General features: G+C 42.3%; 1 long non-coding RNA gene across 1 annotated transcript; it reads left to right on the top strand.

Moving 5' to 3' along the window:
- The first annotated feature begins 12,633 nt into the window (after positions 1 to 12,633).
- LOC310704484 lies at positions 12,634 to 61,905 on the top strand. Its single transcript, XR_014524811.1, has 3 exons — positions 12,634 to 12,898; positions 54,998 to 55,046; positions 60,958 to 61,905. It is a non-coding gene; the product is annotated as an uncharacterized lncRNA (long non-coding RNA).
- The last annotated feature ends 10,184 nt before the right edge of the window (positions 61,906 to 72,089 follow it).

Here is a 72,089-nt window from a genome sequence, read left to right as displayed (position 1 = left end):
TAGATTCCAAACATAAGAAACACACACACACACACACACACACACACACAATGTATACAACCAAACTGAACAATTTCCACATAAATAATGTGTTACTTTCTTGTATCATCATTTTCATATCAATAACAACAATATCCTAGCCCAGCTATACATATTTATCTATGTATGATCCCATTCAGAGGCTGGTATGAAGAAGTAATTGCCTGAATTTGTGAATAACAGTGTCAACACTGTCTGTTATTTAATTATATGATTGCTAAAATATTTTATTTTCTTAAAAAGAGGAATAACTCTTGCAAAATTTCAACACTGTATACTGTTAACGTCTACCTCAAGGTGGTGCCAGTGTCATTCCAATGTTAAAAAGTGGTGGTGAATGAAACATTTCTTGACCTTTTTTTTTTAAATACTTCTGGTAGTAAGCTTATTCAATAAGCGTAATGTTACTGGCTTACGTATAGAAAGAGCACTCCTACATAATTTCCACTGAACTTCGCACACCCAAACATATGTTCAGAAACATGTTGGGAAGCTAAACCGAAACACTTGTGCAGGATTTTTTTCCAGAGGGAACAGCTTTTGAGGTGTGGGTGGGCTCAGGGGAACACAGGAAGCTGCCTTATACAGTGGTACCTCGGGTCCGTTAACCTGAAACTGTTCTTAAACTGAGATACCACTTTAACTAATGGGGCCTCCCGTTGCTGCTGCGCGGCCGCTGTGTGATTTCTGTTCTCATCCTGAAGCAAAGTTCTTAACCCGAGGTACTATTTCTGGGTTAGCGGAGTCTGTAACCTGAAGTGTCTGTAACCTGAGGTACCACTGTAGTGAGCCAGACCATTGGTCCAGCTAGCTCAGGGTAATCCATACTGGCAGTGGCTTCCCAGGATTCCAACGAAGTTGTCTCCCAGCCCTACCTGGAAATGCTGGGGATTGAACCTGGGACGTTCTGCAAGCAGGCCAGGAAAATCACATTATGTGAGCAAAGTTCCACTTCCTCGGGATCTGACACGTTGGTATGATGGGAAACCTTGCAAGTTCCATCCTGTGAATATATCTGCTAGAGCACTGAATCTTAGGTCAACTATACATGTTGTTTCAAACCCCCCCACCCCACCCAAAACACACACACACACACACACACACACACACACACACACACAACAACAACAACACCACACGGGGATTACCATGTTTTTGGAAAAAGCGTTCAGACTGTAACTGGTGTTTGAATGGCTGCACGTTAAAAGACATTGCATAAGTTTCATTTAAGTCACAAAAAATGATTTCCTGAATTCAGTCTTTATGACCTTGTGACATAACAATGTAGGAACAGAGGTGGGAAGGGGTTGGAATTCACCCCCCCTCCCAGTTCCCTCCCCACTTGACCTTCACATTTATATATCCAGTTTGCTGTGCCCTTTCTGCTCACTGTGCCACAGAAACCACTGCTAGGTTTGCAAACAAGCTTGCCACACAGTGGCAGTGCAGCTCTACCTGAGGTAAGCGAAGTCAAAACTGAACTTCAATTAATGGTGAAATTGCAAACAGGAATGAAGCTTGTGTACACAGCTGATTAACTGAATACCCATAGTAATTCTTTCTGACGTTGTCCTCAAGCAATATAGATCAAACTGTGAAGTTCTTTGCGTTATATTTTTAACCATAGCTGACCAGGGCTACTGCTGCGGTAGATGTGGTTATTGCTGTTAGTAACAGGATATTTCAAACTGAAATTTGTCAGACTAGAATATTGTGCTGAACTTACAGGCAGCTTTACCAAAAACTACCTTTGATTCATGTCTATCCAGGATTTTTTCCCACCACCATTGCTGTAACAAAGTTACTCCTACAATATTTTAACTTTTGCACCAAAACTCCTGTAATTGTGCCCATTCCTTATCCAATACCTTTTCTCACTCTTTCGCATTGCATCATGGAAGTTGAAGCAGCATGAACACACCAGTGAAATAAATACCGTATTTTTCGCTCTATAACACGCACCCAACCATAACACGCACGTAGTTTTTAGAGGAGGAAAATCTGTAGGCATGCCACCCGTAGGCATTCCCTCCATAACACGCACAGACATTTCCCCTTACTTTCTAGGAGGAAAAAAGTGAGTGTTATGGTGCAAAAAATACGGTATTTACTTTTTATTTCACTGGTGCCTTCATGCTGCTTCAACTCCCATGATGCAGTGCGATTTTGAAAATGCACAAAAATGGTGTGTTCAGACAGTTTTACAGCTGCAAGTCTATTCACACCTGGGAGTAAATTTTGTTGAGATCAGCGGGATTTACTTCTGAGAAAACAGACTTGGAATGGTTCTGCAAGTATAGTAAATGTATGACATTTGCCTTTTATTTATTATTATTATGGTGCACTAGAGAGCACATAAAAGGGGAACCTTACAAATGTTTGAAACACAGAACACATTTTGCTTGAGGCACCATAGGATCCATGCCTAATGGAAATCTTATAAATTCTTGGAATGGAACAGTGTTGTTTGGGCAGTGACCTCACAGCTGTAGAACTCAGTTCTGAGACCAGGCAAGAACCCCAGCCTTCATTACTTTTAAAAGGCCTCAAATACCTGTGTTTTTTATCAAGGATGTTGGTGGCTAACCATACTTGGGCTATAGAAACAGTACTGTGTTCTGGGTCCACAATATAAATTGGTTGCTATTATTGTATTGTTTATGCTGGAGTTTAATAGTGTTTTTAAAGAAATGGATGTTTTAAATGAGTGCTTAAAAGGGTTTTTAATATGTATATGTTGATATATAGTTTGCAAACTGTTTTGGGAGGCATGCTGTTTACAGGCAAAAAATCTTTTAAGTCCATTAATTAGTGATCCAACTAATACAGAAAGCAGTAAAGAATAGAATCGCATAATGAACTGACCAAATTTTGATTCGGACAAAGGATTTTCCACAGAAATCTGTTGTTTGGTTCTGGAAAATGTGGAATTAGCACTGGAATTTCAGTGGCTTTCATACATTCCTGCCCCTGACTCCTTGCTGATTGCCAAGATAGATTTCCTGACCCCAGTTTACTTTTCATTTTATCTACCAATGGTTCTCATCCCACAAATATTCAGAATTGGCTCCATAATACAGAAACTACTTTAATTCATCTTCCTCCTCCCTGGGATTTTCTCTCTCCTTAAAACCAGAATATTTCTCGTTGGGTTTTATGTCTAGAAAATACCAAATTATTGCTGAGGGGAAGACTCAGGAGAATGTTTTCGTTGTGCTAACCAAGAGGTATGGTTCAGTTGCCGAACTTCTTTTTTTAAGCTGGCTGATTGTATCCAGTGAATCATATTCTGATGGTTGCTTCTCAGAAGTGCAGGAATTTATTAATTACATTTATATTCTACCTTCCATCCAAGAAGCTCAAGGTGGTGTACATGGTTCATGTCCCCCTTGTGTTATCCTCACAACAACCCTGTGACATAGGTTAGGCTGAGAGGCTCTTTTCCAGGTCCTAGTCCAGGGGTCAGCAAGGTTTACCCCGCCTGGGCCAGTTCACTCCAGTGGAGATCCCTCCGTGGGCCGGATCGCCCGCACCCGCGATTTCCGGCGCCTGCGCAGACGCGATTTCCAGCACCATGGAAGTGAGTCCCTGCGCCGTGCTGCGCCGGTTTAGTGCAGCGTGTGGGGACTTGCCGAGCAGGCGGCTTGGTTCGGGGGCAGCTCATGGGCTGGTTAAACGACCCCCATGGGCCGCTTGTGGCCCATGGGCCTTAGGTTGCTGACCCCTGTCCTAGTCCAACACACTAACACTACACCATGCTGGAATAGGAAACCTGTTGCCTGCCAGAATTCTGGAATCCAGCTGCTATCAGACCAAGCCAAAATAAAAGTTAAAAAGCTTGCCAACAGTAGAAATGTAAAACACACACACAGAGAGGTTTATTGTCAAAATCAGTCACTGCAGATATATATGTATATGTATATGTGTGTGTGTGTGTGTGTGTGTGTGTGTGTATATGTATGTATGTATATGTATATTCAGTATTAGTTTCCTGTCAATATTGACAGTGACACATAAGTAAACACTGTGTAATTGCTTTAAAAATTAGGATGGAAGGGAGGTAGATACAACCCTAGAAGTAAATTCCATTGACTTACAGCAGAATCCAAACCATGTCCACTCAAAAGTAAATCCTATTGAATGGAATCGGGTTTGCATCCAGGTAAACGGGATTAAGATTTTAGCCTTAGACCCAAGACATGATGCTGGGAAGGACCACATTCAAAACAGGCTATTATTAATTAGACAAATAAACTCTCTTGTTCAGCCCAGAAAGAATATTTTGTGACATAAACTCACTCAACTCATGCAATGTTCACACACCATTATCTGCAATGCCTGGGCAGCAGTGTGACAGAAGCAGGAAGAAAGGCAGCTCTGGCTGATGATGGTCAGAAGGTGCCTTGCCAGTCACAACTCTTGATTGCACTCACTGGCTAAAGCCCTGTAAGGTGAGGACCAGCATGTTACATTTTCTCCCCTGTGTGTTGTCTTCTTCCCTTGGAAGTCAGCCCGTAATTCACTTGTGCACAGACTCCTGCCTGGCTAGTGCTTTGAGATCCTTTGCCACCGAAGGCACCATATAAATCCGAAGTGCTCTTACAAAGGCTGGCTGTGATGAGGCGCTAAACAAAACCATTTCTGCATAAAAAGTTTTCAGTCGCATATTTTCCCCCATCAACATTTTTGGGTTAGATTTTATGAGTACAAAGCTAATTTTTGTGGTCAGCTGTATACTTTTATTCTAAGTCTAACTGGCTACGGAGTTATGAAACGGAACTACTGCTCCTTAATGGGTCCCAGACATTGGCAGCAGTAAGTTGATTGTTCACAATTTTTCATGAGGCCAAGAGAGAGAAAGGGGGAGGGACTCTAATGAAGTGAAAACAAATGCTGTACCCGCCTGGTTAATATGCTAAAGAGCCATTATTTCGTATTCAGAGTGCTTTGCAGAAAACTCTCACAAAGAATCTGTGCCCAGTTCATTTCACTTACTTGATTTATGTTATAGACAAGTGCAGCACCATTGGTTTTTTACTTTTATTTTTTAAAAAATGCTAAAAAGAAACAGTGAACTGTATAGTACTGTTCATTCTTTTCCATTATTAAAAACTCGAAGTGATATGCATCCTGGCATAATAGTCTCTGACTGACACCTCGGCTGGAAAAAATGTTGTAACATTAGCTGTGATCTGGAATTCTCTGTGGAAAAAAAACAGTTTACATGCTGTCTGTGGGACCATAAATCATTGTCTCTCCATTGTTATCGATTGAGTCCCACCTGCTTGTACTCAGCTAGATTGCAGCCATTGCACAGTTCTATGTCCTCTTGACTTTGGGACTTCAGGATCTGAGCTTTTAAACTTGCCTTGGATATTCTGAGCTCTGGGCCTTTCTCCACCAATGCATTTGGGAGAATCGTCTGAAAGGGATTTACATGCATGGTAGTTCTATATTAGGGTTGCATGTGTGAGGAACACCCACCTTACAGCAGATAACCGTCTGGAATGTAGAGATTCTGTAAGCAACAGTGCTCACATTCCCCACACCCCAGACATCCATGTTGTTGTATGACTTGTGGGAACACTTTCCTCACCTCAACACTCCCATTTTTCTAGCCCTAAATCTGCAATGGCACCATCTGAATTGTCCAGACAAAGCCGAGTGCAGCTGAAGCCTTGGTGAATTGGGAAATGCCTTGCGGGGAAGGTGTCTGTACTTACTGCAAATCCTAAGAAATCTCTGCATGCTTCATTCATAAGCAAAGAGCCTAAATATCCAGGGAAAAGTTCTTTTTGGATTGTCAGGTTAATCCTGGGCAGCTGCAAATTTAGGATTAGGTCTCCCATATATCATTAATAATACGGAGCTACTCTCTTTAGCCCAAACATAGCTGTTATTTAACTCCCTTGAAAGCAGTGAACTTTGATAAGAACTTAGCCAGCATCTGAATTACATTAAAAAAATTGGCTTTATTCCACTAATATTCCCACTACTGCTGTTATTAGTGTTGCTAATGTAGGCATGGATTTAGAGTCTGGTAATGCTTCTGTGGCAGGTTCTAATAAAGAACTTCCATGTGTTTCTGGTTAGTTGTTGCATGCATGTGTCTAATAGGCACTTTCAAGGTCAGAAAACCATGTTGGCTAAAGGCCTCATTGTAGAAACACTTGGATCCATATAGCCTGTCTCCAATTTCCATTTCAAGGGTTCTGTCTGGTTAGATGATATCAGCTCTGTTTTGGCTCTTGATAGTACTGTGTGATATGATACAGCTTGCATGCATGCTGGATAGAAGCTGTACCTGCAGGTTTAAAAGTTCACGCACACAATTGCTCTTTAGGAGTTCATCTGCGGCGTGCGATAATCCAGCATTTGGGGAGGGGTAATCCGGCTATTGCAAATGTGCCGTGACAGTTTTATGCCACCAGCACTTGCATCCTAAGATAGTATCAATTTGCTTGTAGGTATTGAAAATATTCATGAGTCATTCTGAATCATTTTATAGTCTTATGAGTCATTCCAGAGATACGGGGCCCATACATGTCCTTTTGCCAGGTGGGAGAGAGGGATCTCAAATTCCTCCTGCAAGCTCATTGCCGAGGGTATTATTTCCATTTTGTAGGTGAAGAGATGATGGAGCTGCAATAAAGGCTTTATTAAGCGATTTGCCCGTGGCTGGGCGGAAAATGCACGGCAGAATCTGCTATAATCGAATGCTTCTGGAGCCTTGTAAATGAAACGCATGGCATCTATAACCCCCAAGGTGGGGCTCAGAGAAATAAGTTTAATTTCACCCCTTTAAAACAAATGTTTCATGTTATATTTATTTCCAAAGCCCTGTGCTCTGGCATTTATTGAGGAATCTGTTAAAATGTAACATATTTATTTAAACAATCTGACATCTTTTGATCAATTCTATGATTCTTAGTAACTCCTCATAGAAGACTCATGTACAACTATGGTGGATCTCACACTGGATCTCAGCTGCCCTCCGTTTTCTTGGTTAAATGTCAGGTTGAATATCTGCTTCAATTCCCAAAACGATTCTAAGCTTTTGATGGCCTAGCTGATTCATTTTTAGAGCCCAACACTTCTAAACAAATCACGAAGAAAAGTTAAAAACATTATTTGCTTAATTATTTAAACAACAGTTCTGGGGGAAACCCCCCCCCCACCAAACCATACTTAAGGTAAGGGGACCCCTGACCATTAGGTCCAGTCGTGGCTGATTCTGGGGTTGCAGCACTCATCTCGCTTTATTGGCTGAGGGAGCCGGCGTACAGCTTCCGGGTCATGTGCCCAACATGACTAAGCCACTTCTGGCGAACCAGAGCAGTGCACGGAAACGCCGTTTACCTTCCCGCCGGAGCGGTACCTATTTATCTACTTGCACCTTGATGTGCTTTCAAACTGCTAGGTTGGCAGGAGCAGGGACTGAGCAACGGGAGCTCACTCCGTCGCGGGGATTTGAACCGCCGACCTTCTGATCGGCAAGTCCTAGGCTCTGTGGTTTAACCCACAGCGCCACCCGTGTCCCTTAACCATACTTACCTGCATATAAACCTTCTCTGCTGCTGGTGCCATCTAGCACACGGTGATAGGTTATGGTTCTCTTACATTTAGAATTTAAAGAACAAAAATCAAATCAAAAGTACAATATATCTTGTCCTATAAACTCAAGCATTGTGACCCTATACAATAACAAAGGTGACTGCCATAACTGTAACAACTACAGTGGAATCTCCCTACTGAGTACTGTGGTGGAAAAAGCCTTTGCTAGTGTACAGTAGTTCTCAGAAGTTTACAGTCACTTGCTGACAGGGTCTATCACAATGCGGCTTTAGAGCTCAGAAGTCGACAGTCAACATGGTTTTCTCACTGCACCAGCTGCAGGAGAAATGCCGAGAGCAAAGACACCCCTTCATAGAGCCACAGCCTTTCCCTGGACCTACTTCTGCATCAGTGATGTTGTGTCTCAGCAGTGGCTAGGAAAACTTTTATTCACTAGGCCTTGTTTGACTTAGGTCACCATATGCCTTGTTTCAATTTGAAGGGTTGTTTGGTCCAAGTCTGTTCAGGGTATAACTTATATACCTGACCTCCCTTCACCACCATTGCTGTGGTGTACTGGCACACCATTTCACATGTGGATGCATATGAGACAGCAAGGTGTGCATCTGTCCTTCTCCCATGGCCACCGTAGGCTCTGTTGGCGGGAGGGTGGCATTACAGTATAGCAGTGGTAACTCGAGGGATTCCTCCCTCTCCTGCTGCTAGTCTTCAAAGGAGCCAAAAGCTGACAAATCAAATGTTGTAGCCTTGGGTTCTTGGTGACCTGCAGTGGCAAGGGGTGTCAGAAAACCCAAATCTGGAGCTTCCTAATCTAGCTCAGTGGCTCCTCAAACTGGCCACAAACAAGCTGCCATGCTGAATCCCTTTATGCAGAAGGATATTTGATTTCAGAGCCAATAGGCAGGTGTCGCTGGATGCATGCCTATAGCCACTTCCCGCCCCCCTCCTGCTGCTGACTCAATTGGTTTGCTGAGCACATACAGGGCTAGAAGACATTATGAAAATAATTGGTATCAATTATTGCACAAAGACCAAGGAGGAAGTTTGGAGAACAAATGAACAGAATGTACTCTCTGGTGTTTTTACGTTTTCCCCTTAACGGGTCTCCTTATTTTCTACGCGTTGGCATAACAGAAAAGAAATTCATTGTGCAATAAGCGTGGCGATCTTTTCGCTTGTGGTGAAATGCCTTTTGCTGTGCAGAGTTTGGAATCCTGAGTGCAAGCATAAGCAATAAAACACAACAAAAATTTGTACAGAAAAGTTTGTTAATTAGAGACATTTGGCTTGAAAAGATTGATAAGAGGCAGAGATGGACCAATTAGTCAGTTCCCTTCCACATGTGTGCAGTTTGGGCGTCCAAGTCCCCGCTTTCCAGCATCGGCCCCTCTCATCCAGCTCTGACCCACAACAATGCACATGCTCAAGCACTTAAATGTGCTCAAAGGAGCTCTCAATTCAATTAGCGAAATAGCTATTGCAAATGGAGAATTAGTTGGCCTGAAAGATTATCTGAATTGCTGAATTCTTAGAATTAGATGAATGCGTTCAGTAAGTTTTAACATGGAAAACAACTATAGATTATAGATGAGGGGCAACAAGTGTCCTGAGGCTTTGTGCATGCAAAACACGTTCACTACCACTGACCTGTGGCCTAGCATTCCTCCGCCCTCACAGCCACACGTAATAGTTTACGGGTGCATTCAGTGTAACGCCAAGAAGATTGTTCCATCAGCGCAAGCATTTCTGCTTCTCTGATAAAACAGGTATCTCCTCTCCTCTCCTTGCATGCTGTTTTGCAGGTATTTGGGAGGTCCTCCTAACCCTCTGAAGCCGATTTGGGGAGGGCACTGTGGGGGAAGAGGGAAGCCCTGCTGCGCTAGTGGGAATCATTGTGATGGCTTCCGCTAGAGCAACATGCTCATTGAATATGGCCCATAACTTATAAAATGCATCTCTTTTTCTTCTGTAGATTCTAAAGCTTTCAAAAACCACTAAGGCATTAAAGTTGCAATCCTGTCTCCACTTGTCTCGGAGTAAGTGTCACTGAAAGTAGGACTTACTTCTGAGTAGACACATATAGAATTGTGCTGAAGCTTTCACATATTGACTTCCTAGGCAAGAAGGAATTCCCAAGGGCTGTACTTCTAAACACAACACAACAATAAATGATTAAAAGCTTGGTGTCACTTGGAAGGCTAAGAAATACTTTATGGCATAAGCCTTGGAGACCAGAGCCCATGTCATCAGACATGGAAAATACTTAAAACAGGTGTTGGCACATTCTGTTCTTTTTTATTTTTTTAAAAAAACTTTTTTTGGGGGTTGTGCCCATCTTGCCTCATCCTTGTACAGCAAGCAGATGGACTTGCTTCTGATTCCAATACTGACTTAATCTTCCGTTTCACCCTTGCTGTCTGCCAGTCAGAGCTAGCACAGTAAGCATCTAATGCAAACAGGCAGAACCATTTTCCTAAGTTTGCTCCTGGAGAGAAATATTGTACATCTGCCAAAAAATACTAGAACTGCAGTTCTACGGCTGGCATTTGGTATGCTTTTATTCTCCCCAAGTTTCTTGAAGTGAGTTGTTGATTTGCCAAATATACTAGTAGTGCACCTACCGCTAACTGAATATCTCTCTTCATACTTAACTGGAAAACCTATATTCCGAGGAGAAGAAAATAATCTGGGAGGAAAAAGGAATTCACAAAGGGAACTGTGGCCAGGTGCAGGCCAGATTACCAAGGCAAGGCGAGTGGAGCATGATCCCCACATTGGTTTATAGCGTTGATCCTGGAGTGTCCTCCTTGTGTCTCCAGCCCAATAGATATTGACTTTTCCCTTTATTTTTTTGTGGCGGAGCCAGAAGCGTAGACTTGTGTGTCACACTAATTTTTCCGCCTTTGCAGGCAGAAGGATCTGTGCTCTGTTGGTGGGAAGGGGTGTTGACAAGCATAAAAGCTGGCAACGCATGGAGAGAGCAGCGGTGAAGTAATCTCCTGTTAAGCCAAACATCTGCAACCAAAGCGCTGTGCTTTAAGGATCAGTTATGCGTTTGTACAGGGAAAAGCTCGAGCCTCGTGCGGCAATCACATGAAATTATTTTCCCATAGTCTTTCAGTATAGTTGAGCAAGTTTGGGCCTCTTCTGAGTTCATTAAAAACCTTTTGGCTGCTATAACAAACCAAGGACAATTATAGTTTGTTGGAATTGCAGGGAGATGAGCAAACTCTTGATTTGGCTCCAGGGTTTCAGTTCCAAATTAATTATCTTTCACACAGCTGGGTCTCCAGAGTTTGCTATTAGTTGACTTTGGGAGAAAATGTGATGGTAAGTTTAATGGCATTATGTAAAAGAGGCATGAAGAACCGATGGTCCTATAGATGTTGTCCCACAACATTGGAAGGGTCACAGTTTCCCCTGGTACAAGAGGGACAAAACTTTTGACAGGTCCTTATTTCCATACCACTGATGGAAAATGATACATTAATCTTCCAAATCCTTCAAAAATACAAGTATCTTAGGAATGTATATTTCTTTTAGACATTTCTAAAAGACATCTTAGGAATGTATATTTCTTTTAGACATTTCTATTCATAGGTATATGCTGAGTGCCATGCTCTGGGTCACACCTATAAAAATGAAGTTTATTGGGTGGTTTCTAAGCATAAAAATTACAACAGACATACACAACATAAAACAATAAGTGGAAAAGTGGTAATTACAAAGTGAATAAGTCTTTAAACGATGAAAAGGCGTCTTTCTGTGTAGGGGTCAAGACAGGTGTTCATTCTCTTTAAGAATTGATTTTACTGTCAGGTATCCAGGCTTAACAGATAATAACTTATTATTTATACCCTGCCCATCTGGCTGGGTTCCCCCAACCACTCTGGGCGGCTCCCAACAGAAGATTGAAAGCACAAGAAAACACCAAACATTAAAAACTTCCCTGAAGTTTCAGATGTCTTCTAAAAGTCGGATAGTTGTTTATTTCCTTGACATCTGCTGGGAGGGCGTTCCACAGGGTGGTCGCCACCACTGAGAAGGCCCTCTGCTTGGTTCCCTGTAATCTCACTTCTCACAGTGAGGGAACCGCCAGAAGGCCCTTGGCGCTGGATCTCCGTGTCCGGGCTGAACGATGGGGGTGGAGAAGCTCCTTCAGGTATACTGGACCAAGGCCACTTAGGGCTTTAAAGATCAGCACCAGCACTTTGAATTGTGCTCAGAAATGTACCGGGAGCCAGTGTAGCACTTTCAGGACTGGTGTTATATAGTCTTGGCAGCTACTCCCAGTCACCAGTCTAGGTACCGCATTATGGATTAGTTGTAGTTTCCAGGTCACCTTCAAAGGTAGCCCCACATAGAGGTATCTTGTAAAGATGCAAGCCAACCCCATGCCAGGTTATGGAGGGTTTGGATTGAGTGGATGCATCACTCTGCTCACTTCTGTTGGTTCGGTTGACCTGCTGCTGGTTGCTGAATGTGTGACTCTAAGGCTCACTGCTGGTATCCTAGCCAGTGGAACCTAGCGGAAAGCCCCTTCTGAGGATGAGGTGAGGGAGGTCCTGAGGTGGCCTGGAATCTGCTGGATTCTGAGCTGTTCTTACATCCAGCTGGGTAGCAATGGGGATCTGGTGCTGGTCCAATCATGTGTTAACCCAGAACTGTTCACAAAACCTGCAAAAATTACTCTTGTTTTTTAAAATTAATTGTTTTGTGGCTTGTTCCAGTTTGATTTCTCCCTCTACAGCAGTGGTGGCTAAACTCACCCCCCACAGCTGTTTTGGGACTACAACTCCCATCACCCCTAGCTAACAGGACCAGTGGTCAGGGATGATGGGAATTTTAGTCCCAAAACAGCTGGAGAGCCGAGTTTGGCCATCACTGCTCCACAGCTTTTTGAAGAATTATAATATGCAGTGAGCTAGGTTGGCCTGTAGGTGTCAGAAATCTTCCGCATTAAGGATGTGTGCTTTGAAATACTTTCAGATGAGTCTAGGCTGCCAGGCTGATCAGAAGCAAACCAGTGTGCAAGGTCTCTCCTTGTTTTTCCATAGCCTGAGTGTTCAGCTTGAAATCTGCTTCCACTACAAATCTGGGTCTGATGCTGCTAATCTTTGAATGCTGTAAACAATTTAACTTCTGAATTCTGTTCCAGCAAAGCAAAATATCCATCACTTCGTCATGTTGACTTCAGTGGCAGAAACATGTGGTTCTGTTGTCCCCGTTTTTGTACCACCTGTGCCTGTCCTTGGTGAATATCTATCCCTGTTTTACCCTGCAGGTATGTTGTTTGTGGGGAGGGGGCATGTTGCAAATGTTAGGTGCCTTTTTATCATTGATTGGTGGTGGTGGGACATGCCTGCACTATTTTTGTGGCCCTGTTTCATATCCGTGTGGCAGCCGTATTGTAATTGGCATCAACATCACTTCCTAAAACTTCCAAGTGTGCCTGCTGGCTCAAAAAGGTTGTCCACCCCTGGTTTCTTCAGACAGTAAACGTTCCATTTCACTCTGACCACGCTATTTACAAGCCCATCCCCAACCATGTGCATATGCACATCTGAAACTCATGACAACACTTCATGCATCAGATGAAGTGGGCTGTCCAGGAAAGCTTATGCCATAATAAATGGGTTTGCCTTGAAGATGCCACAAGCCTCTTTGTTGTTTTTGCTGCAGCAGATGAACTGGAATGTGGAATGTTTCTATTCTGTGATAAGTATAACCAGATTCACTGTGAGATTGCACATTCTGTTCAACTCTTCTATTTTTTAAAAAGGAAAAGGTCAGTTTACTACACACTTCAGAAGCCATCACAGAACTGTCTATTGCATTATGTATATAACATTGTATGTTGCAAATGGAAAAGAAATATCTGTTATGTTATCATGGGAGGTAACATGTTCAGATACACAACCTTAGTATGAGAATGCAATGTTATAAGATGGTGAGATACCTGAGGGTATGGATTAATTAAATGTATTTTATCCTTTTATCCAGGGAGCTACATCTGAGAGGACACACACTGTTTACTAGTGATGTGCTTGGAATCCTTCTTGAGAAATTCAGATAGTTTTCTTTTCATACATTGAACAATGGTGGCTTCTGTAAAAGATAAAAGGACTTGAAGAATATATTTGGTGGTGGAGGAGAAGGAATATGGAATTTAAAATGGCAAAATTTAATGCCCCAAACTGCAAGGCTTGTCTAGTTTTGTTGAAGGGAAGACATCCGTTTGAAGGCAAAGGGTGACAAGACTTGATAAAGTTTAGATTCCTGAGAGCATTCTTCTGGAAGATGTTTTGACTATAGGGATGCCAAAAACCATAGCTGGAACCCAGAGAGGCTGCAACCAGTATTGTGTTCATTGTTACGGGTGCAAAGATAAGCTCCATTGGCATTTCCTGTTCTATTTGCTGCCAAAGTGAATTGGAAGTGGACCTTCTAAATTGACAGGAGGTATCTTTGCCAGAGGAGGGGAATTATTTCCAAAGTTTTGATGCACTCCTTTCAGCTAAGGCAGCAGCTAGGATACAGTTTTGTAGCTAATGTCTGCTAGATCTATATTTTTGTCATAGGCAAAGGACTACTTTATCTGAAATGAACTTAGGCTGTGCACATATTATCAGCTTGAAACACAATGAGGTCTGCATTTCAAATTGAAATTTCTCGTTGTTGCACTCCTAAGTATGCTCTGATGTGTTTCCACATTGCCAATTGTCTGATCCAGTAGATGAAGAAGGGTTGGGGTTTTCCTCATCTGATGCACATGACACACTTTGATTCCCCTCTAATAATCGTCATATGGCTTTCATCCACAGCCATAATCCTGTACACCAGAGGTTCTTAACTTGCAGTCCATGAACACTTAAGGAGTTCGTGGATGGTCTTCAGGAAGTCCATGAACCAAGAGCAAAACGTTTTTTTCTTTGATTTCCTTCCTGTTAACTTTGAGAATGATCTTTGCTGGGGGGAGGGGGAATTCTTGGGAAAGGGTCCATAGCTTTCATCAGTTTTTCAGTGACCCCAAAAACATTAAGAACGACTTCTATACATCTTCCAGATACAATGGGATTTACTTTCTTGTCCCTAGTTGGAGACAGCAATGCTTCTGAATACCAGTTGCTGGAAACTGGCATTCATACTGGGGAGACATACTGGCATGCTAAGATGAGCTGTGCTGCCTCCTGCTGTAATTCAGTAGCAGAGTCCTTTACGACCTCACAGGTGGTCGATCGTAAGTCTTCTTCTCTAGTAATATCCTGCTCAAGAGTAGCTACCTTCTGCTTCAAAGCCTGCAATTCATCACCCTGTTTCTTCACGACAGTTGTAAACAGCCACCTGATGGCAGCTGTCTCCTCGTGTTTCCCCTGGGTTTCTGTTTCCAAACACAACCCTTTGAGGGCATTACCAAAGGCCATATATACCCTGCTGTCCGCCATATTTGTATGGGATTATGTGTGTTGCACAACTGACAGTAATTGGAAGAGGACACTTCCTATGAATAGTGAAGCTCATTTATTCTGACCTTCAAGAAAGGCTGTGAGTCTTGGCAAGTCCTCTGAACAATTGAAGAGAAGTGCACATAATTTCCCAGAAAAATAATATGAATCCCACAGAAAAGTATAGAACCGGCCAAACCAACATGCGCTACTAACAACTCATCTAAAGTGTTCAGAATCCATTTTGTTCCTTTGTGGGGGTTTTTTTTTAAAAAAAATTGGTGGCATTCAAGCTTTATTAAAAGAAATTACTGTTGTAGGAACACAGGGTCTTTGGCTTTCCTTCTTCCCCCTACCTGCAGGCTTTAATCTCTTTTGGGGATCCTGTCATTGTTGCTGTTAAAGGAGAAGTATGGCCTTCGTGTCGTAAGCCAAAGTGACTCCATAGGCAAAGTCTCTTACTGAAATGTTAGTACTCCTTGAAACAGCATGAATTTCCATGCAATGAAGACCAAAGGAGACCTATTAAGTGTGTATGGGCTGAACAATATTGTGTATTTTTCTTTACAAATACCTGGGATGACAGTCTGGGGCAAAGGGAATAATACTCCCCCTGACACTATGCTCCTGGTTAAAATTGGCACACATACAAATGCCGACCATAAAGCTGCCTTAGGAAGGAAGTGCCACTGGTGCCAGGATGATTTTGGGTTGATGTGCCCCAGTGGTTGTATTTAGTCTGGAATTCACGAATGAAAAGATTTATTGTGTACTGCCAAATAAATTATATCTCCTATCTGTTCTTCCAATTTAGCATGGAAGGATCTTACAGAACCTTCTGGAAATATTAAGCAGTTACCTCATATGCTGTCCTAGTGTTGCGTCGCAGTTGATTTACATGCAGTACATTGGTCATAGTACATGAAGCAGGCTCTGCAAGATTTCATCTCCACATGTAATTTGTTGCTCGTGATTGGGGAGATCAGTGGCTCTAATATTCTAACCATCTCATTATTGCCATTGTTGTCTAATAGCAACTGTCCAGGATTTCAGGGCTTACTAAGCCTGTAACATGGAGATGGCACCCAGTGAACATAGGATCTTAAATAAATCAATCTTAAGCATCCCTGCTGAGTTGCTGCCCAAGATCAAAGTTTCACCCCTGTGCACAGTAAACTGGAGAAAATCAACATGGCATAGGACAAGAGTGGCCAATGCTGTTGGACAAAAACTTCCATCAGCCCTAGCAAGCATGGCTAATGGCCAGGGATGATGGCAATTGTTTGGAGGACTTCAGGTTGGATAACCCAAACCTAGGACAGGTGTCCATATTAATAACACAAACCTGCCACAAAACCAGCCTCCCTTATGGCAAGCTACTCTTGTATTCAGATCCTTTGTGCTGCCAACGACAGTCATGAACAATGTTCATTTTTGGATCATCTTGACAAGATGGCAGTGATTTGCATGGTAAACAGTTACAGATGTTATGGCCAGGATTGGGATAATGGACTGTGGGAAACTTAATTCCAGAGAGGTAACCATGTTATTTAGCTGCAGCAATCCCCCACCAAGAGACTAATAGATTTATAGTGGAATATGCCTCCATGTTCATAACAGCTTATGCCGCAGTAAATCAGTCTTTAAGATGCCTCTGGGCCATTTGTTGTTTACAGGAAGCCTGTTTTTACCAGCACCTATGTGTTAAGTATGTACCAGTCCTGACTTTCAAGTAAACATGGCCAGGACTAGGCTATAAATAACGTTATTGTTGAAATGCTGTTTGTGATGTTCTTCTGAGTTTAAATTGATCAGGTTGAAGCATGAGTCCCTCAAGCGAGACCCATCTGGTCCAAGATTGCTGGTTTTATGAGTTCATACCATTTTACCTCTTCGCGCAGAATAAGTTGCACTTCATAAAAAAGTGACTCCAGCACAGACTGAATCCAGTACCTGTAATAAAATAAAAATCCTACCTATTTCCCTAATCAGCAACATGTTAACGTGAGTGTGTGTATGCTGTAAATACAGCATTTATAGTTTAAGACAGGGGTCGGCAAAGCTTGCCTTGCCTGGGCCTGTTCACTGCCACAGAGCCCCCTACGTGGGCCAGATTGTGGGCGTGCGTAAGCGTGTGCCCACGATTTCCGGTGCCTGCACAGATGCGATTTCCGGCACCGCGAAAGCGAGTCCCCACGCCACGCTGCGCCGGTTTAGTGCAGTACGTGGGGGCTTGCCGAGCAGGCAGCTTGGTTTGGTGGCAGCTTGTGGGCAGGTAAAATGACCCCCGTGGGCTGCTTGTGGCCCATGGGCCTTAAGTTGCTGACCCCTGGTGTAAGAGAAGAAATTATTTCATTATTGATGTATCTGTAAGCTGGAGATAAGTCAGTGTGGTCAGATACTGTTTGGGAAGGACAGTAGCTCAATGGAAAAGATAATGCGCTGTATGCAAAAGTTCTCAGGTTCATTCTCCAGCTGAGGCCAGAACAAACTCCTTGTCTGAAGCCCTCGTTAACCACTGAGCTCAATGAATGTGCCAATGGATTGACACAGTATAAGGCAGTTTTTAAAGCTTCAGATGGTATATCAAAGCACTTGGATTGACAAATTTGAAAAAAACAAAAAAATCACCAGTAATTTTAAAATGGTGTAATAATTAGCAGACAGTGCTGAGGCTTATAGGCTGGGAGATAGAAATAGCTAGGCTGATAAGATAAAAGATGAGAATGATATACCTTGAGAGAGGTGGGAAACAAGGATACTAAATAAGATACAGTGGTACCTCGGGTTACAGATGCTTCAAGTTATAGACTCCGCTAACCCAGAAATAGTACCTCAGGTTAAGAACTTTGCTTCAGGATGAGAACAGAAGTTGTGCTCTGGCGGAGTGGCGGCAGCAGGAGGCCCCAATAGCTAAAGTGGTACCTCAGGTTAAGAACAGTTTCAGGTTAAGAGCAGACCTCCAGAACAAATTAAGTTCTTAACCCAAGGTACCACTGTACAGGATGCTCTTATGCTTTGTACAGAAAATATATTTTCAGGGATCTGGAGATAGTATTGTTGAACTGTCATTGCCTGCTGTATTCACAACAGTTACGCCATTTCTTGTCATGTGCTTTGGTTGAATGACCTTTCCATATTTCTGTAGTTCTTACAGCACTGGCACAACATAAACCAAAAGTTCTGCAATAGATAGGTGTATGTTTGTGTGAAGCAGGCATCAATTGGATAGTTCTGCTGGTGGTGCTATAGCATTTTTGAACACCTCCCACACCCTCCTTACAACAAGCCTGCAAAGCAGGCCAGTGCTGTTATGCCCTCATTGTAGGTGGGGGAATTGGCCTGAGGCTTTTTTTTTTTTAAAGGCAAGCGAGTTAGGGGCAAAAGTCTCATTTGAACTGGAAACTCTGTGATGCATGACTCAGCCATTGCCATTTCACCCGCTTTTATGATGAACTCTCAGATCCTTGGGGGTGGGTTGCATCTCAGTGGCTGAACACTTGTTTTGACTGCTAAAAGTCTTGGGTAGAATATGGCAAGAAAGACCTCAATAAATTAATGGAAAGAACAAAGACAAATAAAAAATAGGACCAAAGAGAAATTAAAACTTCATGAATGTGAGCCGTAAGAGGAAAATAAATCACTATTAATGCAACAGGCCACACATTGTCAGGAGTGTCAACAATTAATCCAAATTCTGACAGTATGTCCTTTGACTTCATCATTTACTGAAGCATGACCACATGGCATGAATTTTAATAAAAAAGATTTCGACAACTCGGCTTGCTCTGTAGTGCGCAATGATGCATTGAGTAAAAATTATAATGCATGTTTAGCCATTTGTTTTGTTTGCCACTCTTGAAACATCCTATAGAGGAATATGTTGTATTCCCCTTTATTTTTTGATAGGCATTTTCCTTCCCTTTGCTTCCTGAACAGGGAGAAGTTCTGCCCTCAGTTTTTAAACCAATTTCCTGCTTTATTTTCCTCCTCTCTCGGTTTTAAAGCGAGTTGCAATTTTATATTGGCATTGTTTGATTATGAATTTGTTTGTTTCAGGTTTTGTAATTTATGCAGAGGCCTTAAGTTATAGGGTGACCTATGCATTATGTGCATTAAATGATTACATGTATTAATTATTTTTGCTATCCGGCGGGGACGCTTGTGAAATCACTATTTAGCCATTTTAACTTTTCTATTCCACCTCCCACATCCATCTCAAACTGGGGTACAGAAGATATTGAAAATGTAGCGTTGGCATCACAATAAAAAAAATAACCTAGGGCAGAATTAAAGCCAAAAGATAACTTAGGTTAGAATTAAAATCATAGCCATCTACTGGAATTTAAACACCAGCAAAGGTTCAGAGCTGAAATGTCACCAGTTGCATACACGCTAATCCATTTGCTGCACAAAAATGTCATTTTTCTCAATCAGAGATCATTCATGCTTCTGTTCAATATGTTTTCTACCTAGATTGCTTCTAGCCTTCCACAAGGGTGGTGGTGGTGGTTACTAGATATGTGTTGAAAACTCTCCCCTTGATTAGGTTATCTCTGCCTTTTGTCACTGCCCCCGCCCCCAGTGAATGAAGAAGGAAGTGGTGGCTGTGATCTTGGCAAGCACCGACCCACAACTTCATTGAGTAGGTATGGATATGCTCCTATTGCCAGGACCGCCTCCATCTGTTTTCAACTGTTTTCCAATGGACACACTGCGGGGCAATGCAGAATCAATTTGCAACAAGCATTTGTTTTTGGCAAGGAGCTAGTTTCTCAGGAAGTGCTTTTCAGGGACAACAAATGTGCAATCTAGATCTAGATTGTGTGTGGACTGTGGAGAAAAAACGAGTACTCAATCTCCATTGAGTCCAGAAAGCAATGTCATATGTATGGTGCCTACCTGTGTCCAGAGAGGAGGTCATTCCATAAGAAAAGCATCACTACAGACAAGGCAGATCTGTGCGAGGAACTGTGTGCTGTATTCAGCCTCAGCTTCAACCTTCTGAAAGCGCTGTTCTGGAAGATGGGAATTATTCGGAGAGAATAGAGTCCCCTTAGCATGTGCAAAGCAGACATAATTTCTGTGAAGCTGCCAGGAGCCAGGGAAAAGTTAAAGTGGTTTCTTTATTGGGCAGTGCTTAGGCCGAGGTACTTAACAGGAGTCAGGAGTCTAGGTGAAGGCTATTTGAAATGTCAAAAGTGTTCAGTTAAGCAAAACTTTAATAGCCCTTCTGTCCAAAATAATAAGCAGAATTCTGTGTCTGGCTCAATAAAATACACCCAGGGCATAAACTTTTATTGATCAACATAACAAATAAGTTGCTACCACCTAGGAAAGGCCTGCACAACTCTTAGGAACTCCCTGACATTTGTAGCTGGGCAGCAATTTGGGGTACATTTTTGTTTAGTGATGAATTGATCTAGGTTAGGCTACCCTGCCTTTCCAGGGGCAATCACTATACAGTACAAGCAAATTTATTGCTTTACTACTTCAGTGTTAAGGGCTATTGATAAAAAATAACACATTTGAGTCTATTGTTTACTGCATATTATCATGAAATTGCCATCATCAAACTTTTCTGAGGTACTTTCACAGTGAGTTTGGCAAGCGTGACCTGGTTGGTATTGTTAGTTGTACCCTATAGAATTGGCTAGAAATGAAATGAATGTGTGGGCAATAAAAGGTGTCAGAGACAGCTACAAGCAACATTCATGCAGATCCTAGCTAACCTTAAAACACAATTACCCGTATGACTGTAAATGAAATTTCTCATAATGGCAGTGCATGTTAAACATCTCTGTCCTTTGGGGAAATATTTAAGTAAATGTTCTTCTATAAAAGCTTTACCATATGCCTCTAAAATTTACTAAAATAGGGTACTTTAATAGGTCTTTTATGAGCTTATTTTTGTGACTGTGTACCAGCATTATAAATACAGACCACAATCCCATCATTATTAAGCAAATTTAGGCCCCTATAATTTCAGTGGGTGAATTGTGCATGCACATAGAGCTCTCCCATTGGAATCGATGTGACTTATTTGTCCCGAGCCTTTGACACTGGAAAGAATAACAAGTGAAATCACTAACCATGTTTAGATCTTTGAAACCTAAGTACTTGCTTTCATTTCAACCCTTATGGACCAGAATAGATCAACAACTTCCATGACCTTCAGGTACAGTGAGCCTTGCCCAGTGTAGGAACAGATCAGGTGCTGTTTGAAGCCTTTTGCCTCCACCCTAAAATTCCATTCATGTTGTGTAATATAACAATATAAATAAAGCTTTGGCTCTGCCCTTGACATTCCTTGAGCTAAGTACAGTTTGTCCTTCTCAAATGGCTTAATAGAAGTTGCACTCCCACCCAACCCAAAGTGTTTACAATAATGTTAACTTTTTAGTGTATTAGATTATTCTCAAACAAAGCTTTTGGCATGGGCAATTGAAGCCTGGAATGTTTCAGTGGCCATGGAAAATAAAATTCTATTCAGATTTATTATGGATGGTCCCACCACCACTTTTGCTCTAGTGATGGGGAACATCAACTCAGTGGCACTTACCTCTGAGTGGAGATGCATAGGTTTGGCCAGTCATTTAAGAACAGGAGTTCAGTAAGGGCTGTGCAATATTTTCCACTTTTTCTGCATAGACTAAATCATCTGTGTCATTGGCTGTTTGATCTGTGAACCCGCAGAGCCCACAGATCTCACATGATGAAGTTCACAGATGATGGCAACTGCCTACCCCACCACTATTTCACAAGTGAAAATAGGAACCTGTATATGTAACATTCCACATGTCAAGGTCAGGATTCCTGCTGAAAAATCACCAGCTTGATCAGCAGCCCGGACAAATGCATTTTGGTATCAGAGGCGAATCCCTAAATGGCACCCCCTGCCCAGTAGGGAAAATGGGTGAGGGAAGACATCAGGAGCAAAGTGGGGAGAAAGATTGACATTGGGATCTACTGCCCCTGGTGAATTCTGCTGCCAGAGGTGGTCACCTCACCTTACCTCATGGGTGGGCCAGCTTTGTTGGCCAGCTTCCATCTCCATATTGACTCCAGCTGCTACATTCTGACATTGATTTAGCCAATATATTCAGTATACACATTGCCTATTCACACCAGCAAACTTAGAGTTAAAGGTAAAGGGACCCCTGAACATTAGGTCCAGTCGCGGATGACTCTGGAGTTGCGGCGCTCATCTCGCTTTACTGGCCGATGTCCAGGTCATGTGGCCAGCATGACTAAGCCACTTCTGGAGAACCAGAGCAGCACACAGAAACACCGTTTACCTTCCTGCTGGAGCGGTACCTATTTATCTACTTGCACTTCATGCTTTCGAACTGCTAGGTTGGCAGGAGCAGGGACTGAACAATGGGAGCTCACCCCATCTCAGGGATTCGAACCACCAACCTTCTGATCGGCAAGCCCTAGGCTCAGTGGTTTAACCCACAGCACCACCCGTGTCCTAACTTAGAGTTAGGATCACCAAAAGTCAGAAATAGGAACAGAATACTGACAGTGATGTTGATGTTCATGGGGCAATGAAGTGGCTATTTATGGATTTTGTTCAGGGACTGTAATCCAGTGTTTCTGACTGATATGCCAGTAGTATGGATTGGGGAGAAATTCACACTTTCTGAAACAATATTAGAAAGAGGGAAATAACCAACTTCTGAAATTCACACTCACCTGAATTTTGCTATGCAGTTCTTCAACCAAATTATGTTTAGAAAAATGCATATATTTGGGGGGAATGTGTGCATAAATAATGAATATATTAGTGTAAACGACATAATAAAGCACACCATTAGGAGAAATTGTTCACAAAAATGTGTGTCTTGGTCAAGACTGCATACAAAAATGTGTTTGTAAGGAGAAATTTGCACTAAAATGCTGAAATATTTTTTATTCGAAATATTAAAAGATCACAAATTGCTGAGGAAATGTGGAGACCTGAGAGAACCAAAACTGACAGTCCTTCCATCCCTTTCTGACAAATATTTATATGAAAGCTGCTGTATTCCACTTTGCTTTTAGACATACTGAATAAGGTATCATGGCCACCACACAGGACCTACAGACAGGGCAGGGTTCCATAATTGAGACAGAACATTTTTATTGCTAAAAAGCACTGGGCTGGTTTGGACATAAAGTTGGGACTGCAGGCCGAGTTTGGGAATGGAAATCCTAGTTTGCTTAATTTGTTCACTTGATCTCGTTCTGGCTTCATACCCTGGTTAGTAAACCAACGTTAAACTAGACTTCCCTGTACAGACTTACCAAAGAATGCTTGTTTTAAACAAACCAGAATCTCTATGCTGAATCTGGAGAGGGAGGGTGTAGCACAATGCTCATTCCCGACTTCATAAAACAGGGCTTATGAAGCCACCTCATTTGAACTGGTCCTTTTTGTAACAACAATAATTGCAAGTATTCAGCGCTGCACATCTGCCTGACGTATGTGAACTTCAGAGTTTTTTATGATAAAATAATTGATCTTCCCAGCAAACAATCAAAACACCACAAAAACAAAATTTTCGCAAGGGCATAGCATGATGAATCATGCCCATAGCAAGTGGGGGGGGGGGAATGTCACTACTTGCCACTGCAGAGTACAACTGCCCCAAAAGTGAGCAATGTAGCTGTCTGAAATATATGAAATGTCTAGTCCTTTGTTTTAATGTCCATAGGGTGGCACATGATGGATGATATACTATTAAACTAGTGTGAAAAATAAATTGTGCAAACCGGTTCAAGTGATGTCTCATGTAAATGGGTGCTTTTGCAGAAAGATTGGCTGATTTATGTTGCTGAGTTGTAATTTGTCTTGAACTAATAGCACCTCTCTTTTTTTAAAAAATAAAAAAGTAACGTTTGGATGCAGATAGAAACACTGGCTCCCTTGTGTTGTCCGAAACAAACCAGCAAGGTTCCAGGACCATTATGAATTTGGCAAAGAGATGAAGCAGTGGGAAACAACAGTGGAAAAATAGTTAGCTGTAAGACAAACAAATTAAAAATACACACTAGAGAAAGTAATAATATAAAAATGAATTACAAATGTGTTCAGAGCATTCAAAAATTAAAGCTATGAAAGCATGATTTGTCTTGCTTTGATATTTAGAACATTTACAGCTGATTTCCATGGTTTGAATTAGTATTTTTTAAACATTCATTTCAGAATTACATGCTTAATATACTGGGGGTTCTTAAAAGAGAGGATACCACATGGATGTTCCATGCGGTCTATGTGTCGGAAATGAGAAAAGGGGGTAGTTTGGCAATTTGCTGAACAGTATTATCCTTGTCTTGCTCTTCAAATTGAGATCATCATAGCTCAGGGGTTGACAATGTGGTAGCCATGAGTGCAGATGCTTCCACAGAGACCTTTCTTGGTGCACACATGGTCCCCTTCCTCCACTGAAATTCAACTTGAAAGAAGGATTCAACTGTAGTCTGTAGCAGAGGTTGCAGCGTGTGCTAGATTTCTCCAGCTAGGAAATGGAAGAATGGGCCCCCAAAATTTGCTGTTCCTTGGCAGCTTTTAGTACTGTTACACATAAACAAGCCCTTGGAATTGGGGGCTACCAGGATAGTCCTAGCTATGTAGCTTTATAAAAACTCAAAGAAGGGAGCTTTGGTTAGCACTGGTGTGGCCTTCCATTAACACCTTCGGATAGGTATTGTTGGACTCCATGTCCATCAGTCACAGCCAGCATGACCAATGGAGGACCACAGGTTTTCCTAGACTGCCTTAGGAAGACTAAGTCTAAACTATGGGAGAGTGTATTGTGTTCATGTCCTGATTTTTGGGAGGGTGGGGGTGGGGAGCGTTCTCATGATTCTGTTTGGACTCTGTAGGAATAGAAAGCTGAACTGAATAGGCATTTGGTGTCATCAAAGCACGGCTATTAAAGTTTTGAAGCTTTTGTGGTTCTCTTGGGAAACTTGATTAAGGTTGCCTACAGTTCTCTCAGTGAGAGACTGAGGAATACAGCAAAAGAGTGCATGAACTCAAGAAGATGCCTCATAGTTCTGAGGACCATGCTTTCACTCAATATGTCCTGGATCCCACACAGGGCAGCATGAGAGACAAACTTGATACATTGGTGTGTATGTGTTGGGTGTTGATTAGGGACTGACCAATCGCTGTGAGAAGTTTGCTCAGTTACACAGACCTACAGCAAATTATTCAAATCAGTGTTTGTCAAATCAAAGTGTGTGGAATGCCTAAGGAGTGAGCGAGCCGTTTTGCATATGGCAGCCAGATGACACTGAAGGGCAGGGCTTCTGCATTTTTAATAGTTGTGTAGAAGAGGGAATGTCAGCATGACAAGCTACAACTGCTAAAATTCCCTCTTCCAAACAACAATTTGAAGCACTGAAGCAGGAGCACTATCCCCATTTTTGCCTGACCAACAAATTTTGTGTGTTTTATTGGTGTGAAGAATGCAGTGGATCATACATGGCATGGAGGGAAAGCGTATATGTAAAAGCCAATTGGGGAAAAGAGTAGAGTGGAGACAGTGGTGGACCTTGGGGTCTCAAATTTCTGTGGTTCCCTGTGCAATGCCAAAGTTTTGTGGCCCCACCTCTTGCCCTCCATTCTATATAATAGTTGCAGCACCCCCTGTAATGCCCCTGAGGCTCTGCACCCAGTGCAACCAAACTGGTTGTGCTCCCCTAAGAGAGGTTGCAGCTTTGGCACATTTCAGGGTCCCTATAGACTGATGGGGTTTTTTGCAAGTGTATTCTGGAAAATGCTTTCGACCCAATAATAATGCTTTCATTGTGAATTTATACTGGACCAGCCACACATCATTCTACTTGATTAGTTGTTCTGCAATGCTTCTAACACTCTTGCTCTAGAGTGCAGCAAAAGTGGGAGAAAAACATTCATGAAATAGGAAGTTACAGGATTTTAGCAGGTAGTTATGGGGCATGCACCGATTGGATTGGTCCTCAGATTGAAGAAGATTCTTTGCCCTTGTGATATAGGGACCAGTCAGGTTTACATGATGGGATTGAAAAGGGGTGGGAAGAGATCAAAGAAGTTTGGAAGAGGGTCGAGATTTCATAAAGTTTGAGACACACTGTCTTCAATAAAAATGTGTTTTATTACTATGCTCTAAAGAGGAACACAAAAGCCAAACAGTCATTCTCAATTAATGTGAAAAGAGTCGGGCACCACAAAGGATTTGATTTTCAGGCATCAAAGTGGTCTCAGCTGAACGGTGTTAATAAATAGTGATCTGGTTTCATTTACTATGTTGGAGCTGGCTTGTTTCTCCTCTGAGAGATAAAAAGCAGGAAAATGTGGGCTACCAATGTGAAGTGTTAGAAATCCTTTAAGGAAACTTTTCTATAATTGAAGGGCAGAGCTATAACCATGTAAAGAAAATAAAGGTGTAAGTGGATTTTTTTAAATAAAAGAACTCTCCAGCTGAAAAGTTTACAACAAAAGTCTCTTGTATTTTATGGTATGTAGAAACAATCTGAGTAGATTCATGATCTACATCTCTCTCATGAGAAGGGCAGGGGATCTGTGGCACTTCAGATGTTGCTGGACTAAGGTTGCACACATAATATTTTATTCTAGAATTAAAGGGGACTGCACACTTGTTACTTCTATGTAGTACATGCACAATCTAGATCTATCACATATTATTAGCACCTGAAAAACACTTCTTGAGAAACTGGTTTAATTGCAAAACAAAAAGCTTATTGCAGATTGATTCTGCATTATCTTGCAGTGTTTCCATTTGAAAAGAGATGCAGATAGTCTTAACAATGGTGGGAGGCCGTATCCACACTCCCCAATGACATCATGGGTGGGCTTATATCAAGATTCTGGTAAGCGCCATAACTCTTGTTTTCAAGTCCTCTTGGGTTCTCCTTGCCAAGAGAGATAATTAAGTGTTGGCTTAATGCTTGACGTTGATAGTCTTCTCCAAGTTGGAAGAGCATATCTTCTGCTCGCTCAAAGAGTTGTTTGACTTCACTAATAGTTCCTGAAGGTTTCAAAACCACCCAAGAAGTATTAGAATAAAATTAACTACATAAAAACTGATCTGGCTAATGAGTAGAGACTAAAAGCTAACTAAAAACAAAATGCAGACTGCAGAGCTCAAAGGAGATGCAACCTTCTCATCACCATCTTGCGTTCCACCGAGATTGCAAACACCACATCCTTCTTCAACAGGGACATGTGCAGGAAGGGGGGGGGGAAATGGATAACTTTAGTGGAAGTTTTTCAAATGTATACCAAGTAATCACACCCACCCTTGTGGATGGCAGGATTCAGAATCAGTGTAGATTGAAAACAGCATGTTGAGGACCAGCCTGAATGATTCCAGATTAAAGTGAATAAATGTAGTTTTTCTCAAATGGGTTAGTTCGAACACATCCCAAGGATACCTACAGACTGTCTGCATTTTGCAGGAGCGATTCAAGTGCAGAGGTTTGCATAATCGAAGGTTTGCAAGTGGATTGAAGTAGTCAGTTACCTTGCCACAACAAATCCATTTTCAACACTGTTCTAAACTGTGTGCCTGGAAATCAGTTGTCCTGGAATTATTCAGAAACCTAGTAATTATTTCAGTATTTTTGTGTGCAAGTCATTTACATATTTTACTGGCTTGTGTTTTATTTCTCCATGACAAACAGCTTTGTTACATGTCCAATGCCTTAATTTCTCTTAGTACATTATTAATGGAAAAAACTGTAGTCTTAGAGTTGTATCCAACACAGAGCAGGACTTCTGTTTCCTTTCCTCTTTCCTTGCCCTCACTCCCAAATCTGCTCCAGAGGTTTCCAGTCCTGGGTATTTCACATTAATTGAATATACTTCTTAATGTTTTTAAGGCTCATTTAAATTTCCATTTGTCCTGGGATTACATTGATTGTTCTTTATTCATGGTTTTAGCTAGGCTTGGTATGAAAGCTCAAATAGCTTACTGTTTAGGGATGGAGGAGAAATTTGATTTTCTTTGCATATCCACTGTGTAATTTGCACTTCTTGAACCAACACGTGAACTGAAAAACAGCTCTCCTTCAAAATTCATGTCTTTGAATTTTGTGATGCAGTTCTCCAACCAAATATGTACAAAATGCATACATTAGTGGAGGAATGAGGCTATATTAATGAAAACGAAAAGAATAATAGGGAGAATTTCTGCAAAAATATGTATATTAGTCAAAACTGTGTACAAAATTGCTGACAAAATTTATTATGAGAAATCGGCACAAAATTGCCGATAATTTTTAATGAGGGTTTTTTCCCCCAGACAAAACAAATCACTGTGGAAATGTGGAGGACTGTGTTTAAAATTGGGGGAAAAATGAGAGTTAGAGAACCAAAATTTACAGAGTCATCTGTCCCTAATTGTTTAAGAATATGAGTGCCTGTGCTGGAACATACCAAATTCATGTTCCTTCTGGCAGCAGCAAGTTTCTTATCAAATACAAAGCTTGCTTTGTGATTTATGTTGCTGACCATCTAAGATGAAATGCCTTAACCCTGAAGCATTCAGGAGATGAAGTACCCACGTCTGAACTATATGATATAGTGAATTATGAATAATTGAAAAGAAAAAGAGTGGGCTCCATTTTTAAAAGCAGAAAGCCACTTCAATTATTACATGGTTTGCTAACAGGAAAGAACGAGGGACTTATTAAGGCTAATTATGAAGCTGCAAACTGTTTGCTTGAATTTTCAGATATGTTCTTCTCCAGACATGTTTTATTATCTGCCAAATCATGTCAAATTTATATTGTGGTTTCCCTTGTGCATTGTTGCTTTTATATCTGATCCTGAATGCCTAACTGAACATTTGTATCGATAATTCACTTTGTCATGTACCAGCAAGGAATTTCTTTTGTGGTCAAATTAAGCAACAAAAAAGTATAAACAACATAGCCAAGGGTGCATGCCGAAATGTAAGGAATTCCCCCCTCCCCCAAAATGGGCACCATCTGATAGTTATTCGAACGAAATAGACCACCCAACATGATGGGAGAAGAAAACTCCTAGAATGTTTTGCAGAGTTTTGGCACGTTAAAATCTATAACAACAGGTAAAAAAGATTTCTGAGAAGTCAGATTAAATTGGCAGCTACTCTTTCTACAAGAAAGTGTCAATGTTCTAACCTTATTCATGATCAAACCAGAAAACACCAGGAGCTTTTAACCCCCTTTTGCCATCCATGTCTCCCATGGAAAATGTATAACAAGTATTTTAATCCCACACACAAATCCTACATGAATTTCCCATTTGTACAAAGACCCAGTTCAACAATGGGCAAAACCACAGTGTACACCATAGGATGGTCTCTGCTCTGTTTTGTACTGTTAACATGAGAGTGAACATGCCTAAATTTGGGTCAGGTTTTCTTTTTATTGGGAGGGGGAGGCAGCTATTACTTCCCAGATGCACCCCACCCCCAAATAGACTCCTGCATGAGTTTAGGCTTGTACAAGCCACTTAGCGGCCTCAATTAATGTAGTGTAATTATGGTTCACAGAGAGGGCTGAGAAGGGGAAGCTCAGGGCTTGATTAGAGGCTCAGCTGGCCACATCTGGCCTGTAGTTTGGTAGTTCACTGTGTCTGCTCTAATGTATAAGGATGAGTTTGGAAACAGACTTGCTGAGGAGCATCAGAAGTTGCCTTCTGTCAAATCAGATCATTGGTCTTTCTAGCTCAGAATTGTCTGTGCTGACTGGCAGTGACTCTCCAGGGTTTCAGAGAGGACGTTTTCCAGGGCTGCCTGGATGGGTTTGGATTCATTCTGAGACTTAATACATACAAGAATATGCTATTACTACAGCTTCACTATACATTGCATTGACCCAAATTTCCAGGTGTGTAAAGGGAGCATATAACCTTTGTTGGATACAGGTGCTCCTTGCATAGCCTTTAATGTTCACCTATGTTGGAATGAAGTCAATGTGAAGATGTGCTGGGAAAAGTAAAACCCTGGTGACCCTCCATTCACTTTCTTCCAAAGACAAAAATGATCTTTAGAACAGCAAATACGGGAGCTGGAAAGTCCATGGGGGGGGGGGGGGAGTAAAGAGAATGGGAATGTATAGACTACCCTTTTCAGGTATACTACCATTAGTGTTAGTTGTACAGTCATACCTCAGAAGTCGAACAGAATCTGTTCTGGAAGTCTGTTCGGCTTCCAAAATGGTCAACTTCCAAAGGGTGGCTTCTGCAGTCAATCAGAATCCTTGGGAGCCCCGTCAGACATTTGGCTTCCGAAAGAACATCCCCAAACCGGAACACTCACTTCCAGTTTTCCATCGCTCGGGAGCAGAAATGTTCAACTCCCAAGGCGTTCGGGAGCCGAGCTATGACTGTAGGTTTTTTGCTGACACAAGCCTTTTCTAAACATAAGGGGCTTGATGTGTACTTAGTTGGTTGAATTTGGGTCCCATGGAAACCAGCGAGACAAGTTAGCAATGACATTAACTAACTTCTTTGCTGGATCTGATCCATGGTAATGTGGTGTAGTGGGGAAACTGACTCACCGAATTTGCACTTGTGAGTTAAAAGTTACACTTGGATTGATTTAACTATCTCAGTTCCTCATCCCATGCTACATCTATAAATAGCTGAGGGAGGGATTCCCTTAATGAGGCACATCAGTGCTTTCCCTTGAGCAATGGGCATTCCCCCCCTCTCCTCCCATGGTGCCCCCCCAAAATTGGCTCAGGGAGGGGCATTTGGGCAGCCCACAGAACAGGGCTTTAGAGAGGAGGGAAACAGGGGTGGTGAAGTTGGGATTGGGCTACCTGACAAGCTGCAACACTTATGCTGATGGCGTGTTCATAATTGAATTCCACCCTTAAGCTCATTGAGTTTCAGTTGGCACTGCAACAGGCATATGCTCTCAGAAAGAAACTAGAAATCTTCTCCCAAACATTTGACTCTGTGACTATTCACTTTCAGAATCTTATTAGGAACTGCCATTTGTTTCCATTGTGGCAGCTGCTTCCTACTCCCTTGTTAGTCACATGCGTGTCCCTATCCAACTGGAGATCACACAGTAATTGGGATGATGTCACTTTGCTACATAGAACCAGGTTTAGCTATACTATGATCCCACTAAGGGCAACCGAGGGCAGTGTCAATGAATAAGCAAACATGTAAGCAAGGAATGCTGAAAAATTGCTCAGAAGGGAATACATTTCTCGGAATTGCTGAAAAAGCTTTTCTTTCTTTTTTAATTGTACTGTCTCTGCAACTCAGCTTTATTTTCCAGCTTAGAGGAATATTTTGTAAAGATATTTTGCAAGAGAGAGAAATTCTCTTTGAAATTTTAGAAATACAGTATGTGTAAGCAGTACTCTGAATTCTCTGCTAGGCTAAAAGGATGTTTGGAGTTAGGCTTTAAAAACAGTGGGATTTAGTGTAACAGGTTTGGCAGTTGAACTGGTGCAGTTCATTCAACTGATGAATTGATGTAGACCCGACTGCCTAACATGTACCATGTGTTTGCTTTGGCAGCAGAAGTGGAAAAATCATTTGGAGAAAAATGGTATTATTCAACAGATTTTTTTGTGGTTTTGTTTACATTTGTGGGTTTTTTCCTTTTTCTTTTTTTAAAAAAAGTCTTCCCTTAATCGAAATCACAAAGGTAGAGTTCAGAGATCTTGCCCCTGATTAGAACCATACTTGTGCTGTTGAGAGCAATGAAGGGAGCCAGCAAATGAATTTGCACACCATGGCCAGTCTGATAATGGCCTGTCTCTCTTTCAGCTGCTAAAAATCAAATGCTCTCTCTCTCTCTCTCTCTCTCTCTCTCTCTCTCTCTCTCTCTCAGACACACACAAAACACAGAAACAAAATGCTAGAAAAACATTTGAAAAACAGTTTTCCAGCTGTTTTTAGCTCTAAAAAGTAAAAAACCCCAACAACCTCACACTAGCGGCAATATGCTAGTAAAGTTTAGTTATTAAATGATGCAATTATCCAAATCCCAGTGGTAATCAAATACAATTGTTTTAAAGTTATTTTAATAAAAGACAAGAGATACAGAACTCCATTAAGATATCCACATGTTTCAGAGGCAAATACCAATATTTTTCTTTTGCATTTCTAGATCTACAAATATTTTGTAGTGCTTGACAGCTGTGTTGCCCCAGCACATCAAAACTAGACAGCATCCCACGGTAGCCCAAGTCTGGGCAGCTGGGCTAGAAGCTGCACTCAGCAGAAGGGCCTGTGTGGTCCAAATGGGCATGACAATGGTAGGGAATAGAGAGATGGTCTTGTGATTGTGTTTCCATTGAAAAAAGGAAAAAGAAAACTGTACAGTATACCAGTGCACAAATATCTGAATGAAAATACCCATCAGGAACTGCATTGACACAGAGCAATAGTGGTCAAAAAGACATTGGGTCTCCTTTGATATTTCAGCAATGAACCTGAATTCAAACAACTTTTTTAAAAGCAACAGTGCCTTCAGCCCCACTAATAAAAAATCACGCCAGCAATTAGTCAACTATGGTTGCAGTCCATTGGAATCTTGCATGGGACTAGACTCCTTTCAAATAACTTCTGAACAGGTGCTCCATATCTGTCTGTAGGCTATCATTGGTTTGATCCCAATTCCATGTATAGAATTTCAATATAAAGCATCATATGTTCAAACCAATCAAAGCTTACAGAACAACTTGAAGTACCTACTTCCTAAATTTACATTAAAGACTGCTATAGTGCTTCGTTGCTGCCTAACATACTCCATATGGGATGCGGGTGGTGCTGTGGGTTAAACCACAGAGCCTAGGGCTTGCCGATCAAAAGGTCAGTGGTTCAAATCCCCACAATGGGGTGAGCTCCCATTGCTCGGTCCCTGCTCCTGCCAACCTAGCAGTTCGAAAGCATGTCAAAGTGCAAGTAGATAAATAGGTACCACTCCGGCGGGAAGGTAAACGGCATTTCTGTGTGCTGCTCTGGTTCGCCAGAAGCAGCTTAGTCATGCTGGCCACATGACCTGGAAGCTGTACGCCGGCTCCCTCGACCAATAAAGCGAGATGAGCGCCACAACCCTAGAGTCATCCGCGACTGGACCTAATGGTCAGGGGTCCCTTTACCTTTACCTACAGTGCTTTGTTGCTGCCTAACATACTCCATATCAGTAGATTAAATTGGAATGTCAAATTAAGCATCTAACCCAGAGGTTTCCAACCTTTGTGAATCCATGGCTCCATTGACCAACTACATTATTTCTGTGGTATCCCTGTGGGGCTCAGGAGCCCAGTTATGTCACCCCTTGCCTGCAAAGCTGGCAGCCTCTCACTCTTTTTCAAACACCCTCCCTTGTGGAGTGCTCCCTCAGCTTCCTCTCCTCTCCCCTCTCTTTGGGAGCCCTCCAAGCAGCTGCCGCAGTCACCCCTGGTCTCTGAGCCACCTCAGCTCCTGGCAACTAGCACCCACTGGTCAGCCCCAGAGGCACCATTTACCTGGGGAGATTGCAGCCAGCAACAAACAGCTGTGCAAGCCTTTGGGAGGCAGAGATGTGAGAAGGCATCAGAGGAGGGAGGGAAGGAAAGAGGGACAGAGGCCAGTGCCATGGCCGCTGGTTGAAAACCACTGGTCTAACCAACTGAGCTGTCTAAACTGCTTTAGCAAAAAGTGGGTGTGTGGGTGAATTCTGGGTAATATGGAGAGAGAGAAAAAGTACCTCTTCTGAGTGGAAAGATGCTGCCAAGTTTCTTTTCCGAACATTATATGAAAGTGCAAAACTCAGATTTGCTGTCAGGGGTTCAGGAGCAGAGGCGAGGGCAAGGGAGGAAACAGAGAGCGAGGGGGAGGAGTCCGAAGAAAAGATGAGTGACGACGACGACCCGAGATCTCCGAGCCTGTCCAGTGAATCAGAAGATTCACAGAAAGGAGCGCCAGTGGCCAGAGCAAGGGGGGAGCTTAGGGGGACACCCCAGGAAGAAGGGGCCAGAGAGGGTTCAGAGGGCAGCAGTTGGAAATCGGGGCCAGCGTCACCAACAGAGCGCAGTGGGGAGGAAAGGCGCCAGGTATCGAGCTCTGGCAGCTCGCAGCAGGGGGGAGGGCATGAGTCAGGAGTGGCCACACCTCCATCGGAGAGCGAAGAAACGGTCGAGCGGAAAGTGGAAGGTTGGGCGCGCGCGCCAAGTTCAAATGCACCGGAAGGCAGCGCAGTGAGCAGCCCGGAAAGGGAGCCAGGTCCTAAAGCCCGACGCAAGGAGACAGGAGGGTCCGGGGGGTCAGCGTCAGAAGAGTCCAGGAAGGAAGAGACCACGGGGGGCAGAGGGACCCAGAGGAGAACGGTCAGGCGGAAAAGGTGGAGTAAGGCTAGGGTATTAAGTTGGTGTACAAGGGGCGGAGACTCAGACGGAGCTTCACCGGTCTAGCTTATAAGACGTAGAGCTGCACGCAGCAGCTTGGAAATGGAAACTGTAACTCAATAAAGACTTTTATAAAGTGAACGCTGGCTAGCGTGATCCTCTGTGAGCTAGGATCTGAGAGCAGCTCTGACATTTGCTATTTGCACAACTACTTCTGTTCCCACCCTTTTCTCTGAATGTGTGATGTAACACTTAAAGGCACTTTTAAGCTGGTCTGAATAAAGTAGAGAAGAAGTAGTAACTAGTTAGGGAAATTAGTTTTTTTTTTATTCAGCTGCCATGGTTCTGGGTCCTTAATACCCTGCTTATGTCAAGGGTGCCTCAGACATTTTGAATCCCAAGCCTGGTTTAAGTCAAGCGCCTAGCATTAGTGGAGCAGGTTTGCTTAATTTGATTTCCTCTTGCTTAATTCAATTTCCTCTCATTTAATGCAATTTCCTATGTTATTTTTTAATAGCACACAAAATGTACAAAGGGAAACAAAATAGCAAGCAACCAGGATTTAAAAAAAGAGTGAACCCCATCTTCCATCTGCATCTTTTTGATTAAATGAGTTGCAAATGATATCACCATCAAGACTGAAAAAGCAAACATCCCATTCCACAAAGTTTACGTCATAGGTCTGGTTTGCATACAGGTTTCGTATCGGGAGACAAATAACTGTCAGGAAACCCTTTTCTCTATTCCCCTCCACACACTTCCAGTAAGGTTTTAGATTGCAGCACAAATAATCCTGAAAACTGTGTTATATTGAGGAGGAGTGTTTACAAATATAGTAATACCTTGGTTTTCGAACAGCTTAGTTCTTGAACGTTTTGGTTCCTGAATGCCGCAAACCCGGAAGTTTGTGAACTATTTTTGGAAGCCGAATGCCTGACATGGCTTCTGCGACTTCTGCAGGAGCTTCCTGCAGCCAATCAGAAGCTGTGCTTTGGTTTCCGAACATTTTGGAAGTCAAAAGGACTTCTGGAACAGATTCCGTTTGCCTTCCAAGGTACGACTGTAAAAGGAATTGAGTATGACTGTAACAGGGTGCATGACAAGAGTGTTAAATTTCATTTCTAAAATGAAAAGATGAAGGATCATATCTCAGGGAAAGGAACAATCTCAGTCTAAAATCCTGGAGAAAACCACTGTCACGCAGTAGACAATACTGGGCTATAAGGCAAGGCAGCATCCTAAGTGTCTGAATGACAACCTTTGATTTTGACACCTCCCCTTCCATCGAATTATGTTATAGAATATTGCAGGTATATGCCCCCTGCCAGATGTTGCTGTATTACAACTCTCATCTGTTTCAGCAAACATTGTCAGTGATCAGAGGTGTTGGGAGTTGTAGTTCACAGACTTCTGGAGGGCAAAATGTTCCCCACACCTGGAATATTTGATACTTTGTGTTGGCTGACTGAGGTTACTTGGCCTCAAAGGCAAAATACTCTTCAAAGAACTCCATCTTTATTATTACTTGAGGTTTCTGGTCTGTTCTGGTTCAAATTAATCCCTGCATCCACTTTAGGTATTATTTGCATGGGCCTCTTCATTACGTAGACAAAGAATCCACTCTGCCTTCACCACCACCTTTTTCTTCATATTCTGGCTGGAATGAAAATATCTTTCCACTTCCTGTTGTAAAATTCTTCTTTCTACAGCTGGAGGATGGAATTTGCTCAGAAGGATAGCTGTAAATTTATGCAGCAGTATTTTGACCCGTTCTAGTTTTAGCAACATTGGAGAAGCCCAGAGGTCACATTTTGTCCGTTCTGACAAAAAGAGCATTTGATCAAAGATAAAGAGAATTTGTGAGGAGGGATCAGTAGTTTTGGCCATTGGTCTGTCTTAAAATAGGGCAAATCCAGGAGATTAACTCAGTGGCTGAGCATATGCTTTGCACACAAAGATCCCTGACACCTTGAGCGCAGAGGATCTCAGGTAGTTGGTCTTGGAAAGGCCACCATCTGAGACTCAGTACATCAAGTACCTGTCGGAGCAAGCCAACCTTCTCCAACATGGTGCCCTCTAGAAGTTATAGAGGGCAATTTTCATCATCCCCACCAAGGAAGGTCAGTGGTTAGGAATGGCAGAAGTTGTAGACCAAAACACATGGAGGAGACCAGGTTGAAGTAAAGAGCACCTCAGTATAAGGCAGATTCATATAGATCCTATATTCCAGGGCTACCCTCCATCACCTACTGAAAGTGACTGTCACTAGTTTCTTACCAGATTAACAGCATCCCAAACCATTCCTAGTCTATTTCCCCCCCCCCCTATGAAGCAATCATTTAGCACTTAGTGGTTGAGTGATGCAAATCTTGTAGGGTGTAAAACATGTCCATTTCCATCTACTTCTTTTACAATGTTTCTATTGAAGGGGGAAAATGATGTGGAAGTTGTGAAAAGGAATTAATAACTAAGTTCAAATAAAAGACTCATGCTATCCTCAGAAGGATAGTTCTGAAACATTCTATGGGTATTGAAAATGATTTTGTGTGTGTGTGTGTGTGTGTGTGTGTGTGTGTGTGTGTGTGTAACACGTAATGACAAAGTAACACTATGTCAGAGCAATCCTAGACTTGAGTTACATTTGCTTGCTGAGAAAATACTGCCCAACTTTGCCAGCAGACTACAATGCTGTTGTGGAAATAATTATAGGCTTGTGGGAATAACGATACTATTGCAATGGTGGGGCTCAAACCCTTATATAGAAATAAGGTAAAAAAGGTAAGGTAAAGGACCCCTGGACAGTTAAGTCCAGTCAAAGGCGACTATGGGGTGTGGTGCTCATCTCGCTTTCAGGCCAAGGGAGCAGGCGCTTGTCCACAGACAGCTTTCCGGCCAGCATGGAATAGCCCTTATACAGAACAGACTGCAGCCAGGGATGGTTTTGGGCACTGTGAGCAGAGCACTGGGGTGCTGCTGAGGAGGGTGCCTTCTCAAAGCCCTGTAAGTGCTTGCTTGGTTTCTGGAAGGAGGCATGAGGGCTCTGACAGGGTCCTAGATCCCCTTGCCTTCTTCCCAAGGCCAGGCTTTAAGGAGGAGGTAGCAGGGCTTTAGGGCCTTGCTGTGGAGCTCATTCATTACTTGCAAAGATTCTTTCATAGTTCACCGTGATATTTAAAAACTGAGGCTATTAAGAAACTACAATTTTTTAAAGGCATAAAATGACACTTATATATAGGCCATTATGGATAGAGTATAGTTAGGTGTTAGGGAATATTTTAAAATATTCTTATTCCATCTATATTCAAGTGTACATGTTAAATCTCAGAAATAATTAAAAATCAAATTTTATGAGTACATTGCTGTTATGTGCAAAAATTAGTAATTGTACTAATTACCCAAATTTGTTTTTGTTTTTTGCTTTTTAAAAAGTTTCCCTCTGTAAAAATAGTTGGGAATGTATTGTATGAACTTTCTTCCTCACTAGCACAGCTGATCCAGGCACAATTTTGGTCTTTCGTGATTTTCTGCCTTCCCAAATAGACAATTCTTAAAATTAATTCAGCAGCTGATGAAATCTAGGCTTGCTCTGGCTCTTTGAGCAATTAATAGTGGGAACTGCTTCCCATGGATTTCAATACATAGCCATTAAAAGATCAAATGCATTTGAAAAGCTCCCATCTCACTCAACAAGCTTATCCTTTCAGTAGGGTTCTACTAAAGTGCTAGTAATTGTAGGGTATTCACGGGCCACGTAAGAGTCAGGTAATTAAGTGGTTCTTCCTAAAGTGAAATCTGGTGATTCAAAATTTCTGGTCTCCCACTAATCACTGCCTGTGCCTTTGGGTGACTTCAGATGTAATTACCACTTTGCAATCTGCAGAACATGCAATTTCTGAGCATTTATTATATGGCGCTTTTCACATAACTGTAGACCAGGGTTCGGTAATAGAGGTCTTGTTAAAAACAAGAGACTCTAAATGCCTATTCTCCAGCAAGAAGTCCATGTATTGTTTAATGCAGCAAGGCTACTAATATTGCAATCCTAGACATGTCCAGACAGAAGTAAACCCCATTAAGTTCAAGGGCACTTATTCCAGGTAATTGTATAGGACTTCAGCCTTAACGGGCTTGTGAACAGCTTTTCGTCTAGCTGCATCTGCTGCTTATATGGAGAGCTTGTCATAGCACTTCTCAAAGAACAAAAACCAACCTGATTGATTTTAAAAACTTAACTGTGTCCATATAAATCTTTAACTATTAAAAGCAGTCAAACTGCTAGATTTAGGTCGCATTTAATCAATCAAAGGCCCATGTGGGTTTATTTCCTTTCCCTGTATTCCATGTCATACTTTGATCACTTGTAATGAAATCCATATGGTTAAAAAATGCTCCTATCTCACTTTAAATTGTTCTTTAGTCACTGAATTCCTTCCCATTTAGTTTCTGTGTTCTGGTTTTCTTCCGCGGTGTATAATTGAGAAAAAAGTTACATTTTGGTAGGGATGGGGGACAAATGAAATTCAGTTAGCATTTAAAGGCGAACCTATCTATATAGTTCTCACTTTCCAAAACACCACACAAATGAAAACACAGCCAGTCTTGAAAATTCACACAGTTCTCTAGCTAGGAGATGTCTACAAAAATGCAGGGTAAACTGTGCATACAAATGAATGTGTTAGTGAAAAAGCACACCAAAAATGCAAGTTGTATGGGGAAATTGCTTTGCCAAAATGTGTATATTAAGCAAAAGTGTATATAAAAATGTGTATAAGAAGAGAAATTTGTGTCAGAATTCTGATGAATTTTCAGGAGGATGTACTTTAGAAAATTTTCAAACTGATGTGGAAACGTAGGGAATTGGAAAAACAAGAAATAGAGAATCCAAAACTGTCAGATTCAGCCACCCCTACTTTTTGGTAACCCTAAATTGCAGGAGTTTATCACACACTATCATAGATAATGACCAAAGGTTGCCTCCATGCTAGTGCCCTTTTAGCGTTACTTTTTATGGACGTTCCACACCTGTGGGATGAAGGGGAATATACATTTAATAAATAATATATATAACGTATATTCACAAGAAAGACTCATGAAAGCAAATGTTCTTTTCAATGTTGATTAAAGTTTCTTGCTAGCATGCTTTGCTCAATGGAATATCTTCATTGGCTCCCAGTACATTTCCAAGCACAATTCAAAGTGTTGGTGCTAACCTTTAAAGCTGTAAATGGCCTAGTATACCTGAAGGGGCATCTCCACCCCCATAGTCCAGCCTGGAAATTGAGGTCCAGCGCCAAGGGCCTTCTGGCGGTTCCCTCACCATGAGAAGTGAGGTTACAGGGAACTAGGCAGAGGGCCTTCTTGGTAGTGACACCTGACCTGTGGAACACCCTCCCATCAGATGTCAAGGAAATAAACAACTATCTGACTTTTAGAAGACATCTGAAGGCAGCCTTGTTTAGGGAAGTTTTTAATGTTTCATGTTTTATCATGTTTTAATATTCTGTTGGAAACTGCCCAGAGTGGCTGGGGAGGCCTGGCCAGATGGGTGGGGTATAAGTAATAAATTATCTTCATCTTCATCATCTAATAAATCATCATCATCATCATCATCATAGTTTCTTCCTGTTGAGTGTAGCAATGGGATTCCTCTGAACTTCTTTTCAATAGCTACCTCAAACTGCATGGCTCATCAATTTCTGATGAATTCTATGTTTGGATGAATGTAAAGACCACCTTCCTTCACTGAAACCTTAAGAAGTTGTAATCCTGGAAACATGGGGAGCTGTCTTAGTCAAATCAAACCATTGGTTCTACTAGCTCAGCATTGTCTACAGCGCTGACTGGCTGTAGCTCTTCAGGGTTTCTAAGACCACTTAGTATTCAGGGGATAGAACCTGGGACCTTCTGCCCGCAAAGGAGATGCTCTACCACTGAGCTACATCCCATAAAATACAATGGGACATGAACTTGGGCTTGCTTGTACTAAAGCCAGAAGCAAGCTGATACTTACTTTCTTCCCATGGTACTAGATTAGTATTCAGCTGTAGAAGTAGGGATTTACTTTTGTTATTTGTCCTTAATCTCCTTTGAGTAATGTTTAATGACTCATTGTACCTCTTTCCGAGTTTTTGAAAACAAAACCATTTTTCTGCTTCTCTGTGTTGACAAGAAATGTAGTTGTCTCCCCTTTCTGCATTTATTCTCCAGCAAATAAAAAATAAAAATAAAACAAAATTTGTGGAAGACTGTCAGAACAGGTCCTAAATCATGTATTTGTCATCTCTAATCAGTGATTACACTTTGGCTCATGACTTCAGATCTATAAAAAAAAAAAATTGGGAAGCAATGTGAAGGAATAATGCAGCCAGTTAAATCAGTTGGACTAGTAAGTACATTAGGACAAAATGGGTGTTACCTCTGTAAACATAGGGGAGCTGAGATTGTGGCATGGCCATGGTGGGTGGGGCTTTTCCTCCTCCCAGCTGCAGCACAGTTGGAGGAGCTCCCACCATGGCCCAATGGAGAATGGCAACAGATAGGATCAAGGCAGTTGGACGCTGATACTCCTTGGCCTTTGGAACTTAGATTTGTCCCCATAGGGTCCCAACATTTAGCGCCTTTTGTTGAATTCTTGCAAGTTTGGTTCAGAAAAAAGTTCAGACCTGCAGGCATGGCATCATGAACTGGGCAAGGCAACATGCCCGTATATCATGAAATAAGGCCAAAGATTTCCCATCCCTGATTTACAAGACGAGAAACAGCAAGTGTTCTCATGTAGTGCATCCCCCAAACCATTTCATTTAACGTTACCTTCAAAACAACACTGAGAGAGAAACGTTGGTATTCGTTGGTATTATGATACCCATGCCACAGAGATAGTAGCTTGTCATTGCTTCTCAGCCTTTTGGCTAAAATCAAGCGATAGTAACTTGTCTAGGACCGTCTTCTGAGAGCACGACTGAGCAGAGATTTGAATCAGATTCTTCTCAACTCATGTTCCAAGCCAGTATATACCACACTCGGCTTCAAGATGCCATTTGATCCTTCTTCAGAAGCCTTGCAGAAGTAAGAGGCAGGAACATGTTGTTTAGAGCATCACATCAAGTGCCATGTTGTTGTTTTTGTTCTTCTCATGCACTTGGTGGTAAAGCACTCAGGACAAAAGAATGTAGTAAATAAATCTGGAAGGCGCTGGCAATGTCACTACAGCAGAAAATGGAACAGCTGTATTCAAAATGAGACTTGTCACTACAGGATGTTTCAGACATCAATTTGTTTCTTTTTATTAGACTTTATCGGTCGGAATAAATTACAATGTTTGGCTTCCATACTCCTGGAAATCAAATTTATTCACAGATGCAGTGCCAAATCTAGAAATTAATATATAAATAATGACAACTCCTCAAAAACCACAAAAATCAAAAGCAGGCCATGTCATGGTTTCTCTTCCAAAAAGAGGATTTTGAAGGCTAGAGTTATGGCACAGAGAAGCTCCACCCTTGAAACTTTAAAAGTGATTGGACACTATTTATAATCCCCATCTTTGCAGAAAGCAAGAGTCAGGTTGAAAATGAAAAAGGAGTGTGGAAACTGGGGGGGGGGGGGATCAATCCCATTGTGGATAGCTTGCGTATACCCCATGAGAATGCATGATCATTTTACAGTCCATAAAAAACAAAACAAAAAAGGTCCTTTAGGGATGATTATATCTGATGATCATGTCAGAAATAAAATGAAAAACATACTGGTTGGTTTAAATTTGTTCAAAAAGCAATTTGTGAAGTGTTTCTTATTCCTCACAGAATGATGACTTCAATGTGTCCAGGTGCATTTCTTCCCATCCTTTGTGAAGGAGAGTGATGTTCACCCACAGCAGCTGACATATGGAGATATAAGTCTTGAGTACTAGAGGACCATGCCTAGAAAAACAAGCTACCGGAAAGTCACTGTGGGCAGAGAAAGTGCACAGGTGAAACCACTCTAATGCACTAGAGTGTCTAAATGTGGCCTTGAATTTTTGGAGCATATCTGAGCAGTCATCACAGTAACCCCTCCAGTCAGGTCTTAAATTGTAACAAGACATATTGGAGTTCAGCTCTGGAACACCACCGGGTCTGAACTGAATGTATTTCCATCACCGCTGAATAACAATAGCCAGCTTCCACAGAGTAGTGGTGGGAGAACAGACTACGCTGTATAGAAGGGATGGAGAGCCTATACCCCAGCAGATGTTGCTAGACAACACATCACATCACCTCTGACCAATGTCCATGCCTGCTGGGGCCTATTGGAGTTGAACACCATCTGGAAGACCACAAGTTCTCTGGTTTTTGACTGCAATTTCCAGTAAGGCTTGATTACCAGGTACAGTGGTACCTTGGGTTACATACGCTTCAGGTTACAGACTCCGCTGACCCAGAAATATTACCTCGGGTTAAGAAATTTGCTTCAGGATGAGAACAGAAATAGTGTTCCGGTGGCGTGGCAGCAGCAGGAGGCCCCATTAGCTAAAGTGGTGCTTCAGGTTAAGAACAGTTTCGGGTTAAGAACGGACCTCCGGAACGAATTAAGTTCTTAACCCGAGGTACCACTGTATACACATCTGACTAGCCACACCTCTACCCCAAACACCCTTCTTAACTGCATGCATAGCTGCTTGGGAAAATTTCTGATCTGCCACGCAACTCACCTGATGTATATTGCTCAGTAGTTCTCAAGGTTTATTTGAGCCTTTGGTCAGTGGGGTGGATGGCACACCATTTACAGCAGATGGACTGTGATTGGTTTGATGGAGAACAATTATGCAGGCCTGCCTTATGGTTCTGATGGTTTCTCAGGCCTGTAGATTATGAATTCATTCTTGACATTCCTGAGAGACAGGCTTGCAAGAGTGGAACCCTGTTCCTCCAGGCAGCAGGACTGCAATTCTGCAGTGCTCTATTGTCAAGTCCTACTGTGTAGCTCTGCTGCTGACTATCACCAAGTATTTATTTTATGACAAGATAAAACAGGATTTCTTACTGCAACCTGCAGATTGGGATGTGCATGTTGCGGGGGGGGGGGGACTTCTTATAAACTATGTAACACAGCAAAGTGAACAGTAAATTATCAAAGAAAGTGAGTGTGTGAGAGAGAAAAGAGGGAGCGAAACCTAACAACACAAGCAACTTTTCCATAAGGGGTCACTGCTGTGCAGCTGCTGGCAAACCCAGCCTCGTAAAAAAGGGAAGAACCTTTTGGAAATAGTGCCCAACTGTTCCCCCTGGATGGGATGTCACCATTCTGTCCTTGAATAACTTGCCACAGTGTTCCAAGCCAGCCTACTCAAGGGCTTTGAATGAGACTGATTTATTTTTACAGGCCCATTTTACAGGGGCGAAGGGGATGGGGAGGAAGAAGGAAGCATTCGGGAAAGCTTACGAAAAGAATAGTTGTTTACAGCAAAGAGCACCATGCTTTTTGTCTTATGTAACTTAGCATCTATAATTGGCAAGGACTATAGTTCTGGTACTCCCAGTCCCTCCTGAATTATTCATCAAGAGAATGCAGGCGGAATAACTTTATCTGCGACAAAGCAGTTGCTAAGCTTAACGTTTGGGAGATCAAATAATGCAAGCTTACTTATCCTTTTCTCCAGGGAGCTCTGCCACTCACATGTTGGGGGTAATGCATCTTAGCAAGATCCAGGCTTCAGGCTTCTTTCTAGATGTTCGGCAAAGGAGTAAATGTGGGGGGAAGGGATGATTTTTTTTCATCTGAGCAACATATAAAAGTAGTGCTGGAAAGGTGTGGTAGACCTAAGGGCATTTAAAACATAAGTTGACCACCCGCCTCCCCAACCGAGGGAACATATTCAGAATACTGGAGCTATTTTTCCAGGCACTCCTTGGAAACTTTCTCAGTTCTTGTCTTCTGAAATGTGGTATGAAGGACAGAAAACAAATGGAAATAGTTTGGAGATTGTGTTGCAGAGAAGTTAGAAGGTTAGACAGCTGAGAGAAAGGTCTCTTCCGGATGACCTGTTTAATTAGTCATTCATTCTGATTAGTTTGCATGAAGTTATATGACATCCAATAGTCACTGAGAATTCATTCTGAGTTGTTTGCAGGGAGAATATACCATGTTGCATCAATCGTTTCCCACACTTTCCAGTAGATCTTTCTGTCACTTTCCTTATCACAAAATGTTCAATCTCATTGAGTTTGTTGTGCAAGACCCCAAATCCACTTTAAGTGCACAAGCTGAATTTGCTGGAGTCTCACTTACAAAATAGTGGCAATCGGGAAACATCCACGGAGAGAGGGCGAGATGGAGAGGGGGGGGGGAATAGTTGGTTGCAAGGGGAAGAATCATTGGGTAATTTTATTCAGAATTAGTGGATTTGCTGCCTTCTCTATGAGTGTCTATTTGTTTCCAAAATGCTCTGCTAGTATATTTGGAAATGGCATTTCAAAGCCTCCATAACTATCCAGTTTTCTTTCATCCTGATGAAACAACCAGAATGCTATGCATTTTTTAAAAAAAAGACTGAGCCTTTCTCCTATTCATGCTTTGCTGCTGTGCCATTGGTTTTTATTCTGCTACATGCCGTTTTGCTTTATTTTGCTGTATAACTGTTTGTGCTAGGTTAAATTAATTGTTTTAGACTGCAATCCTAAACATGCACAAAAACACACGCTGGCATCTCGAGTTAAAAGAATCGGGTCGCAGGGCTTGGGAGAGAAAGACTTCCACTGGAGATATTGCAGAGCCACTAGCTATTATTGTAACTGGTACTGGGCTGGCTGAACAAGTAGTTTAACCTGGTATAAAGCAAGTCAGGTCAAGCAATCCTATGTTGGATGACAGTGGAAGGAACCATGACTTCCTAAGCCCTGCCAGGCTTGTCCCAGCCAGGGCAGAAGTTGAGGAAAACAGCTCCTTGGTTTCCTCCTCCCATTGATTTTGATTGGAGATAAAATATTCTAACTCAAAGGCTAACATACTCTTCATCTTGATCCAGGTGCACATCCAGGTAATGTTTGTTTGTTTGTTTGTTTGCTCTGGTGGGTCCAAAGTGACTGCCAATCTGTATACTATAACAACAACAACAATTTATTACTTATACGCCACCCATCTGGCTGGGTTTCCCCAGCCACTCTGGGCAGCTTCCAACAGAAGAACAAAAATACATTAAAACATCAGTCATTAAAAAACTTCCCTAAACAGGGTTGCCTTCAGATATCTTCTAAACATCAGATAGTTGTTTATTTCCTTGATATCTGATGGGAGGGTGTTCCACAGGGTGGGAGCCGCTACGGATAAGACCCTATGCCTGGTTCCCTGTAACTTTGCTTCTTGCAGTAAGGGAACCGCCAGAAGGCCCTCTGCGCTGGACCTCAGTGTCTGGGCCGAATGACAGTAGTGGAGATGCTCCTTCAGGAGCTGCTATGTCTCCAACCACCAGCAATGTTGGTAGTGTTTTCTGTGGCTATACCAGGGGAAGGGGCTGCATGTGACTATACAGCCAGGGAGAGGGAAGTCTGTATCATCCTCTGGCCCCTCAGCTGAATTCACAAGACCTATGCTTTAGTGTTGCTTTTCTTCCAAGCCCTGGAGTGCCCCTTTCAACGTTTCCTTAAATTAAATCAACAGAGGTGGATGTGACAGAATATGATGACTGTAATGCGAAGTGAACTTAGTGGTATTCTTGAGCTCTTTCTGTGCATCTTGGAGTGACATGTATTTTGCTTGGTCTTTTCTGCCAGCTGAGTTGCTGACTTCCCTGAATTGAGGAAAAATGCCTTCCCTGAGTAGGATTTCATTGAACAAACATACGAAGGTTAGGTTTTTGCATGCAGGGTCCAAGAATACTGAGGACAATTGTGAGTGGGCCTTAAGATCACTACAGACAAATATTTGTTAAAAAAATATTTAAATATTTTAAGAGATTTGACAGATGCCAGAAATAATAACTCTTGATTTTAATGAGTACCAAGTTCCTACAGAAATATTAGTCATGGTATGTAATATGGAAAAACAACAAACTTCATAGAATCATAGAATCATAGAGTTGGAATAGACCACAAGGGCCATCAAGTCCAACCCCCTGCCAAGCAGGAAACACCATCAGAGCACTCTTGACATATGGTTGTCAAGCCTCTGCTTAAAGACCTTCAAAGTAGGAGACTCCACCACACTCCTTGGCAGCAAATTCCACTGTCGAACAGCTCTTACTGTCAGGAAGTTCTTCCTAATGTTTAGGTGGAATCTTCTTTCTTGTAGTTTGGATCCATTGCTCCGTGTCCGCTTCTCTGGAGCAGCAGAAAACAACCTTTCTCCCTCCTCTATATGACATCCTTTTATAGATTTGAACATGGCTATCATATCACCCCTTAACCTCCTCTTCTCCAGGCTAAACATGCCCAGCTCCCTTAGCCGTTCCTCATAAGGCATCGTTTCCAGGCCTTTGACCATTTTGGTTGCCCTCCTCTGGACACATTCCAGTTTGTCAGTGTCCTTCTTGAATTGTGGTGCCCAGAACTGGACACAGTACTCCAGGTAAGGTCTGACCAGAGCAGAATACAGTGGCACTATTACTTCCCTTGATCTAGATGCTATACTCCTATTGATGCAGCCCAGAATTGCATTGGCTTTTTTAGCTGCCGCGTCACACTGTTGGCTCATGTCAAGTTTGTGGTCAACCAAGACTCCTAGATCCTTTTCACATGTACTGCTCTCAAGCCAGGCTATGCCATGTTCTTGTCTTGAGGTCAGGGTGGATAAAAAGGGACTTACTTATTATTAATTAAAAGGTTTCCATGAAATCAGATTTTAAAATTTAATTAGTGTTTTGTTTGTTTTTATATCGATTGTGTTTTAATTCATTTTTAAATAGTAACTTGGTTTAAAATGCAATATGGGTAGGACTCAATAATTTTTATAATTGTCTTTGAAAATTGAATCCATGACCCTTTGTCAAACATATTAATTAAGGTTATCGACTTATCCCTACTTCCTTCCCTGGAAGTAAGGCCCATTAAATTCTGAATACACATAGTAAGGATGGCAGCCTTATTTCTGAGTGAACATGCAGAGAATTGTGCTGTGAAGCCTGTTTTAATCAAAAGGAAAATAGGCTTCACATTAGGGATAAATAATTGGCTTTTTAATGTGAGAATATAAACACGAAACAAAAGGTCATGCACCGTTCTATTATTCTGGCAAATGATGAATATTTATTATTATTAGTCCACCATGGACCTTTAGAAAAACACTATTTTGCCTGTTATTCTTGGTCTTCTCGATGGAGAACTTCACTACAAAATTGAAGAAGTGTAAAATTTTAAAAATGGCTGTGCCTTGGTTTGCATATTGTTTCTGGAAGTGTGGATTAGGTAGGTTCATCTGTAAATGCAAACTGAATCAAATTTCATCCCTGCTTGCTGGTCAAAAGTTTCCAGAGAGCGCCCCCACAATTACTGGGGCAGAAAAGATGTTCATTTATTCTGGTGACCCCTCTTGTTCTCTCCTCTCCCCTTTTGGATAGTTCAAAAATCTCTTGCACATACTCCTATTCCTTCTCTCTTCTCATTTTCTGCCATTGCTCTTTGATGATGACAATTATATGTCAATAGGATAGTAGCTTTAACCATGCGTTTTGCTAGAAATCAGCAGCGAACACTATTCCGCATAGCATTTGAGAGAATTAATGTAATAAGGGCTAAGTAGGCTATATTGTAAACTATGACCACAGAGCAGAAAAATTTAATGGCCTTTGGAAGAACAGAAATCTTCTGTTCTCATTTAAAGACTGATATCGTGTCTTACTGCAACCATCTACCACCAGTAGCGCGAAACCAGCTTCCTTTACGCAATGCATTTTTCTTTTACCACTCTGCTAAACCATTACCGTATGTTATGTACCTTATCTTCTCTGACCCGTTTACTTCTGTAAACTCCGTGGCATATTTGTGCGGTTAAGTGCTGATGGTATCAATTAGTCTAACATTTTAAAATGTCTAGCTGCCAACTCCATTGTATAGTCAGTGCTTATGTATCATTTATATTCTGCAATGGAGAAATTTAAGCCACTGATGCAGTTGTTTTGGCTCAAGCTTCATTTGGTTAATATTCCAAATAACCATTTAGTAACAATAACACTTAGCATTTATATAGCACCTTCCAAGTATTCAAAGAACTTCATATATAAGTAGTCTTGTAATGAAAGCCAATATTATATCTCCAGATTGGGCAGGGTGGGAGAAATTCAGATTTATTTCCCATTTTAATGAGAAACTATGTAATCCGTGCTTCTAGAACCAATATGGGAACTGAAGCCCTGAATGAAATTCACTCTTCCAAATTTTGTGATGCAGTTCTCCAACTAAGCTGTGTACAAAAGCAGATATATTAAGGGAAAATTATGCATAAAAATGACACATTAGTGAAGATAACATATGAAGATACATTATGGGAAAGAAATTGCTTTCAGAAATATATATATTATCCAGAACTGCAAATCAAAATGTGTATTTTAGGAGAAATTCACACCAAAATGCTGATGGATTTCCATGAAGATTTTTTGTTGTTGTTAAAGTTGTGCAAAGTGGAGAACTGAATTTTAAGAATGGAAAGGTAAGAAACTGAAATTGACAGATGAATCCATCCCGAGAGGGAGATGGGCTGCTGAGAGATCAGTGGCTTCTAGAAGGGCACCAAGGGGCTTTCCCTGCTTATACATTTTAGGCAGTTCCACAGGGCAGTTTACAGTGCTGCTGCGCATCCTCAGAAACTTCCCACAGCATCCCCAAGACATCATCAAAATGCAAGCCATTACCTTAATCTGGTTTTCCCTTTACCACCGAAAAGCTGCTAACCCATTATATATCACTGCTGGCAAAGAAGTTCTTTAGCATGAAGATCAGTTAGCAACCCAAATTTGCCTTTATTATTTCAGATCTTGCACGATTTTGTTAAATCAGAATTGTACATTTTTTTTTTTTAAAAAGGAATGTAGCCAATGTTCCCAAAGGGGAATTCTGTTCATGCAGTGGGACCTCCCCTCCCTCTCCTCCCTCAACCCCCTGGAGCTGACTGAGGGTGTGTAGGGAACAGCAGAGAAGAAGAGACGCTCTCTTCTTCAAGCAGAAATTTCTTGCACTAACAGAACAGAAATGTTGGGTAACAACTAATGATTAAAGAACACAATTGCAATTTAATCCTGTAAGTTAGCGGGAGGAAGCATGGAGAAGAATGATTGAGGGGAGAGATGAAAAACTCCTACCTGGGATATTTTCTGTTAGGCTCCACCCACTGGTGAGAGGAGCAAGCGGTGGAATAGGAAGGAATCACACAGAAAAATCTGAACAACTAATTTGCAAGCTAGCACAAATCTCCTGATTTTATAAGGATGTGAAAAAACACTGTGTTTTGTCGGTCGTATCCTCTAGTACAGTGTTTCCCAACCACTGTTCCGCGGCACACTAGTGTGCCGCGAGATGTTGCCTGATGTGCCGCGGGAAAAATTAAAAAATTCGAAAGATTTTTTTTTTAAAGTCAAATTTTCGATTGGGGCGCCGTCACTAGATGACCCCTGGGGTTTCCTCCCTCCCTCCCGCTCTGCCCCTCCCTCCTCCTCCGGGGAGGCCCTTCCTGGCTCTCGGCCAAGGCTTGGCGGCTGCCACTCACTCACTCGCTCGCCCACCCGTCCCTCCATCCCTGCACCCGGCCTCTTCCCCTCCGTCCCCGGCACGGGGGCTGCCGGGATCCGTAGTCCCCTCGGCCTTGGGCTCCGCGCCCGCGCGGGGTGCGCAAACTACGTTTCCCAGCGTGGCCTGGCGGGCCGGGCGTTTTGTTTGAAGCGCTCTTCTCCTGGCCATGGAATGAGCGCAGCGTCGGCGGCCGGGCGGGCAGGGGCTCTACCGCGCAGACCCCGCGCAGCCTGCCTGCGCCCCCCCGGGGATTGGGCGGCAGGATGGAGCCCGGGATCCCCGCGGAGGCGGAGCGGCGGAGGCGGAGGCTGCCCCCCAGGTAGGGCTGCGTCGGGGGGGTGTTTATTTTTGCAATGCTGCATCCGCGCCGGAGGGGACGCAGCGGACCGCGGGGAGACCCCTTGGCGGGCGTGCAAGGCAATGCATGCGTGCAGGCGTTGCATGGAGTGCAGTGCAATGCAAAGGCAACGCGGTGCCCTGCATGCATGCATGCAACTTCCACCGGCGCTCCGGACTTGGCAGGTGAGGGGGGTCCCCAGTGGGCGGCAGAGAGAGCCGGGAGGGCGAAGGGGAGCCGGGGGGAGCAGCGCTGCTCCCCGAGCCGAGCCCGGGGGGAAACTTCGGCGTCGTTGCGCCGGGTGTTGGAAGTGGAGGCTGGTGGGGGCCCCTCACCTGCAAAACCTGGTCGCTTCTCATATATTTCGTGCATTGCATTCATCGCCCGCTTTCTCCTCCAAGGAGCTCCCGGGGGCGCGCGTGGTTCTCCCCGTGTTATCCTCGCAACAACAGCCCTGCGAGGTGGGTCAGGCGAGTGGCCCAAGGGAGCACCCAGGGATTGTCCTGGCCAGGTGGGGTGATTTGAACCCTGCTCTCTGCCCGGTCTTCGTCCTCATTTAGCCCCCACATGTGCATGACTGTGCATGACTGAGGTTTTCCCCCTCGTCTTGGCTATGGTGTGAGTCTGTGCTGTTAATTAATGGGGTTCTGCCTTCGGAGAAGATGAGCCAGCCCTCAAGGAGGTGATTATGTAATTTGCTAGCAATTCATGTCCCTCCCGGCGTGACGCTGCGCGCTGACGTCACGGGGCTGTAATGGTGGTGTGCCTCGAGATTTTTTTCATGAAACAAGTGTGCCTTTGCCCAAAAAAGGTTGGGAAACACTGCTCTAGTAAGTGTGTTTCAGTTTAGTCTTTCTCGTTCATTGAAACCCCCCACTACATCTGCCATATGGAAGGACTGGCCAGTTTGTTCTCTGCCAAAATCAGGAAGATATTCAACATTACTTCATTATATTTCAGTAACTATAAACATGGACCAAGAACTGGAAAATCCTAAATGCTATCCTTTTGAAAGCTGGAACCATTTTGTAAACATATTAGAATAGCCTTTTGGACATTGTGCTTGTTTGTTTGTTTTAAAAAATGTCTTCACCTCTTTAACTGATTGAATAATTTGATAAATTATGAAGCTTAAATTAACGTGTTTATAAATGGCAAGTGCCCGCTTTCTCTCTCCCAACCCTTGCAGATGAGGAGACAAGCACAAGTAAAAGTCTCCCAAACACATGAACTGGAGGGATCAAGCATTCAGTCCTAACAGAGGTCAGAATAGAGCACCATGAAGACACATCCTTAGACAACAACTGTGCAGTTAGAGTGAACATAATAAAGTGAAACCAATTGGAAATGCACTTCTCCACACACAATTTTTGCAAAAAGGAAATCTAGGAATCACATAGCTGCAAAACAACTCTAATATTAAGCGAGAATTACTTTCCTGTTGGTTCCTTACATCTCTCCAGCCATTGGATGACTCAGCATAGGATGACTCAGCAGCCTCCTGCCACTCCTGGAACACACAGACCTGTCTAGCACTTACTCAGAGTCCTCTTTAGGGAATGTGATTGGCGTGGAAACATGGCTTTAACATGTCTGTTTGCATTTTTCGACACACTGAGGGAAAGCAGTGCAAAGGCTGCCCTTGGACAACTGCAGAAGCATTATATCATATTTGACAAGCACTCTTTCTTCTAAAATTCAGGCTGAATTGGTTTTCAGATATTTTAACCTTCCCCACAAAAATGCTACCATGGTTCAAGTTTCTTTTAAGCAGGGCAGCAGCTGCCTTGAAGCAAAGCATCTGCTAACAAGTAACCCTGAAAAAAATGACTGGCATTTTTTTGTTCTTAACTACGGTCATATTCTGCACTGTTCCTCAAAGCAACTTCTGAAACTAGCTGGATCCCTAGATATTTTCTTGGCACTCTGTGTGCTCCCTGCAATGCAGACTCAAACTAGTCACTCTAATGAGGAAGACCACGCATTTCCGTGGTCAATTTCAGGGCGCTTCCAGACTCTATTTTTGGGTAAGATTCGGTTGCGCAATAGTTTGCCATTATAGTTGATTTATAGGGTTTGCACAACAAGCCTGCTTCAACCAAAGACCAGACTTTTTGCAGTATATAGGAAGTGATGGGAAAATACACTTGAAAGTGTGTGTCACGGTCTGGTCTACGGGCGCTCGAAGTCCCGGCTGAGGACGTCAGCACTGGGGGCAAGATGGCGGGGTGGGAGCAGGAACGAGAGTCCAGAAGCCAGGGGTCCAAGGGTCAGGAATCAAGGAGTCACGAAGTCAAGGGTCCGAGGGTCAGGAATCAAGGAGTCATGAAGTCTAGGGTCTGAGGGTCGAGAAGCAAGGAGTCATAAAGCCGAGGTCTGAGGATCAAGAAGCCAGAAGCTGAAGGCAGGAAACAAGTTGCTGTGGCAAAGAGCTGAAGGGAAATGCTGACCTTATATCCCTTCCCGGCTCTTGCCACCAGGTGCAGTGAGTTACCAAGAGGCCTCACCTGTGTGGCTGCGCTTTGCCTCTCCAGAACAAACTTAGGAAGGCCCCAGTCCTGCAAAGCCCTACTGGTCACAGGGCCTGGCTCCTGCATGCACTCCTGACAGTGTGGGAATAACATTTGCTTGATGTAACATCATCTAACCCCCACCTCCCAAACAAACTGGAATGAAAGATCCATAAAAAGTTCAAGTGCTTTGGTGCTTGCCTGTCATGTACGTTTTGTGAACATTCCACTTGCTTCTCTAAGTTGTACTACAGCAGCACGCCAAGGAATTCCATGCCCAAGAGGAGAACAGTCCACTCACAGGCTGTGCCTGGAGAATGTGGCTGAGTACATGGTTCAAGCACCATTTTTTCCTCCATTAAGGGGCCCTTCAGCAAGCTGCTTCTCCAGTTACTGGGGAAAAGATGGCACCTGACTAGCTCTATCCCACTTGTGCCGCAGCTAAAGATGCTGAGGTTGAGCACCTGCTCACAACTGGTCAACAATTTCATTGCCCGGATCATCACTGCATTGTAATATTTTTGATCTCCAGGCTGCAAGCGGATTCCTACAAATACCCTGGTTCACCTGATTAAAGCTTTGCCTCATCTTACAAAACTGAGCCTCTCAGAGGCCAAGTGCAACACATTGTCTTATTCATCAACTATATGTTAGCACTTTTTAATTTAATCTGGTAAAGTCTATATGCTGTTGAAGACATAGAGGGTTGTTGGTTTTTTTGCTCTCATTTTGCAGGTGGTTTCAAAGCTGGCCTGTATCCCATTTTTACGAAGCTGAAATTGACACTGAAATGCTTCAGAGATATGGTTATAGTACAAATGTCAGTAATTCACATCACTATTGCAACTTCCTTGGCAGTGGTACCACTAGTTATATAACTATCAAAGACTACCGTAATATCAGTAATGTTCATAATAGTTTTCATCTTTCTAGTTCTTCTACATTTGGCTTTGAAGTACACCCCTGTTTGGTGTAGTAAGCCATCTTGATTGACTTATTCTGGCAGCAGGAATTTCCAGATGACATGCATCAGAAGATAAGAAAGGATTAATGTCCTAAGAAAAGTTCCCTTACTGCCAGTACCAGATATTTTAGTATTATGGATGCAGGGATTATAGGAGACTAGATTGGAAAAGAGGCAATTTAATTTGCTTAAATTACATTGGCAAGAATGGATAATTTTACATTTAATTGACTGTTCTTTACGTAAATGGAATAGGGTGCTTGTTTTTAAAGAAGCTTGTAGACCTTATCCTAAAATATTTTAAAATCATTTGAACCATTCAGAAATGATTACTTGCTACAATTGTTCTTCGATTTTTGCTGTTTCTCTTATTTACAGTGGTACCTCGGGTTAAGGACTTAATTCATTCCGGAGGTCCGATCTTAACCTGAAACTGTTCTTAACCTGAAGCACCATTTTAGCTAAAGGGGCCTCCTGCTGCCGCCGCACCGCCGGAGCCCGATTTCTGTTCTTATCCTGAAGCAAAGTTCTTAACCTGAAGCACTATTTCTGGGTTAGCGAAGTCTGTAACCTGAAGTGTATGTAACCTGAAGCGTATGTAACCCGAGGTACCACTGTATTTATTTTTAAAGTATATTTAGCATCTCCACTGATACAGCTAGAATGTCTCAGTGTATGTGACAAAAACTAAAAGTTATAGAAGTCCAGGAAACATGGGGTCCCTACTGCTTGGCTCCTGTTCAAAAGTGCCCCCTCAACACTATAATGCCCACCCAGGAGCCTGGCAAGAGGGTTGGTATGGCAACACAGCTGGGTTGAACAAATAAGTGTGGCTGGGGCAACCCAGCCAGATGGGTGGGGTATAAATAAAATATTATCATTATAAGGATCCCTTCTGAGCTGCTGGGGCACTTGTTCAGTGACTGACCTGGCCAACTGCTGGCACCAGACCTATTCAGCAGTCCTAAAGAGAATTATTTGCATGTGAGATTCCTTCGTGGACAATTCCTTGCTTCGGTTCTTCAAGACATGGCCAGATAATATCAAGCAGATTTTTCAAAAACATTTAATAAATACTCATTCTGAATCGCTCCTTACAGGTACAACAATTCCAGTGAGAACATGGAGTTCCATTGGCATCCGCAGCAGGTAAGCCAACATATGCCTGTTCTTATATGTAGCATTGAAGCTAGTGGTGAATCCTAACATTATCCAACAGCATAGGTTTTTGGATTGGACTTGCGTTATATGCATGGTCAGTTTCTGCAAATGATGTGAAGGTTCTTTGAGCACCTCTCTGATGTAGAATGACATTTTCATGCAGTGCACATAGAATTTTAAAAGAATATATTTGCCTGTCGAGACTGTACCACTGCCTATACAGTTCCTTTACATTTAAATACAGTTACTCATAAGCAGTGAGTAACTGCTGAAAACCTGAGCTCAAAGTTAGTAGTTTTGTCAATGCACAGTATAAATGAACCTTGAAAGTGAGTGGTAATTTTAATCTTCCTTTTTGGCACAACTTTTTGAATAACTTATCCAAGGATAATTTGGGGCTGTCCAACAACATTTGTTAATTTTTCTAAGGAAAATACGACATGAAAAGGCCCTGATGGACGTGCATAATAAACATGTCTTATTTCCTTGCCTGAGCTAAAATAAACACACTCAGTTTTATTTTCCTTCATTTACAGTTCTTAGTGGAATGCTCCTTTCCACAAACTAACGGCTGTGAAAGCTCAGCGTATATGCCTCCCTATAGAGAAACACCAGGCATTTATTACAAATGAATTCCAGATAATTATTGCAGGAGGAGATCATGAAACATTCATTGGAAAAAAAGATTGCCTGAGATGTATTGCAAACAGGAGGGGGTCCAAGACGTTAATGGCCCTGCCTGTACTACTGCTAATCCCTTGGGGCTCCTGCTACAGGTGGTTTATATTTCTGAAATACTGAAATGTGCTGCATGCAATGGAAAATTGGTATTAAAATTTTCCGCGACACAATTTCTTTTTCCTCTGTTGTTCTTAAGAGAGCAAGTGGTTGGTGTGTTACTGCGTTATTATGACCTCCTTATTTTAAGGAAATGGGTGTCTTTTGTCAACTTGCCTGCCTCCACTCTCACTCCCTTGAATAACAATTTCTTCCCGCTGCATAAAAATGAAGAAAACGGGGATGCAAAGAGCAGGTTTCTGTGCACACAGGATATTTTGCCCTTCATCAAATTTTGGATTCTTGGATTCAGAGCTCTTCTCCTTGCTCCCTCCCCCCCCCTTGCCTCCCTCCCCCCCCCCCGTCTAGTTTCTTTGGGTCCCTGTCAAATTGTGACTCAAGTTGATAGAGCATATAAGTATGAATGGATGAACAACCAGTAGTTGGAACTGATATAAACTCCAGATCTGTCAACTAAAACTTTATGTGTTGGAACTCATGTTACAGGGAAAGAAAATGTTTAACTTGATGATAGTTTCTGTTTATTAAGTGATAAATCACATCACATCAGATTCAAAATGAGAAAGTGTCCCTGGGATAAAAGCAAGCCTAATGCAAGCAGAGTCAAAGGGTGTTCTGTAGAATTGGGGGTGATTATGAAAAGCATGCCTTGAGTCAGAAGGTCTTTTCAAATTTTGACAAAGTAATATGCTTTTGATTACACTGTGTTGAGTGTGTGTGTTGGTGGGGTGTGTGTATGTTTTCTCTGAAGAACACATTCTTTCAAGACAGGCAGCCCTTATAAATAGCTTTGTCTCCCTGAAGTTAGCCCTGGGCATGTTGGTGCCATTATCCATCCCATGTGGTCCAAATATAAATGGGTAGAAATGCCTTCTTACTGTGAGTTTTTCAAACCGGCCAGTAAATGGAGTTAATGTAAAGAAAAAGTTGTTAAATTTTTTACTAGGCCACTTTTTTAAAAAATAAAAAAGCCAAATAAAACTATGAAGATTTAATATACCATTTAAAAAACTTCCCAGCACTTTTAGGGGTCTAAACAGAGCTACCATCATGAAATGACCATTGAAGTCTGAGAGTCAGCGTAGAATAATTAAAAGTTCAAGCTGAGCCATGCTTTTATAATGCTCAGATGAAAACACTTCATAGCAAATGCATTCTGGAAACCTAGTCTTTATTTGTAGGGAATTTCGGGGGTTACTTAGCAGAATAATTATAAAAATGCCTCCTGAACTGAAGAGGCATTTTTTCTCAGTTTAACAGGCATTTTCCATCACATTGAAGTTTGTGAACTAGAAGTGCCAGCTGCAGTCACTTAGCACTGAAAATATGGCTATCAAGATCCATTACCAGTTACAGATAGGTAGCCGTGTTGGTCTGCCATAGTCAAAATAAAAAAATTCCTTCCAGTAGCACCTTAAAGACCAACTAAGTTAGTTCTTGGTATGAGCTTTCGTGTGCATGCACACTTCTTCAGAAGTATTAAGGTAAGTTTGTCAGTGGGAATCAATAGACTAAGCTTCCATGCAGTATGAAAGACACACCAGTTCTTTTGGTGCAGATGGAGGTACCATTCTTGCACCTTCTTACTGGAGAACAAGCCCCATTGAACTCTGTGGAATTTATGCCTGAGCAGACATGCATAGGATTGTACTGTAATTTGGAAATGACCTATGTGCTGGTCCAGGAGTAGCCAATGTGGTGCCTTCTAGAAGTTGACTGTTGCATGGCCAGAGGTGAGGGAGGATGGGAGTTGGCATCTAACATTGCCTTGGACAGCTCAACTGGCAGAGACTGACTCTTAATCTCAGGATCATGGGCTTAAAAGCCTGTATTGGGCAAAAGAATCCTGCATTGCAGCAAGTTGGACTACATGACCCTTGTGGTCCTGTCCAACTCCACAATTTTATTATTCTGTTATCAATCAATCAATCAATCAATCATTACGGTCCAGAGACCCAACAAATCATTACAAAGCAATATACCATTCACAATTTATCTGTGCTGGCTCTGTGCTGCCAGTCAGTAATAGTTGGATAACTGTCAGAGCTTTTAATAATTTCAGTGGACCCCAACTCACCATTTTGGCACTAAAAAGAGAACAACCCACAGCAGACATTACAGAAGGGATTTAGCTCAATGGCAGAGCATATGATTTACATGCAGACGGTACTGCCACCCAGCTGATTACTGAGCCAGATAATTTTTCTACCAGCCACTCTAAATAGCAATAAAGTTGCTGGTACAGTTCCTTGTTCTGGTGGCAACCACACCTCTAAAGTCTAAAAGAAAAGAAACACATCTGAAGCAGAGAGCTGTACAATGAACACATCTACGCCATATCTGTGAGGGCTTGTGGACTGATGGGCTGCTTCTGACCTGGGTACATACACACTGAGCCCCAGCAGTGTCTGAACATTAAGTTGCACTCTCTGCTTCTTTTCTATTCTTTTGCTTGCAAATTATACAGATGCATGTTGCTAAAAATGCCTGCGGCATCCCCTTCACACATGCGCATGCTGGAGAGCACTGTACTTGGAGGGGGAAGAAAGACCCATATGTGCATATCTGAAGCTGTCGTCGGTGGAGAACTTTTTGAGAGTTCACTGTTAATAAGACAGCAGAGACAGGGAACCTGTGCTGGACTATGACTCCTATAATCCTTGACCACTAGCTATGCTTGCTGAGGCTGATAGGAACTGGAGTCCAGCAAAATCTGAAGGACGCCATGTTGGGTACCCCTGAATTACAGGAATGTAATTAAATGGCACTGAATGTCTTTTGCATGCTCCTTTTGGTTATCATGTAACTCATTTGCATCAGTGTTTACATTTAAAAAAAAATAAAAAAATTCAACTGTCCAATAATCTTAAACAACAGTAACCCCAGGGCTTTTTTTTTTTTAAGCTGGAGCTCACAGGAGCTCAGTTCCAGCACCCCTCAGGTTGGCGCCATTGCCATTGTAAGAGAACAAGGGAGAAGTTCACGGAGAGCTCTGGCACCTCTTTTTCTAGAAAAATAGCACTGAGTAACCGCCACAATAGCAATGGAGTAAATCACAATGAAGTCTATAATTCATCATGATGACTAAGTGTGCAACATGTGCTAGCTAGCTTTGCTCATCTTGTGGAGTTTGGGTGGTTGTTGTTTTTTTAAAAAAACAGCCTTGGCAATCTTCATTCAGTGGATTTGTTGCTTAATAATAGAGCTGGAAGGAAGGCTTCAAGTGTTTTGGTCTTATCCCTTGCCCATGTCCTACATATGGAGAGCATCTTTGACACTGTTATGATGATACCCAAACTTTTCCTTGGAGATTCCTAAGAAAGAAGATTTCATAAACTACTTTCAGATGTCGTGTGGGTAGCTCTGGCAGGCAAAAATGCTTAAAAAAGAAACAGCTGGTACCAATAGGGTAGGGGAAAGTGTGAGATTGGGGCCATGGCATGGGTGAGGAGGGGATTTAATCCTTTGTCCTTGCAGTGATCCTCATTGGAAATGGTTTTCCACTGAATCAGACTGAAGGTCCAGCATCTTCATCTCAATTAGATGCTTATAGGAAGCCTGCAAGCAGGACATGAGCTCAACAGCACTCTCCTCACTTGTGATTCCCAGAAATTGGTACTCCAGCAGTGGAGGTAGAAAAGTCCCATTTGCACCAATGGGCTCTTTCCCCCCATTTGAAATAGCAGGTATGGGGGAGAAAATTCCAGTTGGGACTGTGACAGGAGCCCACACATGCACCACAATAACTATCTGGCTGACTTATCTTACTTACCAGTGGTATGCCTGCTATTTCCTCCCCTTACCTTTCATGACAGGGCAAATAAGATGATGGCCATTCATCTTTCCTTGGAGTCTGAAAGCCTCTCTTAACACTGGCTGTCTACAGCCATTCCACCTGGTGGGGTGTCTCTCCTTGAAGTAACATCTCCATTTATTACCTCCCTGGTACAGACCTCTCTCAGGCTAAGCTGTGGTCTGTATAGTAGTGGCTGGTGTTCATTTGGACTGGTAGAGCAGAAGGCAGGGGGCCTATCAGTAGGTGGAGCGAGAGCCAATGACAGTCAAAGCCAACACATTCAAGGTTTTTTTTACCCATCCTTCTTCCCTACAAGAGCAAGTGTGAGACTGAAGAGGAGGAAGCTGACAGGCTGTGCCTCCTCCTTGACACGTAAGTAAGCAAGCCAGGCAGGTGGAGGATGGCTGAGGGCAGACTGAAGTTGGTGGGTCGCTGCCCCACTTGCCCTCATGGACCAGCATCCACAGCTGGGCTCCCATACTGCAAGTCAACTTGAGTAGAAAACCACCACCACTAGGACAGAGAGGGCTGTAGGGGGAAATGTGTAGGGAGGTGGATGGAGGGTTCAGCAGCCCCCATGCTCCCACACCTGTGCTCTAAATCATAAGTGAAACCTGCTTTTATTACATGATTTGAGCTGCCACACAAATAAAGACTTGGATCCGTTGCCAGCAAGTGTATTTTGGCCCTAACCCTCTAAATGACGAATGGGGGTAAATAGGATCTCCATAAACACATCAAGCCACCACTGTAGGATTTTATTAACATTACCCCCCCCCCCATGTTCCTCTTTTAAGCTGTAGCCCTTAAAGCTCCTATTCCAGAGCAGATGTATCAATTTCATTGGGGGCTAAACTGAGTTAAGCAGGTTAAGGGTTACAGCTTTAGATTTCATCTGGGAGTGGAAACAAAACAGCAGTAGAGTTTTGGCTGGCAAGTCTGTTTCCATGGGGCTTTCAGGCTAAGCGACCAGCTCCAAGCACTGCAAATTTGCTTCCAAGCCTCTGAGTGCTTATCTGAACCAAACTGTAAGAGGCTCGCCCATCACTTCCAAAACATTTAGGTTTCCCTTTCCCCTTTATGTGTGTTTTATGAAGTGCGGAATATGTATTTTATATCAACAATTTTCTCTTCGGTTTCCAACCGCATTCCTGGGCATCATTTCCCATTAATTTTCCTGTACAACTATTCCTGTAATGAAAAAAAGAAAAAAGAAAAAACAGAAATGGGCCCATATCCGCACCAGAACCAGTGGCTCACACACCCGCAATCATAAGAACTGAAATGATTCCTTTGTATTTTCAGGGCTCTTTACCTTAGGCAAGAATTGGAGCCAAGTCATCAAGGCTGCATACTCTGGAAAGATTTCTACTGCCAGGAGTCAAAGGCACATGAGTGTTCTGTAACTGCAGACTGTTCCAGACAGCAGATAATTTCATGTTCACACTGGAAGCAGTTGAAGGCCTTCTTGGGTCACCTGATGAAGAAACTGCCATTCTTTCAACCAATATTCATCTGCTCTTTTTGAAGGGCTCCTTTAACCTTACCCAGACCTTCCATATGTCCCTATTTTCCAGGGTCAGTCCTAGATTTACAGAAATCATCCCAGTTTATGATTTGATCCTGGAATGTCCTGCTTTCCCTTAGGATGTCCCCAGTGCTTTTTTTCTGGGGGTACGCAGGGTTACGCATACCCCTAAACATTTTGTGAATCTAACGGGAGAAGATACTAAAATTTAGTTTCTTCTCTACCACGGTGAATCGCCACTTCCGTTGCTACCCCTGATGGCGGCCTCATTTCCTTTCCTGGTGTTACCTGAGTCTCAGACAGAAGCGAGCGTTTAATTTGTGAAGTAGCATGGAATGTGGATGTGTGGTGTTTTACTGATGAAAGTTTGGCCTCATTGAGGGGCAATATTTCAATATGAGTAGGAAAATTACTGTGAGCTGTCAGCTGTGTCATATGAGGTAATGCATGTTCTTTGTGCTTTTGTCCATTTACTGTATTTATTTTTCCTGATTTGAACTATAAAATGGTGATTTTCTTGAGTCAAAATGAGAGTACCCCTAAATATTTTTAGAAAAAAAGGACTGGATGTCCCTATTTTCATCAGAGAAATGTTGAAGGGTATGGAGTTACGCGACCTCCAAGCCAAGTACATAAGTAACTATACAACCTTTAGAAGACATCTGAAGGCAGCGCTGTAGTGTTTTATTATGCTTTTATATATGTTGGAAGCTGTGCAGAGTGGCTGCAGCAACCCAGTCAGATGGTTGGAGTGTAAATATTATTTATTTATTTATTTATGACGTCCCTGTTTTCATTGGAGAAAGGTTGGAGAGTATGCTTTACCTCAGCAGCATGGATGCTGTGTTGTGTAGTGTTGTACTTGGAGTGTTGGACTAAGACCTGGACAATATACTAACAACATAACTCCTTCTGTCAAGTGAGGGGTACCACTTTAGGCAAATGCTTGGCAGAATAGCTGTGTTTTTAATTGCTATTGAAACTCCATCAATGTTGGTAGTTCTCACATCCAAGAGGGGAGGGCATGCCAAAGTTAAGGTAAAGGGACCCCTGACCGTTAGGTCCAGTCGCGGACGACTCTGGGGTTGCAGTGCTCATCTCGCTTTACTGGCTGAGGGAGCCGGCGTTTGTCCGCAGACAGCAGACAGCTTCTGGGTCATATGGACAGCATGACTAAGCCGCTTCTGGTGAACCAGAGCAGAGCACGGAAACACCGTTTACCTTCCTGCTGGGGTTGTACCTATTTATCTACTTGCACTTTGACGTGCTTTCGAACTGCTAGGTTGGCAGGAGCAGGGACCGAGCAAAGGGGAGGTCACCTCGTCATGGGGATTCGAACCGCTGACCTGATCGGCAAGCCCTGGGCTCTGTGGTTTAGACCACAGCTCCACCCGCATCCCTATGCAAGAGTTGGGGTGCTGCTATTGAGAACATGCAGAATTGCCACTTCAAGCTCAGAAATAATGCCACAGTCACACAAATTATATAAATGCTTGCTCATTTCTCAGTTCTAATACAGTACAATGTTTTAAAGCATATAACTGAATTCCATTATAACAAGGATACATTGCGTGGCTGAAATTAATGAGCACTGGTGTATTAAAACATAAATGTAGATAGGCATGGGTGTAATTTAAAACAATAATACTCTGTTTGCATAGAATGCACTTTTCATACACTTGATAAATTAGTGAAAACACATTTTATCCAAGGCAGGATAGGTTCACATTTTGCATGGATGGGCTGACATATTGTAATAAATAGCCATTACACTGGTGTGCTGGTTTGTGTGTGTATGTGTGTGTGTGTGTGTGTGTGTGTGTAGGGCAATTTGTGTTTATATATAAAGAGAGGAAAAAAGTCTGTACAAATACATTATTGTGCTTCTCTTAGATCCATTTGTCACAGTGGATTTTCTAATTAGCTTGATGAGCCTCTTCAAGAGTAATGAAGATAAAATAAAGTCAGATTGGCTACAATAATAGGCAGATTAAAGGAACAGAATGAGCACAGGGCAACTGTGAGTCCACAGAATGTCTTCCTTTATTCTTTATTTTATTAAGCAGGCTTATCACCCACTTTTCAAGAAAGACATCTGCAGAAAGCAGTTTACAAAATAATGTTACAACATAATCAATAGTGTAACGGAACATTATACAATAAAGTATAATTAAAGTATAATTCATAAATCACCATGCTACTAAAAAGCTTATGCAAAGCCAATTATCACTCAGCATGCCATATCAACACAACTACAGCACTACAATCTACCAACCCTTGAAAGCTATAGTAAAAAGATAGGCCTTTAAGGCCCATTTAAAAACACTGAGGGATGAGACCTACCTGATAGCCTGTGGAACTGAATTCTACAGCCACAGGGCCAGCACTGAAAAGGCTCTGTTCTGTGTGGCTGCCAGCCAACTGGACCCCAAGAGAAGATTGAAATGGTCTGCAAAATAAACAAAAATAAGGCCTTTGGGGAACCTGTCTCACTGGTCTCCTATGCTATCACTAATATATCAAGTACAGTGGTAACTCAGGTTAAGTACTTAATTCGTTCCGGAGGTCCGTTCTTAACCTGAAACTGTTCTGAACCTGAGGTACCACTTTAGCTAATGGGGCCTCCCGCTGCCGCTGTGCAATTTTTGTTCTCATCCTGAAGCAAGGTTCTTAACCTGAGGTAATCTTTCTGGGTTAGCGGAGTCTGTAACCTGAAGCGTCTGTAACCCGAGGTGCCACTGTAATCACAACAATGCCTGAGGAAATCACACCTCTGCTCACAACCATTTATGCCTCCTTCTTGCGGATATTAAACTGCCTTAATCCAGAGACAGACCATTGGTTCATTTTTCTCAGTATTGTCTATCTACTTTGACCAACAGCATCTCTCTCAGATTTCCGTCAGAGGCCTTCTCAGCTCTGTCACCTGAGATCCTTTGGAGCGGAGATGCCGGTGACTGAACTTGGCAATATTACAATTTGCACTACAGGCAGATGTGGATCTGTCTGCAGAAGTATTTAACCTGGCAGGAAAGGCGTAAAAATAACAGCATTATGACTTGAGCCCAGCAGTGGGGCTCTAGGAAGATGTATCAAATATATCCCATGTGCTATCAGTGTAAAAGAAGGGCCTCCTAGTCCTAAATCATCCAAAAATGTTCAAGGCAAACAGTTCCTATTTATTTTTTCATGGCACACAAATGACTCCAGCAACAACAGGAAAGAATTTTCCATGACTGCAAATCTATGAAAATAGAACAGAGTCGTTTTAATTAGAACAGCTGACTAATCATCACTAATTTCTTGGATTTTTGTTTGTTTGTTTGTTCTTGTTGCAAAAACATCCCAGAGATTCTTTGGCTTGGATCCCCACTAGCTTTCCATTCATGGAAGGAGCTGGGAACCAGTGGAGCAGGTGTGTGTGTGTGTGTGTGTGTGTGTGTGTGTGTGTCGTGGTGGCTTTTGTTGTTGCTGTCCATCTCCCCTTCTCCCTGAGCTGCCTCACATACTGCCCCGGAGACTGCTCCAACCCTCCACAGTAGATTTTTTTTTGGGGGGGGGGCAAAAGGACTGTAGGGGGGAAGGGGAAACCAGCAAGAACTGTTGCCTGCTCCCACCAGTGACCCCTCAATTTGGATGTATGCCTTTGAACTAAAAGCTCAGCAAGACTCCTGGCTTTTCTTTCTAGCTGCAGCATTCTGTATATTTCAGTTAAGCGGTCATACCTCCTCTGCATTGCTGTCCAGCTGGGCAGAATCTGGATTAACACAACTGAGTTGGGAAACTTGGGGCAAAATTCTTCATTACTCTGTAAGACTCTCATCCACCCCTGCACTCCCACTGTGTTTTGCTTGCTGCAGTATTTCCCATTCCTCTTAAACCATCTCCTCTTCCAACACCATGTTCTCATAAGCCATCCATTGCTACGTACTGCCAAGCATGTGCTCTTCAGATATAGAGATTTTGATTCAAAACAGCCTTGATTACCTGAAAGAACATATTTGCCTGTCTTCCATGTTACCACCATGTGAGGCCACTTCAAAAACTGCTGTTCATATGTACCTGCAGCGACTCAATAATCTTACTGCATGCTCCATACACACTCCAATGCAAATGTATTCTGATGCTACCTCATCCTAAGTTATTGGTGAGCCACTGAATTAGAACAATTTGCTGTGTGGAATGATCACACTGAGTAATTTAAAGTATTCACAATATGGTGTCTGTACCAAGTTTTTGCCCTAAACATTAAAATTCTCTCCTCTCAGCAGTGTGTACGAATGCACACATGTATATATGTGTAAACAAAAGTTTAGACCACCTTTCTTTACAAATGAAATTGTAAGATGGTTGAGCATAATAAAAATAAATCAAATCACACAATGCCAATAAACTAAGATCCAATATAAAACAGTTACATTTAAACAGCAGCAGGTCAGACAGACTAGTGGCTTAGCCTCCACTGAAAGCCAAAGTACCATAACTTGGATACAGTGGTGCCTCGCAAGACGAAATTAATTCGTTCCGCGAGTTTTTTCGTCTAGCGAATTTTTCGTCTTGCGAAGCACGGTGTCGGAAAAGTTTTGGAAAAGCTTCAAAAATCACCAAAGTCTTCAAAAACCTCAAAAAAGGCTACCACACCGCGTGCTATGAGGTGCTCCTTGAAGTCAAGTCGCAACTGTATTAAGACTTTGCTTAAAATTGATTTTGAGGAAAACGTGTAAAAGGAAGAGGTGGAAGCATTTTCACAAAGGCTGCACATCAGGAAATAGATTTTGCTGTTTGGGTGCAAGTAGAAGAAAGGCTATGGAAGGGGCTAGGCAGGATTTCATGGAAACAGCTCAGAATTCCATGGACCTCAGTACGCTAAAGTTTATGTTAAATTGTGGTCTGTTCTGGGAATGAGCTAGTACTTGTCAAAGTGAATATGGAAGAAGGAGAGCAGGATAGGAAAAGCCTTGACTTGTCTTTAGTGCAGGCTCAACCTCATCACTCGTAAACTGTATCTTAAAGGAAAATTGTGCTCACTGCCTTTCTCCTGGAGCCTTAAAATAACACAGGAATGGAAAGGAATAGCAGCAAGTCCTATCGACTATATCCTCACTTCACCTCACTGTGTTTGGCCTTTGATGTCTCAGAGTCCCCAGAGCATTACAAACACATATTGCAGTACCTTGGCATCATGAGAAAAGGTTGTCCTGGGACTCGGATTTTCCTGGCCTTGTGCTTGTTACTGACATAGTAAACTTGCTGGTTCCAAAGGTTGAGCCAGTAGTTTCTTAGCCGTGATGTTTCACATACAAATGTGTCCCCTCATTAGCCAATAAATAGTGATGTTATGTAAGGTGTCAGATTTGGGAGTCTTTGCCCATAAATGCCTTTGGCAAGTTTTTAACCAGGTAGTCGAATTAAGTCGCCTTTCCGCAGTCTCTATGCTAATCTTATTCCACCCACTCTTTCATTATCTGCTTTGTTTTATTATCTACTATTTTATTATCTTTGTTTAATCGTCTGCACAGAGCTTGGCTTCAAGATCTGTCCTGGGAACTGCTGTTACTATTAGCAATATTTTTAGAAGGCTTATAGAATATAAACATTTTCAGATCCTTTGTTGCATAACATGCCTTTGCAGCCCTACTTGGGATTCTGAACATGCTGTTGCTGCATCAGTAGATGGTGCTATTTGTTTCTTTATTAATGCAGATACTCGTAGCATTTCAACAAGTAGAAAACTCAAGCCTGAGTAATGTCAGCTTGCAGAACAGCAGTGCTCCAGTTCAGGCTTTCTTTTTAATGGTTGTCCTTCTTTGAAACTATGTGCATCTACCTGAGGGGAAGTCCCACTGAACTCCATGGGACTTGCTTCTGAGTAGATGTGGTGCTTGTGGAGTAGAGCACTCCTTAAACTACAGATCCAGGTTCAATCCCAGACACAGTTTCCTGGAACTTACTTTTGTGTAGATACGTATTGGATTGTGCTGAAAGCAGAGGTGGGTTTAAGGCAGCATGACTACCCCCCTCCAGGGCGCAGGGGCCAAGGGGGGACCTTTCTACCTCCTTCCCAAAGCCTAGTAAACACTTGCCCAGCTTTGGGAAGTAGGTGTGAGGGCTCTAGGACATTGCCAGTCTTCCTTTGCCAGTAGTTGGCAATAGCCACACAACAGCTCCTACAATAAGGACATCTGAGGCAAGCATGTGGGATTCAGCATAGAATCATAGAATCATAGAGTTGGAAGAGACCACAAGGGCCATCGAGTCCAACCCCCTGCCAAGCAGGAAACACCATCAGAGCACTCCTGACATATGGTTGTCAAGCCTCTGCTTAAAGACCTCCAAAGAAGAAGACTCCACCACACTCCTTGGCAGCAAATTCCACTGTCGAACAGCTCTTACTGTCAGGAAGTTCTTCCTAATGTTTAGGTGGAATCTTCTTTCTTGTAGTTTGGATCCATTGCTCCTAGCAGCTAGACTTCGTTCAGCCCAGAATTATTATTACTACCGTTTATTAAATTTGTATGCTCCCCTTCATCTGTAGATCTTAGGATGGTTCACAACACAAAATTGCAACATAAAAACCACAAAATACATAATAAAAATAACAACAACAACAAACCAAGCACCCCTTCTCCAAGTTTTGGGCACAATCCACTGAGATGTTCTTCATGCTCTTCTACGGTTCCTATTCATTTCAGTGGGCCTTGTGGAAAAATATTTCCAGCCTTCACTAATTTTTTCTCTCTTACAATTTGTGTATTGTAACTTGTGATGTGGAGAACATCACTGGTCATCAACTCAAGTGACAGTCCCTAGAAATGTGGTTCTCATGAGTTGGTGAATGTACCATGTCCTGTTCCTATAAAGAGAGGTGCATTATTTGCCACTCAGTTCTTCTCCCTCCTGCAGGTGTGATTTCCCCATGGGAGAAAATAACAGGCCTCATGTTCTGAAAGTCAACATTTGAACATATATTATGTTGGTTTGTATAAGGACATTGTGCAGATGCAGATAGGGCATTCAAAAACCAATCCAAATAGAGATTCTTATGAAAGCAGATTGCAAAATGTTTAGTTTGCCAGAAATTTGGATATGATTTTGTACGTCTTGAGAACTGCAAATAATGTTTGTCAAGTGGCTGTGGAGGAGCCTGAGATAAAAGAAGTTCAGTACATCTGTTAACTGTTATTAAATCACATCTTTTTCTTATGTAAATATTTGCAAATAGCAGATGTGTGCGCAAACACACAAGCACATACTTATGTTGCATCAACATCTGTATGTGCAAATAGGTATGGAACATTCCATTTGCTATATGACTTTTTGGTTTCTGCAAGTCTATCCAGTTGCAGTCATTAGCTGAAACACAGATCCTGTGCTATGAAAGGAATGATGGAATAGTTAACTTTAAACCTTTGCATGTGCTTTTAAAAAGGAGATCCTTAAATGTCAGCAGGAAATGAGCTACTTATGAATAAATCTTATCCAGATTCATTTTAAGATAAATTCTTGTGATCAAGGTGCTATTGAAACACACCACATTTTCATTTGGTGAGCAGATGTGGACTGAGCAAATTTGGCTTTTGCTTGAGGACACCTAATGATAAATTAATCTCCCAGCTCTCTGAGGTGCTAAAGCTGTGGGTTTTAACTACTGGCTTTTGTTTTATTTGAAAACAGGAAAACCTCGCCAGACATCAGAACCTTGAGCACAAATGTTCTGCTTCATTCTACTAGCACTGTTTGAAAATGTCCTTCAATAGACCTCAATTAACCCTGTATGGCTCAGCCACAGCTCTAATCTACAACAAGGCCATTAAGACAGAACTTCAACAAATTAAATGCTTGATTCAGTATCCAAGAAGTTCCATTCCATTGATTTCTGATTGCATACATCTCAGTCCTATTGATTGGCTTAAGTTGCAGCTGCACAAACATTGATTTAGGCAGTTGAAGTTAAAGGTTTTTGTGAACTAGCCACTAGCTTAAATGGCTTTTTAAAACGATGGGGTAGATTCATGGAGCTCATGGTCTTTGAGCTACAAAATCTCAACAGACTCTACCTGTACAGATGCAGGTATGTAACTTCAGTTAATAAGTACTGGGTACAAGCAACAGGAGAAGGTGACCATCTTCATGCTTTGCTAGTATGTGTCCATATGAATATAAGAAGAGCCCTGCTGGATTAGACCAAAGGACTATCTAGTCCAGTATCTTGTTTAATACAGTGGCCAACCAGATGCCTCTGTGGAGCACATAGGCAGGACTTCAGGACAACAGCAGTCTCCCGGCTTGCACTCCCCAGAGACTGGTATTCGGAGGCACACTGCCTATGGATCTGACTTTCCCATGTTGGTCACAGAACAGTGGGTGAGATTAGACTTTATTATTATTTATTGAATTTATATACCCAGGAGTTTCAGGGCACAGAATAAAATCAAGATATAAAAACCACAAAATACATAATAAAAATAAAAACAACAACCCAATATCCCCCCCCAATACATTTTAAAAGGGCATAGGATGTAAATAAACCAAAGGCCTGGTTAAAAAGGAACATTTTTGCCTGGAGCCTAATGGTGTATAATGAAGGCGCCAGGCAAACTTCCCTGGGGAGAGCATTCCACAGATGAGGAGCCACTGCAGAGAAGGCCCATTCTCATGTTGCCACCCTCCAGACCTTTTGACTTTGATCCAGCAAGATAATTTTTGTGATCTTCTTAGACAGAATTTCATCATGCACATTGAGGACCTCTTCTCTCCATCATGCAAACAATCTCTGGTATGAATTAGGCCCTCTGTGTGAATGTCCAAACCTATGGAAGACAGTTGCATATGATTCCCTCCCATTCTAAATAAAAGCAGAGGTATGTATTAGGCATCTTCTAACCTAGCAGACTCCTACTGTGTCTGGCATTGTCCTACTCAGTGCTCGTCACTGGAGTGATAACAAAACTATCCACCATTCCAACTCACTATATTGCACGATACTGCTGCTCTGGCTAAGGGCAAAGAAAGCCTGTTCAGAGTGACGTGGCTACTTCCTGCAGTGTCCTCACCCAGACGTGATTATGTTTGCTCCTGTTGATGTCATGATTCAGTAAAATCTAATTGGCTTTGTAGCGTCCTGATATAATCATGCTCACTATGTGGGTCTTGATTGGCTGGATCACTGCAGAAAGAAATATTTATGAAAAGCATTTAAAGAAGTGTTGAAGCAGCAACGGTTGCAGTCAGCCATGAACAAAAATGGAAAACTACATTTAAATAAATTTGGAGAAGACTGCTTTTGCCCCTCTTAAATCATCAGACATTTGGCACAGACCTGTATTCATCCCTGTTCTGTAATATTTTCCCAGTCGGCCAAAGGAGGGAAATTTTGGATATACGAGTGGATATCATTTGTGGAAAGTTGTTTCGCTTCAAGGACACACTCTTGAATTCTGTTCTTAATGGTAGACCAAACATCATTTTTGCTTTAAGCTATAAACCTTGGACAAAGAGGCTCCTTCTTTTACCTTATCTTCTATTAGCAGATAATTTGCAGACTCAGTAGGTAAATGAAGTCTAAACTATATCAATTAAACGAAACAGAATTTTCAGTCCTCTTTGTGTGGAGACAGAAGACATGTGTTTATAACTTCATTTAAGTTACTCCATAACATTAGTTACTCCATGACATAACTAGTCTGCTCACATAATCAAAGAAAATTGTAAGTAGCAGCAGGGTCTTTCCAACTTTTTCCAACTTACCTAAAGTGTTTCATAGTAGAGACTGTGTTATATTAACCCACATTTTAAGAAAGAAATCCTAATAAACACCAGAATAATTCAAGAGTGGGAGAAGGCACTTACAAATGTGCAGGAAGAATTTAAATGGTTGGGGCCATCATTGTTCATGCTTTAATTTAGGGCAATGAAGATACATGTCCAGTCGGATCTTATTAGGGTAGCCAGATGTAAAAGGCTCCGTTCCTTTAATAGTTGTGTAGCAGAAGGAAATTGCTTCTGCTACATAAACATCAAAAGTGCAGGAGCCCTTTTCTATCAGTCCAACCCTAAATTACAGTGGGCCTAGCGCTGCAGTCCTAAAGATACAGTTCAATCCTAATCATGTTTACTGAGAAATAGGTTCCACTATGTCTGATGGGGCTTAGCCTGTAGTGTGTTTAGGATTGCAGCCCAATGGGATCAGAGCAGGTGTGGAGGGGGAAGGTAACACTTTCTTCCTATTTGGAGGAAAGCTGGTATTTGCTGTGGGGGGAAGGAATCCCTCACAGCTGCCAGGGGCAGATTCTCCACCCACAATGCAAATAGCATGTTCAGAGGAGAGATCTTCCTCATGACTGCTGCTGGGGAAAATAGGGTTGGGTCCCTTCTTCAAGTCTACCTTGATTCCATTAATTGTCACAAACATACAGCTGATGTAATTTGTAATTTTAAAAAAAATCTGCAAGCTAGATGTAAAGACAAGTTCAGCCCTTAAAGTTTAAGACATTCTCTTGCCTTTGGTCACTTCACAGTCTGTGCCCTCAAGACATCAACAGAATAGGACCCTGGTCCTTCATACTGATCTTATGACCTCTTAGGATTGTGTTACGGAAATTTCTTGCTGTTCTTACTTGGGGTGTACGCATGTGTATACGTGAGGGTGATACTTCTGTCCTGTTGTCTATTCAGCTGGTACACACTCCATATTCTTCTCATCTACTTGTAGACAAAATTAAAGCCATTCTGTTTCTTTGTTTTTCTTCCTTGTTTCCATTTTCTTCCATTCCTTCCTTCCTGCCTGTCCGCTTGCCAGAATTTCTTTCCTCGAGCAGCCTGGCTGCATCAGGTCTTTCACACCTTTTCCTAATTAGGTTCTATTATCAGGCCATTTGTCAAAGGAAAATATTTGGCTCAACAGACATAA

The sequence above is a fragment of the Podarcis liolepis genome (assembly GCF_965112155.1).
Source record: "Podarcis liolepis genome assembly, chromosome: 3".
Classification (NCBI taxonomy): Eukaryota; Metazoa; Chordata; class Lepidosauria; order Squamata; family Lacertidae; genus Podarcis; species Podarcis liolepis.
The sequence above is the reverse complement of the archived record's forward strand: the minus strand, read 5'-3'. Positions and strand labels throughout refer to the sequence as shown.